The 71,811-nt window shown below is 36.9% G+C and overlaps 1 protein-coding gene across 1 annotated transcript; it reads left to right on the top strand.

Moving 5' to 3' along the window:
* Positions 1-14,193: 14,193 nt before the first annotated feature.
* LOC127652823 (guanine nucleotide-binding protein subunit alpha-12-like) lies at positions 14,194-70,234 on the top strand. The gene is made up of 4 exons (XM_052139225.1): positions 14,194-14,998; positions 28,873-29,088; positions 64,515-64,565; positions 66,280-70,234. Exons 1-4 carry the CDS (start codon positions 14,678-14,680, stop codon positions 66,847-66,849), a joined length of 1,158 nt encoding a protein of 385 aa, XP_051995185.1. The 5' UTR covers positions 14,194-14,677; the 3' UTR covers positions 66,850-70,234.
* Positions 70,235-71,811: the final 1,577 nt, after the last annotated feature.

Below are 71,811 nucleotides of genomic sequence, written 5' to 3'. Positions count from 1 at the left end.
TCAGGATTTTGGGTTAAAATGTATTTGAATGTATGGGAGATTCTATCGCAAATTGTCAAGAAAATCTCCTGGTCCTATTTTACTCAAATCAAAGAAAGAAACTAGAATATAAGCCTGAAATGATTAGTCAATGTTATCGACAATTTTCGTTGTCGAATAGTCGTTTGATGTCATTTAGCGTAACATGAGATCCCATTCAACTCTAATGATGATGCGCAAGAGCAGCACTGCAGTTCGCACAATTACACAGATCACAGTCCAAATGCACTCTAAACTTTTCAAACATCTTCAGGTGTTGTATATCGCAAAGAGGGAATTATAATGCAAAAATACAAAACAAGTAAATATAGAAGCACTCTTGTTGTGGAATAAGTGGAGCCGGAGCCCTTTAAAGGGAACACCCCTTTGTGTGAATATGTGTTATATATTAAATGCAGTTATATTTAATGTGTTACTGCTTTAATAACGTTTACATAATACGGAAGCAGATCATGTAAATAACTACAACCTTTCGAAACTGGCATTTTTCTGTGCGGTCTCCGCCTCTTCTACGAGTTGCGTGAAGTGTCCCAAGCTAAGGGGGAGAATGTATACTGAGGCACACTCTGTAACGGGGATGCTTGTCCCTCGAGCGCGCACTTGCTGCAGTTAGATTATAACATGATGGCTCGTGATTTATTGAATCAGAATATATGTGTCACTGTGCATTTCTTATCGTGAAGAAAATGTGCAATATGCAGCTTTATTAATAAGAGGGAGTTTTTTTGTGAGTAAAAGGTGGATTTAAGTGAACAAAAAGTTGAGAAAGTTAGTCTACACCCCATTATACACTGTAGCAAAATATGTTTTTGATTTGTTTTGGTTTGTTTTTCAATATAAATATCTAAAACTCCAATAAAATATCTAAAAATATCTAAATTTAAAACAACATATTTACTTTGGCAGCTATACTGCAGAATAAAAATTTGTTATCTGAGAATGTTGAATTTAATATTAAACATTTTAATATTGTAAAATATCTAAAAATCCTTTAAAAAATCTTGAATATATGTATATTCTGTCTTTACTGCACTCGCAGAATAATAACAAAGTAAAAAACACACGTGTATGTTCTAAATGCACTTATATTTAAGATGCATTTTCTTAAAACAAGTCTTAATAATTTATATGTTGCTTTTCAAATAAATGTTTCTTGTTAAGGATTTTAGACAATTTTAAATAGAAAACAAGACAAAAACACAAAATAACAATAGTTTTTTTTTTTTTTGCAGTGAATTTCTTTACTGAATTAAACTTAATAAAATGTATTTTTGGGGCCTGGGTAGCTCAGCAAGTAAAGATGCTGACTACCACACCTGGAGTCGCAAGTTCGAATCCAGGGCGTGCTGAGTGACTCCAGTCAGGCTTTCTGAGCAACCAATTGGCCCAGTTGCTAGGGTGGGTAGAATCACATTGGGTTAACCCCCTCATGGTCTCTTATGTGGTTCTTGCTCTTGGTGGGGCACGTGATGAGTTGTGTGTGGATGCCACGTAGAATAGCGTAAAGCCTTCACATGCGCTAGGTCTCCACGGTAACACGCTCAACAAGCCACGTGATAAGATGTGCAGATTGACGGTCTCAGACGTGGAGGCAACTGAGATTCGTCCTCTGCCACCCAGATTGAGGCAAGTCACTACACCACCACGAGGACCTAGAGTGCATTGGGAATCAGGCATTCCAAATTGGAGAGAAAAGGGGAGAATTTTCCCAGGAGAAAGAGAATTTTTAAAAGATGATTTTGTCCTCTTTATTGTTAGTAAGCATTTCATACAACCTTTTAAGTCAGAGCACAAGCTGACTAATCGGTTAAGAGCTAATGATTAATCACTGCAATCATCGCAGAATAGTCAAATAATCGTTCTAATAATCATTAGTTGACAATAAGGCCTACATTTAGGAACATTAACAATGTTTGTATTGTCATTATTTTCAGCACATTTTATATACAAGTGTAGTTTAGGTGCGGTGTGCTGTAAAGTGTGTATTTGAGGTGCTTTTTTTTTATTCACATAAATAGTCCTGTGGTGTGACGATTACATTTTTTTAAAGTATAAATATTTCATGTAGAGTTTGAAAACATTTTTGTATTTTTTAGATGAAGTATCGCATGTTATGCTACAGTACACTGCCGTCACCTTTGAACATGTCAGTCATACTTACTATCTTGCCTTTCTGATTTAAAGATACAGCATACAGATGTGAATATCAGTATACTATATTTATTTTTTAGATTAATAGCATTCAAAAAGTAGCTTTCTATACCACACAGCTCCATATTAGCACATATTTAATTAAAATATACAGCCATTGCTATTGCAGAAGATTGCGTAGTCATTGTCTGATGTATTATGTTTGTAAATGTATTATTATTAAGGTTGTCTTATCCAGAGGTAAATACTATGGGAGGGTCATCAAATTGTAAATTTTTAATTCAGTATAGTAAAGAAACTACTGTTTTTTTGTCCTTCTCTCAGCTGGAAAGAGATTGATGCCTTTTTGATATTTTTTTTTATTATCATTTTTATTTTATTTTTCACTTTTTTTGGGAAAAAGACACAGCATGGACTTTATGCAGCTGACACAAAAATGCATGGTGTGTTTTATATTAAATTGTTTTGAGAAGCAGCATTTATGTGTTCTATAATTTGATTTGTACATCCAGCTGAAAATGCATACAGTTATCAGAGTTCAAACTCACTAGATGCATTGGTTGCAGATCTTTTGCATGCACACTTTGCTTCAGAAAGAAACTGACACATTTTTGCTGTTAAGAAAACTGAAAAACAAAGGGCTTGAAAAGAGGAAAAATCCTGGACTGAGTGTGTCATGAAAGCAGCAGTGGAAATTTCAGTTGCTATCTGACTGCAGACATCTTGTTGCTTTATGTGGTGTTGGTGCTGGTTTCTCTGAGTAGCGTCACTAGCAGACAACAACTCTGATGGTAAACCAACTTTCCACTCTGATTGTAAATACCATTCAAATATCTCAGATCTGTCACTGTTTACTTAAAGGGAAATGGGTTTCATTTAATTGAATGTCTTGCATAAGATCGTATTCAACATTGCTGAAGTTTCTCATGAAGTTAGAGAGAAGGACTATCATCACTATTTAGTTATAGTCCAGTTGTTTTGCTTTATAATATGTCAGTTAATTTTTATTACCCATTTTATGATTCCTTCATGAAAGGGGGATGTAGAGATATGAAAATATAATTATGTTGTGAATGTCTAGTGCAAACAACGCTGGTTTCTCCCTAGACCTGCTCAGTGGCATTGCATTTTACTGTGTGACCAGTGTGCTTTAGAGATAGCATTATGTACTGTAAAAACAAATTATTTGTATTTCTTATCACATATTCAAAACCATAATGTAAATAACCAGTCTAGACATAAACCACTAATCAAGCTTTTCAATGACGTGCTGCAATGTTCTGCCCAGAGCCGGATTATCCATAAGGGCACTTGGGCCAGTGCCCAGGGGCACCAACCATTCACAACCACTAGGGGGCACCACATGACACCATCCATCCATCCATCGTCAACCGCTTATCCTGTGTACAGGGTCGCGGGGGGCTGGAGCCTATCCCAGCTAACATTGGGCGAAAGGCGGGGGACACCCTGGACAGGTCGCCAGTCCGGCACCACATGACACAAGCTTTAAAAATATTTTTCGTAAATTGTTATATTATTAACTTGAAATTCTTGAAAGACCATACATAACTTGTTTATGAACACTAATTTAACAACAATAATAATAATAATAAATTATAAATAAATGAAGATTACATGACCACTACCACTCCCCCCCTCCCCAATCTGTCACAGTTGAGTTGGTCCACAACAATTACGCGCAAATGTGTCATTTTTTTAACGGTTACTACAGAAAATGAATCAAAATCCAAAATGGACAGACGGCAATTGAGTGGTTTCGCAAAAAGAAGATTAAAGAAAGAGAAGGATGCTAGACGTTTAGCTACAATAAAAAATGTTCCAGGGATCGACAAATTTTTTGTTAAATCACTAGTTTTTTGGGAGAACACGGGAATTGCAGACACCAGCAGCACTAAGTCTGACACCGCTGGCGCTGCTAGCGGGGGAGATGCAGCAGCTGCTAATGTTAGTCAGGGCGTCTGTGATGACTGCCAGTCGAATGAGGATATTCTCCTTGTCCTTGGGGGAGACAGGAGTGAGGAAGACTCGGGTGAGGAAGAGGACATTAATGAAGATAAATATTAGGGGTGGGACGGTACATGTAAGTTATTCGTATTGAACCGAAACGGTACGGGCGTCACGTCTCGGTGCACGAATTTACACGGAGAATACACGGTATAAAAATAAATAAAACTAAATAGCGATACATATCGCTCTATTTCGCATAATGAACAGTCTGATCAAGATTGCAATGCTGGAGTGTGTGTGTGTTTGTGTGTGCGCGCGCGTGATCGAACTTTTTTTTGGGGGGGGGGGGGGCTTTTGAGGTATAGTGCCCAGGGGCACCACACTGTCTTGATACGGCCCTGGTTCTGCCTGTACATGTTTTTTCAGTTGGTGCCTTTCTTATACAGCTGATCACTACAGGAAGTATTGCACACAAGCGTGTTACTTCGCTGTGGCAGATGGCTTGCCAGTCTGTTAAATGCAGCAGTCCCTGTATACATCAGTCAAATCTGAGGAGTGCTGGAGCTGAAATGTCATAAAAGACTCCATCAGGGAGTGTGTCTATGACAGGCATCAGAACTTCTGGTGCCTAGACCATCTGTAACTCCCATGCAACACTGTGATACTGAGCAGTAAGGCCCCCTATTCCACCTGCAACCGCATAAGCAATCAGATCCCACTCATCCTTTGTTCTGAAAAGAACAAGGCTTTTAGCCTCTGCTGTTTACCAAAACACAGAATAATAAATGTTCCACACCAATAAATATGTTAAATACTTCTGTCAAATGTGTGGAAAACTTTCTTTTACAGATGTTCTTTATAAAACACATTATCAAGATCATTGTTTTGATTAGAAAAGAGAGGCCATTGCTTATCAGCTGCACACTTGGAAGGTGTCAAGACAATAAAGAGTTTCAACAATTTAAATGAGTTCATCAAAAAGAAGGGACCGTCAGCAATGTGCAACTCTGCTATTTTTTTGTGTTAATAGTATCACTTTAGAGTTAAACTATTATCTGATTTGGTAAATACAATTACAGGAAGTCTTTCTTTTACTTTCTTTTGATAAACATTGGCTTGTTTTTAAGCAAACCATCCTCACTCATTTTAATAAAAAAAATTCATTTTGGTGATCAAGTATTCTGAATGGATTGTTATCGGACTGATCACACTGTGAATTAAGCTACAGGGGGTTGAAAGTTTTGCTAATAAAATCAGTCTGTGCTTACTGAAATTTGAACCACTGCCCCAGTGGCTGAATTAGGAAGTGTTGTAAAGGTAATATGTCTGCTGTGTTGTACCAAATGTGAGTTGTATTTATAGTGCAAAGATTTCAAACAAACTTCTTTCACATTGTCATTCTGGGGTATTGTTTGCAGAATTTCAAGGAAAATTATGAATTTAATCAATTTTGGAATAAGGCTGTAACATAACAAAATGTGGAAAAAGTGAAGCTGTGAATACTTTCCGTTCTAGTCAACGGGAATGCATGTTTTATAAACCTTACCCCCAAACCTAACCCTTATCCCCTAAAGGGCAAAGTATACTTTGCGCATCCATGTTGCAGATCACTCCGTGCACAGTATGCGTGATGCAAATTTCATCATAATCCACTCCATACGCCGGACAAATTCTCTTGACTAGCATATGCATTCATCATCTGTGTGCATCGTTGGTGCATGAACCAGCCATTGACTCCACAAAGTTGTAGTGGTCATGTGTCAAACACATTTGTATTCACTCAAGGTCAGAAGAGTATACTCACAAAGGCACGTGGACGATCACAAGCATGAGCCAGTCCAGAACATGCAAAAACTAAGTATACATTGGCCTTAACCTAAACCTCAACTTGTAAATTGTAAAGTTGTATATTATACAATACAGTAACAGGAATGCATATGTTATTAACCCTACTCCCTAAATTAACCTTAACCTAATGGTCAGTGGAGTAAAAATGTAATTTTAGGAAAATGCATCCTCCGAATCGTGCTCACCATTGTTAATGTGAACCTGATTACTACCTATGGTTTCCATGCCACCAGAACTCATGTCTGAGAGATTACTCACGCAAGGTGCTATCAGCAGGATATCAATACTGTGCTACCACAGAAAAAGGTGAACAATTTTGCATTGATGCAAAAATGGTTGATGGGGTATGGTGATTCTCATTATTCGGCAGAATGGGTTTCATGTCATGGTACATGAACATTCGGAAGCAGTATGTCAATTTCCTGTGATCGTGGTGTTGTGAATGCACACCATTGTGAACAGACCTCCATTAATGACACTTGTTCATGTATGAGTTATTATGCTGGAATAAAAAATTGGCATATATTTTTTATTAGTTGCTGTTTTATTTATATAATTAGACATTTTAACGAGAATTTGTGTTTTCATCCATGGTCCACTGAGACAACATGCCCGCTGGGTTTAGTTTATACTTATCGCACATAATTAGGCCGGACAAAGCCTCGAATTGCATGCTTATGTTTTTTTAATGTTTCACTGTCAAATGTTTGTGCCTGAAAACATTATTTATCATCCCTCAGTTGCATTCGGATTAAATAATGGAGTCACCTTTTGAAAACAAAGTTAAGAATTTCTGCTTATTGCTGTAACTATCAGAATCCTTTTTTTTTTTTTTTTTTTTAAGTCCATGCTGTTCTGAATTCCAAATGGAAAATGTATAAAATAGTCAATGATTTCTTTATGCTGACAGAGACAAACACAAACTGTATTAATATAATTAATAATAATAATATGCAAAACACTTACAGTATGACGGTAACTTTGACAACTGCACCCCAAAAAAAATATTAAGGCAGTTAGCAGATGTTCTTATGCAGAATAAGTTACAAAAAGCAGAACATCGTGTTAAAAACTATGAATACTAAAATATCATAGATTACATAATTTTTTTTCTGATTGAATGTGCATTTTAATATATAAACAGTCTTGATGATCCAAAGTTACAGGCAATTTCTTCATCATGTGTATTTCTGCCACTACTTGAACATATGGTACCTGTAGTCAACATGGATGATGATTCTTTCAACTTAAGCTCGCATAAACACGTTCTCCACATGAATGCTCTCAAGTGCAATTTATCCAATCAGATGAATAGATATGTATATTTGTATGTTGCTTTTTGATTTGATGATCAAAATGTCTAATCATGACCATGTTGTTCTCTGAAAGCCTCTTCAGCTGTGTCTTTTGTGCATTTTATCTTTCCTCCAAAAACACAGTCAAGTTAACCTCATGCTTGAAAATCAACTTGAATGCTTATCCATTAAATGTTTTCCTTGTGCACATCAGCTCGACAAATAGGTTTAAGAACTCTGTTTGGGTCACAGTTATCAGAGAATGTATTTTCATAAGATATAAATGGCACTGTATAATCTACTTCATTGAGAAATAAAAAAAAAATGAATTGAACTATTTATATGCTAATGTCAGAAGTACATTTTTCACATGTAGGTGGTCAGTGGCACGAAATTAGCTGTTCTACTTTTACTTTCTACACCTGTGGTTTTTAATAATGAAAATGCCTTTCTGGTGCTCAGCCATTTTGCTGGGCATACATTTAATAATTAAAATATTATGGGTTTGTCATTATATTTATTACGTTTTGGCATGTGATAATGAGGTCTAAGTGTAGAAATAAGATCAAAATCCACACTATTGATCACAAATTTCCTCTTTGACAAATTATGTTTTGATACATGTGCTCATTATATGGTTTCTTTACCTGTGGGTGGAGATATAAACTATTTCGTTTTTTGTTTTTCATTCTTTGGTTTACACTCATCTAACAGACAGACAGAGTTAATTTTCATAATAACAAGTGATGTATGTGCATGAGGAAAATGTGATTCAGAAGAAATGTATAAATGTAAGCACAAGTTAACACTGCCCTCTGCTGAATGAACAGTTATTTGAAATATTTTCATTTTGTAAGAAAGAGTCTCTGAATAAATATTTTCTAGCTCTGTCCTTTTGAATCTATGGTGTTTATTAACATTTATTCAAAATAAATACATAATAAATAAATTGTAGATATATGTCTAATTTAAATTTTTTGTCAAGAACTCCGGTATTGTCTGCTAACTAAAGTTATTTGATTTAATGATGTAGGTGATTCTCATGAAACATTCAAGATAATCTGGGGTTTTCAGGACACTTAAGCACATTTTACCCACAATTCTCATTACTGTATCATGCCTGGACATTTTACTTATTCCCATTATTTTTAAAGATGATTATAATTTCAGTATTACAAAAAACAAATGCAGTTGTACAATTATTATTATTATTATTTCAATCTTTGAAAATAAAATGCGTACGCTGAAAAAAATGACTAAAAATAAATACTATTTATTTTGCAAGTTTTTGTTCACATTTTTCTAAGTCCATTTTAATGGTATAAAATTAAGTAAAATCTTCATGACATATTATTTAAAGTGAGTAAATTTAACATTTTAACATTTCAGTTAATACCTTTCACTAACAAATCCGATGTGCCTTTAGTCAAATTTAAATGAAAATACATTTTTAATTAAAATGAAAATTATATTTTATTGGAACAATGTTTCACATTTTTAACTTTCTTTATAAGCACATGTTTAATCATGACCACATGACATACTGAAGTCTTCCACATGGAAGCTTAAAGGGATAGTTCACCCAAAATGAAAATTCTCTCATCATTTACTTACCCTCATGCCATCCCAGATGTGTATGACTTTCCTCCTGCTGTCACAAACAAAGATTTTTAGAAGAATATCTCTTTTGGCCCATCCAATACAAGTTAATTGGTGCCAACATTGTTAAGCTCCAAAAATCACATAAAGACCACATAAAAGTAATCCATAGTGGTTACATCCACCTTCAGAAGTGATAGAATAGTTGTGGGTGAGAAACAGATCAATATTTAGTAAATTCTTTACTATAAATTCTCCTTACTGCACAGTCAATCTCCACATTAACTTTAATCTTCTTTTGTCTTTGGTGATTCACATTCTTCATGCATACCACCACTACTGGAATATGTATTAATATCATAACTGTTAATCAGAAGGTCTCTGGTTCGATCCCCACAGCCACCACCATTGTGTCCTTGAGCAAGGCTCTTAAATCCAAGTTGCTCTGGGGGGATTGTCCCTGTAATAATTGCACTGTAAGTCGCTTTGGATAAAAGCGTCTGCCAAATGCATAAATGTAAATGTAAATGTACGGGGCAGGGAGTAGAATTTCTAGCAAAAATTGACTTATATATCAATCTTTTTCTCACCCTCACCTATCATATCACTTCTGAACACATGGAATTAACCACTGAAGTAATATAGATTCATTTTATGCTGACCTATGGGATTTGTTTTGCAGCTTCAAAATTTTGACACCCATTCACTTGTATTGTATAGACCAAAAGAGCAGAAATATTCTTTAAAAATCTTTGTTCGTGTTCTGCAGAAGAAAGAAAGTCATACACATCTGAGATGACATGAGGGTGAGTAAATGATAAGAGAATTTTCATTTTTGGGTGACTTATCCCTTTAATGCATGCTAAGTAGTCTATTAAAGAATACCACCTTGCATTACAGGCAATAGAAACAAGATTCCGGGCTGCACACGCAGAACAAGCAAATTGGTGTGAAAAACACAATGACTACTTTAAAAGGTAATTTTTGATCATGAACAGGTCATTTTGTGTGTAACAGCAAATGTAACAGCAAAATCAACAAAAACAGTGTAAATAAACTTGCAAACCAGTGAAACCATGCAAGCTCAGTAATTATTCAAGCATGTTTGATCAAAATTAGAACAGAAACAGAAAACTACAATTATTTTCATATTATTGCGGTGACAGAATGCAACATTGTCCATTACCTGTCCCACTTTTCATTAAAATGTGTTTTTGTTTTTTCCCGTCAGAAAATTCTAAAGGGTTAAAGCCAAAATGTGACCAACATGATGAAAAACTAATCAAATACAATCAAATACAATTTATATTTTCGTATTGTACCTAATTAGAAGGTCCCATGTATAATTCCCAACATTCACTGGGCGACACTGTCTTTCATATGTGAGTGAAAGGGACAATGAGATAGCTTTTTAGCTCATTATCGTTTGCCATGTGAGGTTTTAACATGCAGTCTATCAGCCTCTGAGACAACAGTGCATGAGAGACAGCAAGGGGCCACTGAAAAACAATGACTTTGCTGACACTGGAATCTATGAGGTGCCCCTAGGGACATTATTCAGAATTACCATGCACATACATGTACTTTTCCTCTCACATACACATATGAAACCAAATTCATTCACATACTATAGTGAAATGCTCACACACATACAAGTGAAATGCTTTTACAAACACAACTGAAACGCTCTCATACATACAACTGAAAATATTACGCTCACACACACAACTGAAATGCTCACACACACGCAACTGAAATGCTCTCACACACACAACTGAAATGCTCTCACACACTCAACTGAAATGCTCTCACACACGCAACTGAAACGCACTCACACACGCAACTGAAATGCTCACACACGCAACTGAAATGCTCTCACACACGCAACTGAAATGCTCACACACACACAACTGAAATGCTCTCACACACGCAACTGAAATGCTCTCACACACGCAACTGAAATGCTCACACACGCAACTGAAATGCTCTCACACACACAACTGAAATGCTCTCACACACACAACTGAAATGCTCTCACACTCAACTGAAATGCTCACACACTCAACTGAAATGCTCTCACACACGCAACTGAAACGCACTCACACACGCAACTGAAATGCTCACACACGCAACTGAAATGCTCTCACACACGCAACTGAAATGCTCTCACACGCACAACTGAAATGCTCACACACACGCAACTGAAATGCTCTCACACACGCAACTGAAATGCTCTCACACACACAACTGAAATGCTCACACACTCAACTGAAATGCTCTCACACACGCAACTGAAACGCACTCACACACGCAACTGAAATGCTCACACACGCAACTGAAATGCTCTCACACACGCAACTGAAATGCTCTCACACGCACAACTGAAATGCTCACACACACGCAACTGAAATGCTCTCACACACACAACTGAAATGCTCTCACACACTCAACTGAAATGCTCTCACACACGCAACTGAAACGCACTCACACACGCAACTGAAATGCTCACACACGCAACTGAAATGCTCTCACACACGCAACTGAAACGCTCTCACACACGCAACTGAAATGCTCTCACACACGCAACTGAAATGCTCTCACACACGCAACTGAAACGCACTCACACACACAACTGAAATGCTCACACACACACAACTGAAATGCTCACACACACACAACTGAAATGCTCTCACACACACAACTGAAATGCTCTCACACACGCAACTGAAACGCACTCACACACACAACTGAAATGCTCTCACACACACAACTGAAATGCTCTCACACACACAACTGAAATGCTCTCACACACGCAACTGAAACGCACTCACACACGCAACTGAAATGCTCTCATACATACAACTAAAATGATTACACTCTCACACACACAACTGAAAAGCATTTCAGTATGTTGTATGCAAGCATTTCAGTATGTTGTATGAAAGCATTTCAGTATGTTGTATGCAAGCATTTCAGTATGTTGTATGCAAGCATTTCAGTTGTGTGTGTGAGAGCATTTCAGCTGTGTGTGTGAGAGCGTTTCAGTTGTGTGTGTGAGAGCATTTCAGTTGAAACGGAAGCACATTTCAGTTGAAACGGAAGGTGGTTAAAGTACCCACTCCACTCCAGTTGGTGGCAGTAGTGTATGGCGTTTAATTTTGGACAAAACAGCGCAAGCGCAAAAACACAGCAGCGCAAGTGAATTTCAACAGTGTGAGCACCATGACACAGCTTCGCGCGTAAAATTTAAACCTGCAGAACTTGCAAATCACAAACTTCGAGCACAAAAATATGATTGTGCACACAAATTAACAAGTCCCACACACGCGCGAGTTCTTTTCTGCACACGCACGAGTTCTTTTCCTATGGGAAGCCAAACAAAGCAAAAGTGGGACGAGACAGCGGGGTTTACAGAGCTCGCGCCATGCTGACATGTCATCTGCGCGGTTCAATGGTCCGAGCACGCGGCCAGTTAGATCAGCGCAGCGCGGACGTGTTCCTAGCGACACCCAATGGGCAGCGGCGCGAACAATCCTCAACAGCGCTGCGCTGACCAATTTAAACAGCGCAGTGCAAACCATACATGCAAATAAATGTAGGCCCTACAATAAAGAAACCCCTCCTTCCTTACAAAAAATTGGTTCTCTGCTGAAGTTTAGCAGTTTTTCCCTACAGAAGACAAAGAAGAAGAAAGACAAGATGAAATGCATACATTTCTTATGTTTATTATCTTTAATAGTGTTAGTAAAGAGTAGTGTTGTGATATATATATATATATATATATATATATATATCTGTATAATGTTTTAGAATGACCTTAGCAGAAGGTTGGCGTGCTCCTCAAGACGACTACGATATTGAAAGTCATTGAAGTTTCTGCTTTGTACAGCTCTTTCCGTAGCCTCTATACATATGTGCAGTTCTTCAAAGTAGGGTATCGACGCACAACACTACTCTTTACTAACACTATTAAAGATAATAAACATAAGAAATGTATGCATTTTCATGTTGTCTTTCTTCTTCTTTGTCTTCTGTAGGGAAAAACTGCTAAATTTCAGCAGAGAACCAATTTTTGTAAGGAAGGAGGGGTTTCTTTATTGTACATTAATTTGCATGTATGGTTTGCACTGCGCTGTTTAAATTGGTCAGCGCAGCGCTGTTGAGGATTGTTCGCGCCGCGCTGCCCACTGGGTGTCGCTAGGAAACACGTCCGCGCTGCGCTGACGAACTGGCCGCGCGGCTCGGACCATTGAACCGCGCAGATGACATGTCAGCGCTTCGCGAGCTCTGTAAACCCCGCTGTCTCGTCCCACTTTTGCTTTGTTTGGCTTCCCATAGGAAAAGAACTCGTGCGTGTGCAGAAAAGAACTCGCGCGTGTGTGGGACTTGTTAATTTGTGTGCACAATCATATTTTTGTGCTCGAGTTTGTGATTTGCAAGTTCTGCAGGTTTAAATTTTACGTGTGAGCTGTGTCATGGTGCTCACACTGTTGAAATTCACTTGCGCGCTGTGTTTTTGCGCTTGCGCTGTTTTGTCCAAAATTAAACGCCATACACTACTGCCACCAACTGGAGTGGAGTGGGTACTTTAACCACCTTCCGTTTCAACTGAAATGTGCTTCCGTTTCAACTGAAATGCTCTCACACACACAACTGAAATGCTCTCACACACACAACTGAAATGCTTGCATACAACATACTGAAATGCTTTTCAGTTGTGTGTGTGAGAGCATTTCAGTTGTGTGTGTGAGAGCGTTTCAGTTGCGTGTGTGAGAGCATTTCAGTTGTGTGTGTGAGAGCGTTTCAGTTGCGTGTGTGAGAGCGTTTCAGTTGCGTGTGTGAGAGCATTTCAGTTGTGTGTGTGAGAGCGTTTCAGTTGCGTGTGTGAGAGCGTTTCAGTTGCGTGTGTGAGAGCGTTTCAGTTGCGTGTGTGAGAGCGTTTCAGTTGTGTGTGTGAGAGCATTTCAGTTGCGTGTGTGTGAGCATTTCAGTTGCGTGTGTGTGAGCATTTCAGTTGTGTGTGTGAGCGTAATATTTTCAGTTGTATGTATGAGAGCGTTTCAGTTGTGTTTGTAAAAGCATTTCACTTGTATGAGTGTGAGCATTTCACTATAGTATGTGAATGAATTTGGTTTCATATGTGTATGTGAGAGGAAAAGTACATGTATGTGCATGGTAATTCTGAATAATGTCCCTAGGGGCACCTCATAGGAATCTGTCTCTGCCTTATTACCGCCCATTGGAGCCTCGCTGGCGCCCCCTGATGACGCTGCTCACAACAGCAGGAGCGGCGTCAGAAGAAAGTTCCCAAGACTGAGGAAACATCACAAAGTCTCTCGCGCGCCTCCACAGTAAGCTTTTGGGACTTACATCGCCTTAAGTCAATAAGGGAATACACATTTTAGATCTAAATAACATTTACTGACCACATTTACAACTTTGCTTTAAGATTTTCATTACGACGAACAAGGGATTTGTTTATTTGGCAGCTGTCTTCACTTTAACGAAGGACAAAAGTGGTCGCCGACACCGGGGAAGGACCTCATCAGTGTTAACTGTTTTCCTTCAGTAATGTCTTTATAATGGAAGCAAATGCGGATTATGGTGACGTTCTATCAATGTAGAGTTAGGGGAATCTTCACAAATAGCTGTTCGCCGGAGAAAACATAGTCTGCTCTATGTATTATCTGTATAAAACATAAACTGAATTTCTCTGGCACTTGAATGAATACATCAGGTGAGAACTAACCGTGTTGAAGTTGACTTAACCGTAAGGCATGGCTGGCGTGGTGCGCACCCTGAGCCGGTGTCTACTGCCCGCGGAGGCCGCTCATGACGACAGGAGTAACGGGAAAGAACGAGCCCGCGACCGCGATGTCAACAAGGAGCGCGAGGCGAAGCGGCGCAGTCGCGAGATCGATGCTATGCTTGTGCGCGAGAGGCGCTCGGTGCGGCGCCTGGTGAAGATCCTGCTGCTGGGCGCCGGAGAGAGCGGAAAATCCACATTTCTCAAACAAATGAGGATCATCCACGGAAAAGTGTTCGACCAGAGAGCGCTGCTCGACTTTAGGGATGCTATCTTTGAGAATATCATCAAGGTAACGGTCACATGGATGATCATTTGGTTGTAGTGTTATTTATAAATAACTTAATTCAAATTATGATGTAACTTTAGAACTGATTATTAGATCAAATATATAGATAAACATCACCCATTGCTCTAGACATGAGCATTAGAAATATAGAAAATTAGTACAATAATTGTAATTATTATATTAATAATAATAATACAATTATTTTAGTTTGAGAAAAATTATATTGAGTTAGACTACAGTAAGTTTTAGTCAGTGCCAAGGTTATTTAAAGGCCTAATATACAAAAGTTGCCAGTTTCATTTTGTGACCCACTTTTGTCACAATAAAAAAATGTTACACACAAATTTACATGAGGAACACAAATAAATTCAGATTCTGTAATCATTAATACTCTTAATAAAATAATAATACTGCTTTACGCCATTAAAACCTAAAAGTTATGTGCTAATTTATGCTAAAGCAATTTAAAGGTCTACTCCACAAAAGTTTCCTGCTGTGAAACAAGCATTCTTCATATAAATAATAAACACAAATAAAGACAGTTTTTACACTCAGAACTAATTCCCAATGTCTGTGCATGTAAATGAATCAGTGCACACAGTCAAAACATGCAGATTCACATTAGCTGCTTTAAGGAATATTCCGGGTTCAATACACGTTGAGCTTAATCAACAGCATTTATGGCATTATATTGATTACCACTAAAATAATTTTTGACTCGTCCATGCTTTACTGTAAAAAAGCACAAATCTGGATTGCAGTGAGGCACTTACAATGGAAGTGAATGGGGCCAAAATGTAAACATTAAAATACTCACTATTTTAAAAGAAAAGCCACAACACAACACATAAACTGGTTGTGTGTTAACATGATTTTAGTGTGAAAAAATCGCTTGCTAACCTTTTCTGTGTAAAGTTGTTTTACAACTTCGTTATCAACAAACCCTGAAATGACTGTAATGTATAGCTCAAATAATACATGAGTTTTAACATAACAATTAAAGTGTTTTTATAAAATTATAAGGTTCACATTTCTGCCTTTTAAACCCTCCAAAATTGGGCCCCATTCACTTCCATTGTAAGTGCCTCACTGTAACTTTATTTTTTGCTTTTTTAAAGAAAATGATGGACGAAATAAATTTTTGTGGTAATCAACATTGTCACAAATACTGTCGGTTGAGCTTAACTAGTATTGAACCTGGAATATTCCTTTAACATACACTTCATATTTATTAGATCAGCCTAAATCTAGATGTTCAGATCTAGCTGTTCAATTTTCCTTATTATTTATCTGACTAATTCATTTAGCCCCAAAGTGCTGTGACAGTTGATTTAGGCATCTACTCTGTCACAAAACAAAATGCAGGGGATTCATCTTGGGTATTTCTTGAGAATTTTCTGTTTAAGATTCCTGTGTTTAATTACAGTAGCTTGACTCATAGTTCGTTGTTAATGGGAAAGGGGTGAAAATATGTCATGGGGGGGTTAGAAGTCATCACCCATCTACCATTTTATATCAGCAAGTGTGTCATGCCTCTGACTGAAGAGAGCGAGATCTCAGCAAAACAGTCAGCAAGTGTTACACCCTCAGCCAAAATCTAGTTGTTTAGAGTCTGCTAGTCTGAAGCCAATTTAACAAGCACAAGTGCCATGTTTCTTTTATGAACATGATATTTGTTGAAAAATGGAAACTTATTTGAACATCATCTTCTCATTATCATCGTTTTTGTAAGATTGATTTAGTTAAACAACCTTTAGTTACATATAACCCTGTCAGACCGATCAGCCACAACATTAAAACCACCTGCCTAATATTGTGTAGGTCCCCTTCGTGCCACCAAAATAGCAAAAAACATCAAGTGAGCAGCATTTCTTTGGATGGAAATGCCTTAATGGTGAGAGAGGTCAACAGAGAATGGCCAGACTGGTTCGAACTGACAAAGTCTATGGTAACTCAGATAACCGCTCTGAAAAATTGTGGTGAGAAGAATAACATCACAGAATGCTATTCTGAGATGTGGGTTGGTGCTGTTTTGTTAGCACGAGGGGGACCTACACAATATTAGGCAAGTGGTTTTAATGTTGTGGCTGATCGGAGTACCACCAGTGAAAATGATCAGATCGAGCCAGTTGACCAGCACAATATTTCTGTTTGACCAAAGAAGTCTTGCTGGCTAAACTTTGGCCACCAGCATCTCACATTGGGGAGCAGCACCCAAAACACAACATATACTGGTAGCCAGCTTTGCTGATATTTTCAGTAGGGAAAAATACTTTTCTTCTCCCTTAAACATAAATATTTCTGTATTCTGGCAAACTATGATGCTCGATCATTCAATGGGAAACAGAAATCAGAAAGGTTTTTATCCTTGGTCTTGTTATCTTACCCACATTTTGGTCAAAAGCAGTGCTGTTAGATCAGAGGTATGGCTCAGCGGAAGGCTTTTGCTTTATATGGAAAAAAACTGAGAAAAAGGTTATTTTCTCAGGACATTGCCGAAACAGACTTCAAAATGTTATTCCTTTCAAGATTCATATCAACCAAAGAGTTATTGGCCAAACTATTAAACATCGAATCATGCCACAAATAATTCCCATAGCCAGACTAGTCTTGTTTAAGCTTTTGTCTGCGGGTCTCAGTTAAAGAGTCTTTCCTGCAGCCTATGTTGTATAGGGACACAACTGAGACAGAACTAAAAGATTCCCTTTGTTTCGGCTGAGGCTGATTGTGATCAGATCCTCTTCCAACCCCATGAAGGACCTGAGGAGCAAAGCAGCAGAACTGAGCGTTCTTTGTGGAGATGATGTCATCTCAGTTTATTTTCAATAAACCCCTTCACCACAGATTGTCTAGTAAGTGGAGGAAAAATTATAATACAGTTCTCAATTCTCGTCTCTTTCATTAGTGTTAAAAGCATATGTTGAGGTCAGTGTTTTGGAGCGCCTAGGTATATACGAGAATAAATCTGTGATTTATCCTGACATTTATAACAAGTGGCATGAAACCGAATTAATGTATGCATTGGTACTGATTACATGGTCCACTCACTGCCCTGCCAGTTAAGTGAAAAGACTAAATGACCACAAAGAATGTGCCCAAAGTTTTGTGTTTCTGAATGGTTTACCATGGGTTTTTTTTCACTTCGACTGTATTTTTACATTGCAATGCACAGATCTGATAATTTGATGGATGTCTGATTTTTTTTTCTCTCATCTGTTTACATTTACTGTAGACATAACTGACTGTGTTTACATGTAGCCTATGTCCCACCATACAGCCCATATTGTTCTGCCCCTTCCTATCAGTGAATTGTGCTTTCCTCTGGGTTTGTACGAACATTGATATAATTACCACAGGTTTGACCACGGATGGCTAGACACGGAGTTGGTGCTTCTGTGCGTGACTATATTTATGGTTTATTGTAATACTGTAGGTAATTTGTAGATGTGAATAACCTCAGCATTTCTAAAATAAACAACTACATTTTAGATGGAGAGTGTTTAAATGTATATTAGATGACCAGATGCCAGATATATTTCGAATTTAGAACCACATCAGAGGGCAAAAAAAAAAAAAAACGAATCTAATTTCTGCAGAGATACACGCCCACTAGAAGCCTGCGGTCGTCAAGGGAAAATCGCCTTGTTGCACCATCACAAAGAGGCACCAAAACACTTTCACAAACTTTTGGCTACATCGTACCATGCTGGTGGAATGACCTTCCCAACTCCCTTCGTGAAACTGACTCTCTTTCTGTCTTCAGAAAATGGCTAAAAACACATCTTTTCCATGAGCACTTAAACAGTCACTAAAAAATAAAAAATTGTAATACTACTATTCCGATGTTAGCGAAACTTTGTAATATGGCACTTTTCGTACCACTGTCTCCTTAAAGGGATAGTTCACTCAAAAAACTCATCTTCAAGCCATCCTAGGTGTATATGACTTTCTTATTTCAGCTAAACACAATCTTTGCGCTTTTTTGGTCTTCAAAATCTAAGGTATCATACACTCCCATTATAAAGCTTGGAAGAGCCAGGATATTTTTTTTAAATAACTCAGATTGTGTTTGGCTGAAAGTCATATACACCTAGGATGGCTTGAGGGTGAGTAAATTATGGGATTATTTTCCTTTTTGGGTGAACTAACCCTTTAAGATTCGCTTATGTTTTCCTCTTTTGTAAGTCGCTTTGGATAAAAGCATTTGCCAAATTAATAAATGTAAGTGTTTACATGTCTGCAACACAATCTGATCTGTGCCAGTTGTCAGTCAGTATGTTTACATGGACTAAAACAATAATTTGTTTTTTAAATGCCATGGAAACACTTTATAAGCCCATTGTATACTTTGGCTTTTACTAGGGCTGTCGATTTAACGCATTAATTATATGCAAAATATAGTGTTAAAAAAATGCATGCTATTAATCATGCCCTCGATCCGTACTTGAACTCTGTAATAAGGAATGTTCCACCATTGGTTCAAGTTTGATGTACCACATTGATGCAGTAGAGGGCAGTCAGTGCTCCAGCTTTACAGGCAACAAGCCTCGAAAAATCAAACCAACGAATTCAACAGGAAGTACAGCCTTCCTGAGATAGGATTTTGCGTTCAAAGACAGTTGGCCCTAGCACAATAGAATTGAGGGATCATTGAGATACATTTAACATGACAGAGCATCCTAAAAACACAGCGCTTATGACTAGAGAAGCTGAATGCCCCACCATACTGCCCATGAGATGCAAAGCGACCATTTCATTAATTTAATTAAAAACTGTAATAGATTGACAGCCCTAGTTTTTATGGTTATGCCAATGTATGCGTATAGGGCGAGCGAAGTACATTTTGACATCAGCACAGTGCTTGAGCAATATACGCTAGACGGCATGATTTTTCTAACCACACATACTTTGTTTGTATAGTTTGCGCATGTGCCTGGAATTATTTGCATTAATTAGTGGGTCCACAAGGTGGCAACACTCACCGATGGGCCATTGCTTTCACAAAGAAGTGCAAGAAGATGATGGAAATGCCATTGAACAACATGAGATGAAGGTGCATACAACAACAGTGGATGTTCACATCAAGAGCGTGTGTGTGAGGACTTCTAATAGAATAACTCCTGAAGAGAAATAATCCAGCATCTCATAGCAGTTGTAGCACTCAGGCGTAAACCGTGTTTGCTCGCAAGGTCAAATTGAGTATACTTTGAAAGTATAAAATTCGAAACTTCGAATTTTCACATACGCTCATTGATTGTATAGCATGTATACATGCTATTCGGACTACAATTGGCCTCTGCGTTGGAAGACAAAAGTGTACATTCTTAAAACACATGGACAGACAAAAAATATGGAATTGTGAACTTCCTTTTTGCTGAAGAAAGTCTGTAAAAAGTGAGAAGAAACTGGCTTTATTATAAATCTGAACAGATTCACGTATGTTGAAAGCACCCCAAACAGAGCTGAAAGAAGATGAATGGATAGACCGGCAACACATCAGTCCTGTGCCCACATGTGGGGATTTTGGAGGAGCTTCACTTCCTCAGCTTCCTCTTCTGGCTGAAGCTAGATTATAACTGCACATGTAAGCATACTGACTGAAAAAAACAACAGTTTGAAGTTGAATTTGAAAACAATCGAATTGGTTGACTGTGTAAATGTAACCATAGATTATCAGAGTACAGAAAATGTACTGAATGATGAAGTTCTAAATTGTCATTTTATTTGGAGCCCAGGGTTTTTTTATAGTTCACCTTTTTTTAATAGGTTTCCTATTAGGTTTTAATAGGTTTTTTACAAATGACAAAAATGTAGCTTTAGAAGTGACGTGAATCATTTTTATGAGAAACTATTTTCTCAGTGTTTTTGTCATTTAGTCCTATCAGTCCTGGAGTGAACAGGCCATAAAGCAGTTGCTCATTACTGGGGCAAACAGTTTTTGTAGGACAATGGCTAATAAGAGGAAAGCAAGTGATGTGAATACTTATATTATACAGTCTAAAATATGTGTGAATTGGATTGAGAATGGTCTAGTGACCTTGTTTTCAGTGGTGAAGTCAAGGTTAGATTGGAATAGCTCCACAATGGTAGTCTCTGTGGGCTCTCAGTATCGCACAGTCCACAGAGCCAGAGGAAATGCCTCTCCTCAGTGCAGAGACAGCGAATGCTGCAAACAATGGCGATTCAGTCATCCCATTAGACCGATTGTCATCACCCAGCTGTTCAGCCCATCCATCTGAAGGGTTTAGTATGATGACAGCATCACTGATGTTTGTTTTACTGATACAAATTTGGAGCAACCACAGTCCAGACTTTTCCTCAGCTGATGAAAAACTAGGACAAACAATCACAGAGGTTTGCAGTCGTGTGAGCAAATCCAAGCCTGCGTGCTGATCACATTATTGGTTATTTTACAGATATCTTGATCTTCATTTCAGCCACTTTACAGTGGCAAAGGTCCAGTAGATAGTCCTCTCAACTTCTTCCAAACCTTTCCAGTAATGCGTTTTTGCGTATGTATGTATGTATGTATGTATGTATGTATGTATGTATGTATATATATATATATATATATATATATATATATATATATATATATATATTTTGGATAGACAACATTGACGAATGCTTATCAATAATACAGTGTTCAGTGACTAAAATGTCAATATGACTCAATGACTAAAACTACATTAACTAAATATGATAAAAAATAAACATTTGACACAGGATTAAGACGAAGACTAAATAAAATAACAGCTGACAAAATTAACACTAGTATTCAGTTGCCAGGTCATTAGTAGTGTATTAATGCAAAGCCAACGTTTACATGTATTTAACGTCACTTTTTTTTATCAGTATGGTACCACCTCTGCCTCATTTTGAGCCAGGAAAAACCCTGCATTAGTGATATCATACTGTTCATGTGTTACACTTGCTATAGTTTACTTCCATGTTGTTTCTTCAGCTAGCAATGTCAAATGTAAATCAAATCAATCACTGAAATATCAGCGCAACCTTGAGTTGAAATAACAAGTATAATAATTTATGTATACGTATATTGTCCGAAAATACACCAGGCGAGTAGGATGCAAGTGCAGTAAGGGCAGATTAATGTGAATAAGGCAATAGTACAGTTCAAACAGCAGGCAAAATCCAATAATCAGTTCAGACAGAAGGTCAGATGATTGGCAAACACAGGAAACAGAGCTAGATGCAAACTCGTGGTCAAAATAGGCTATAGCACTATATATAGTACTATAACAAGAGATCAGGCAGACTATGAAGGCTTTTTAACTTGTTATCTTAGACACAAGGAATAGAGCGTATACTTTGCACTGACAAAATGTGACAGGGTTTCTTATAAAGGGTGCAGTCATAACTGTGGTGACGAGGTGTTATGAGGCTGTTCAGTTCAGGTGATTGGGATCGAGGTAGTGCAATGTGTTGTGGGAACCGGGGCAACCATGTTTGGAGGCCGCATTGCTTGCTGTGAAACAGAGTTCATGACAGATATGGGATACTATTCATTTTCCATTGTTGATAATTCATCGTTGCACAGAAAATCAATGTGAAATAGTGTTTATTGTATGAATATAGTACTAATTTGTCTGGTAATAAACAAAGAACTTTCTGTCGATCGCGTGATTTCTAAATTTGCTGTCATGCCCGGTAACCCCATCTGCTATTAACTGGCACCGGTCCATAATGCAATGCGTGGTGCGAGCGTGAGGTGATCGTCTGTGTTCCGCGACTGCATTCGGGTTATAACGTGCGACAACCGGTGGAGTTTCTGGTAACCCCCTGGAGTTTCTGGTAACCCCCTTGGGTAAGATGGCGCCCCCCCTTTGTTTCACAGTCTGCATAGGAGTTGGTGGCCTATGCAGACTGTGAAACAAAGAGTTTTCACTTGAATGCCCCATTTTGTGCGTGCTACATAACTACTGTTGCTCTCCCCTGCAACGTGCTCTAAATCTCATTTTCACTAAATAATACATTCGATTTTGGTTTGTTTCTCACCAAACCTTATCGTATGTCTCATGGAATAATTTATTAGACTTATGAATTATACATTTGTGTCTTTTTGAAGCTGTAAAATGTGGTCACCACAAATCATTATATGACATCACTGAGAATTTTTTTTTCACAATTTCTCCCTTTGTGTTAAGAAAATAAAAGAAAGTCATATGGGGTTATAATAACACAGGGGTGAGTAAACAATGACTTAAATTTCATTTTTGGTTAAACTATCCCTTTAAACAATAGGCTACATGCACATACTTCAGTGGCTATTTCATGTTTTTATGTTATTCTTCTACAGTAAGGAATTTTTCTCCGATATTGACTTACAGTATACTATTCACTCACAGTATACTATTGTTAATGATAATGATTGTCGATTAAGAAAATTTCAACCCTAGTTGTTTCATGATGTTTTAAAAGTCCAGATGAATGATTTGATGCACCACAATCATTTCTTTATGGATTTAACCATTTTAAATTGGTTAACTTTATGTGTAAGAATTTATTACTTCCTAGATCAATAACTAATTATCAGTTAATTTCTGTTAGCTCTTTGGGGCTCTTAAGAGAGCAATCTTTGATGGGAGACTAATCTAAAGAGTGACCTGAGACTGATATGGTGTGTTAGGTCAGCAATAATATCTCACATCTGTTTGGCCCCCAGCACCTTTCACTCATCATTCTAACTCTCAAAGAGTCAGTTTCCCAATTTCAAATCTCTCTTGATCTCCCTCCTCTCTTGTACAAGGGGGCGCTGCTGGCAGCGAAGCATTTCCTCTGTTTACTACATCCTTGAGAAAATAGTTGTGGTATTTATTAACTGCCGAGAATGTGGATCAGTTATACTAAAGTGAGTGTGTATGGGGGAGCAAAGAGTAGGTTATAATCCAGTTCTACCACACCAAACAAGCTGCTCCCTGACACACAGAAAGGTTAAAATAAATTAGTTTTCTGCTCACAAGATGTTTGCAGGGGAGGATACAGGAAGTGGTTAAAGGGTGACACTGGGAACAAGCATATATCAAGCCCATCTTCCTGTGTGATAAATCGGAGAGTTCCTCTGTGACTGGAGTCTTGGGAGGCTCCTTCAGAGGCGGCTTGTTTATGGCTAAGGAGTTGTTGCTGATTTAGCATTGGTTGCTCAGCGGTAGGGAACCCATGAGCAGCTGCCCAGACCGCTCCTCACATCTGCTTACACTGCAGAATCACTGTTCTGCCTTTACCACCACTGGCCTAATTTATGTGCCTAACATGCAATGCCTGCCAATTGCCTATAAGATGAGGGACTACCGATTCTCTGTCTGCTGTGTCTCTCAACAGAAATCGTGATGGCAGTGAAACATATTAGCTTTTTTTCAGAGGACATTTAGAAAATCCCCCTTTTCTGTGGAACAACAAAGAGAATATTGCATATTATCTATTGTGGGGTTTTATAAATGTATCACATGGAAAATACCTTTTAGGCTTTTCTAAAGTTTTAAGAAAAGCATCAGCCCAAAATTCACTTTCGAAGGAGCCATTCAAAACAAATACCAAATTCTTTTTTTTTTTTTTTTTTTTGTCTTTTCAAGAAACACTTGGAGCCTTTCTTGTGGTGAGATGAGGTTTTGGTGTATTTTGGAGCTATTTTTGGGGCTTTGCCATAACACAGGAAGAGATTAGAAGCCCTGTAACTGACCTCTTCGCTTTGATAAAGCAGCTTTGTCGCTCTCTCTCCTCTCACCCTGACTGCCAGGGAGGACAAGAGAATACGTCTACGCTTCCCAGATTGTGGCGGCCAGAAGCGGGTGAAAGTTCAAAGGAGGGTAGGTGGCTTTTGGATTGGGGCTGCCTCTTGGAGACAAATATTGGCAAAAAAGAGTGCACAAGGGAAAACATGAATAAGAAAAAGAGTTAAAGAAGTGAGACAAGATTTTGGCCTGTAGGAATGTACTCTTGGAGCTTTGGTTGACAGTCCTTGACAAAGGCCATCTATTAAGAGCATTAAACCGCCAACAGGGAGGTATGAAGCACGAACAACTGTTTACATTTGTGAGCTATTTGATGATTACGGGAATCTTGGGTTGGGGAGCTGGGAGAATCTCGGGAGTTGGAGGAGACAGCCAGACTAACAGAACTGTACCACATGAATTTCCTGTTGCTGCCTTGCTGTTTTATTGGTTCTACAATGCATCGGCCTTGTGTTAATATACAGATCTCTTGCACATGAGGACAAACTACAGTTTTTGGAGCCATCAAGCCAAGACTGGCTTTAATCAGACTTTTCTTAGTGAAGATCCAGTGGGGCACAACCCACAAAACACCTGCCCGAGGGACAATGTATCTTCTTCTGAGACGAAAGCTGGTGTAGCACTTTTACTGTAGCATACATTTGCCCATGGCATATTTGAGTGCTAGTGTAGATGATTCATATGTTGCTCTGTACAGCAGAAGAAGAGGACCAGTAACCCCTTCTGGGACTTTGAACATCAGGATGTTATTACTGTGCCGCTCTTAAAAGAGGGTGAAATGTGCTGCAAGGGAGGATTTGCCTTGGTTGATTGTACTGCACTCATTATCAAGAGAAGTCAATGGCCTTATGTTACATTTACAAAATGTCTCATGATATTTCTGCTCTTCCACAGAGCCCAACCCTCCTAGTTATTGCTAGAGGCTCTGTTCAGGGTTGTGTGTATTTGGTGGTATGCTTGCAAGCGAGGAGGCTCATCGTGGAAGTTCAGTTTTACAGAGTTTGCTATCCTCCACAGAGCTTTCTGGAGACTTTTCATGTTTGGCTCAGAGCAAAGTATTTTGATTCTGGCAAAAGCAAATCTTTCCCAAAAGCACACTTCAAAAAATGTCCAAGAGCAGATTTGTTTTATTTAATATTGAGAGTAGGCTGTATTTTAAGGCACCATATACTAAACTTCTGCAACATTCCCCCAAGGTTTCTCTCACCAAAATCTTTTGTCATGTACATAGTTGTGCATGCCCATTTCACTTTCTCTCTTTCTGACCCTTAGAATTATACAGGCTGTTTTTGTTACTGCATTTTATAGTTCTATGTAAATGACCTCTGTTATGAGTATTATTGTTATGACTTATTAACTTTCTTATTGACTTCTATGTACTGGTGTTGTTCACGCTGTTGTTCATGAGAGTGCCCAAAGTTACTGAAATCTGAAAAAGATTTGTAAAATGTACAGTGTGTACATTTTCTATGTTAAAATACTTTCTCATATTCCCGCTTCATATGCAGGCCTGCTGGAAAGACCAGCTTAACCAGCATGCAATTCCCATGTGGGTCTAGGCTGGTTTATGCTGGTTAGAGCTGGTCTAGCTGGTTGACCAGCATAGCCATGCTTTTCACAGCAAAGCCTAGCTGGTGAAGCTGGTTGACCAGCATGGTCTTTCTGATGAAGCTGGTCAGGCTAGTTTAAAAGCCTGTTGGTTATGTCAGTACAGCATCCTATGCTGGGGGTCCAACACCCAAAACACAACATAAGCTGCTGACCAGCAGTGCTGGCCTTTTCAGCAGGGAGAAAGCCATTCATAGATTGATTTCTTCAAAATATGTAAACAATATAACATTTGAGTGGGTCGTCTTTTTTGAGTGACCTGTCCAGCCCCACACAACTATATTGACAATGGTATGAGTTTGGGGCTGGACTATAATTTTTTTAAATCACAACAGATGTTTACTGATGTTAAACCATTCATTTTTACAATTGCTTTTGATGGCATGAGTGGTGAATAAATCGTCACTTTTAAAGCTGGAACTTCTTCGCAGTGTGTAAAAGTGGGCGCTAGTGGCTAAGCATGCTCGTTTTTTGTGTGTTGTGTTCCAAAATGTGTCAGACTGCAATTCATAACACAAGTTCCATTTTCAACTTTGATGCAAGGGGCGCTATTGCAGACATTAATGTGAACTGTCCGCTTCTACAGGGAGTTACAGAGCAACAGTTTGAAAGATGAGAAAGTAAGATAAAATTAGGGCTGGGCGATAAAACGATATCAATATTTATCGCGATAAAAAAACTCCACGATATCGACGATAAGCTTTTTAGTAATTTTCGATATTTAGCCTGTATGTTCTACATCTAGACATGCATGTTGCTAAAAACACTAGCAGTTTGGCTTTCTTGTTCTACTGACGCATAATGAGAGAATGTGAGCGAGCGCTTTCAATTCATTCCTATTGAAACCGAGTGTCAAGCTCGTAAGGTGGATTGTAAAATGTAGCCGCGTGGGGAAAGCGGTTCCCTAGCGTTGGGAGTGGCTTTGTGCGGATTTCTTCTGCGTCAGTGGAAACACAGACTCAGACTGTATGAAGTTGCTATTGCCCCCGCTACGCAGGTCACCGTGTTCCAGATCCGGACCCCAGATTGATTCCATCTTGATTGCAAGACATCATGTCGACAGTTACGCCCTCTCATCGTCTCTAGTGAGCAGCGCGACAAAACAACAAGTACCGGTTACATCATATCTGATCTTTCTGCGCTGTATTCTTGAATATTTTTCTCTAGCACTGAAACATGCTTCACTGAGGCCCTGTCCCAGTCCGCACCCTCTTCCTCTTTTCCCCACATGTGCGTAATCATGAGGTGCGTGTTTCCAGAGCGCCTTTAGACCAAAACGTTTTTCTTTCTAAATTTAGTTTTAATAATCAGCATGTTCGAAGCCTTTAATAATAAACACATAGATTTCTGTTCTAATTTTGTGAAATTATTCAGATGTCATCATCTCTGACAAGGATGAAAGACAAAACAATTACTATTTTGTAGTCTAGTCTTTCTCACTTTAATGAAAATAGAAAAATGGTCCATTCAGACTTTTACAATTTCAAAATGTTCTCTCTCTGGAGATACCCCTTAACCCCCATACAGTATAATTCCTCAGTCACAAGGGCTTCTATGCCACCATTCTTGGATATCTGTATGTAAAGAAATATGAAAATAATTTTTAATATAAAGAGAAAAAATAAATAAATAAATAAAAAATATATATATATATATATACTGTCATTATGATTAAAAATGAACAGATCATCTTTAACATTCATATCCAACTGCACTCAATTGAACTCTATAAAATATTGTAATATTTTCATAGAAGATCCCTGAGACACCACTGCATTGGCGGTGTCTGAACACCCAACTAATTAGACTTTAGGATTTTGTGTTCTTTTTTTTGGAAATTAAAAAAAAATATGCAATGTGCAAATGTGATTCAATATCGTGATAAATATCGATATCGAATGATATGAAAAAGAATATCGTGATAATATTTTTTGCCATATTGCCCAGCCCTAGGTAAATTCAATATATTTATAGCAACTTACCCGAATATTAACGCATCCAGTTTAATGTCACAAATTTTTCCAGGTAACTCTATCACCCCAATGAGTATTGAGGTTTGTTACTGCCACAGTAACGCATGTTCAGCTGTACCACAAATTGACAATGCGTTGGCCATGCTTTGGCCATGGGCTCTGCGTACACGCACATGCATGAAGTATGTTTCTCGCCTTAATAGACATTGATATGGAAAACGTGTTGTCAGTGAGCTAGCTTATGAACTTTTATTTAGAAAAAGCCTTAATGACTTTACCTTTAGAACTTTAGAAGTTAAATGTAAATTGGTTACTGATCTAAAATTGAGCATAGTAGATTTACAAAGGTAGACAGGTTTTTGCAGGTTTAAAGTGTGCTGCTGGTGAACTTGAAGACAGTATTTTTATAGACATTATTTGACTGTTTTGAGAATTTCTTCATCTTGTTATAACCTCAACAACCTGTTAACATTGTACACCCCAGACAAGCAAATGTGGGATTCATATCTCCCTTCTTTCTTTCTCTTTGTCTTTCTCTTCCATAAAGGGCATGCGGGTTCTGGTGGATGCCCGCGACAAGCTTGGTGTTCTCTGGCAGAACTCGGAGAACGAGAAGCATGGCATGTTTGTTATGTCCTTTGAAAACAAAGCAGGCGTGCCTGTTGAACCCTGCACTTTTCAGCTGTATGTACCAGCGCTGCAGGCACTCTGGAATGATAGCGGAATCCAGGAAGCCTATGGGCGCCGGAGTGAGTTTCAACTGGTAAGTGCAGTCACAACACATTTCCTGAACCTGTGCCATCTGAATAATGAGGAAGTACCACACAGTTCTTTGGGTAGTTGGTCACGAGTCTCCTCTTAAAAGTCAAATAATGTATTATTTACCTGGGGTAAATGCATTGCACATGGGCACAATATTGATGGAATAGTTCATGCATAACACCTTGCAAGGTTCAGACCTACAAACCTTTTAGTACGTAGGGCAGATCTTCAACCACTAGACAAAAACACCTTAAATGTGCTCACCTGAGTGGACAAACTTACTCAGAGTTTAAGCACCACATCTTGTGTGTTTTTAATGCTGAAATGAATGGCAGGAGGGTACAGGAAATAAAATAATATTTCAGTGGACCAGCTATTAAAGCCATAGACAGGGAGACCTTAATTAAACCTGCTGAGTGCAGAAAAGCAGAGGAAGCTTTACTTACTTATTTATGTGTGTTTTGGCTCAGCGCGTATGCTGCCACAGGACTTTAATGAGTTCAGAAGCTGTGCACAGGAGTCTCTCAAACTTTAATCGCTCTTACTGTGCACTAGAGCGATGCAATTTACTTGCATGTCTCTGTCACAATACCTCTAAATCTTTATGATTTTTTAAGCTTTGTGGAGAGTCCTGAAGAACTAGGTCACTGGAGCAGGATGGAGGACAGGATAGTCAGTGAGGAAACCTGAAAGCAAATGGTAAACATTTCTCTGTTTGTTTGATGGTTCAAAGATTTTATTCTAAAATATCAGCTACTCTGAATCAGTTATTTGTAGCTATACACCATTTTGGACCATTTTTATCGGCATCTAAATTTGTGCTGATTAACCGAAGTGGTCATTTCACCTAGTGTCAGTTGCAATGTCAATCTTCAACAGCCTTCTCAATGGATTGGAAATGTGACTTTTTAACGAATTGTGTAAAATACCTTTTCTTTGTTATTTCAGTTCAGTCATTTTGTGTACATCTTATTTGTTATCATTATATTGTTTAGGGATCTGCAGAAATACCAATTTTCATAATCGACTAGTCGGTCGATTGTTTGAACGACTAGTTTGTGATAAAACATTGTGTATAATGTATAATATACTCTGTTGCGATCACGTGACCCTGATCAGATGCATTTCAGAGGGATATGTGGACACCAAGCACAGCATTTCAACATTGCAACTAATAAATAGGCTAAATAATGATAATGTCTTATTGCACAAAACTATCCTAGTAAAAAAATAAGAAAGGCTTCAATACAGAGCAGCACAAAACCATTTATACGCATCCTGAATGCATAATGACACACTTCAATGTAAACAGAGAGCTTGGGAGTCTCAAGGCGATCCTTTCTGCACAGAGCGCACTCAAAACACGTGGGAACACGACTAGTTCATGACATCACGCAGTTTAAACATATTTTACTGCAACTCTTTATTTAAGCAGTTTCAGACAGAATCAGCAAAAGACTTTAATCTCTCCAAAGCACCTAAAATACTGGAACATTATTCACAGCAGAGGATTTAATGTCTGACAGTGATCGTCTTGTAATGTATTGTTGATGCAGTGCTTTGATGAGCTTTCAAGCTACATTCACCAATGTTGTTGGTTCTGAATCGGGCTGCTATGTCTTTTCTAACTGATCATACTAACAGTTTTCCCACAGCAAATTATATAAAATCCTCAAAATTCCATAGACCTACATCTCTGTATCTGACAAGGCTTTGTCAAGCCTACATCAAAGTTTGTCTCAATATCATTTGTCCTGTTCTCTATAGAGAGAAAGATCATTCTTTAATCTTAAAGTCTTTATAAACTCTACATCTCCACATAAAATTGGACAGATTAAAATGTCCCCAGAATCTGTTAATTTATTTTGATAAAGTTGCACAGTGTCTGTGGTCCTGAACTTTTGATGCTGTCACTTAATTTCAAAGGCTGAGAACAGATGGCTATAATTTGCTAAATAATTACATTTCTGTCTTTGGCTTTGATGTGTGGACAAAGATTTTGAAGTTCATCTGTTGACAGAGCTGGAAGACTCTGCATTTGTATGTCCAAAGGGTTTACATCACTAGCCCTTCTTTGCTGATCGCTACAATGACGAGACCCAGACAGTATTGTTCAAGGAAATGTTCTTTAGAAAGAATGTATACTTGTAATCTGCTTTGAATAAAATATTTAATTTTAATATACAATCCTCTAAATGTCACAATAGTTTTTTGTGAAACTCAAATTGAAACTTGAAAAGTAACGTCTAAACTTTAAAGTTTGATCAGATTTTTTTGATCTGATGTAGAATAATGTTGCTTGAATATAGTCGGAGGAAATTTTCTCAGAAGATTGTTCCATATAACTTATTTTTCTTTGTTTTGTGAAAAAAAATTCCTATTGCATACTAGGGTAAAATGAATTTGAACCTGCTCCTTCCCAAGTGATTTAAAATGTTTCACTGCAATTAGCTTTAAAAGGCATTATTTACATATTTTTACATTAATGAGACATGCATGACGTCTGTGGAGTTTGTCCCGACTTTCTTTACTTTCTGTTGGAGACATGAGTCTACTGATGCTCTAAGGGCTATTACGTCGATCTGGGCATCTGGGCCAAAGGGTTTGTGCCCCTTTCTTGCTCAGACTCTTTTGTTCTCTCTACTCTGTGAAAGCCTGCTTGTTTGTAAGTCCAGTCTTAAAACTGTGAGTGGGAGGACATTACAGTGCTCAGCCTGTCAAACTGAGTAACAAATTTTTCCTTACACTGACAAGAGTCCAAAGCATTAACCCTGGCCTTCACATTCGCTTTGTTTCTACCCCAAACAAAAGTGTGCCTGTGTAAAAGCTGGTCTTTTTCCCTAAAAGAAACTCTCTCTAGTGTTGGAATGAAGTTCTACATAAATCTGCCCTACAAAGGCAAAACACCATGACTATGCCAACATTGAAAATAAGAAAAATGGCTTTAAAGTTACTTGGTTTTGGGTGGTGTAGTTACTGTAATGCAGTTTTCTCTGAATCTGAGCACAGTTGAGCCAAACCCATCTGTCACAGTACAGATCATAGTCTATGAGACCCAATTTGGTCAAAACTCAATTTTGACCCACACGGCAGTAATGAGACCACTCATTCTCTCTAGATGCCTTAAACCATGTTTGTAACAGTACTGTTAGCTAACAGAGAATATTTTGTAGGCAGACAGTTCTTCTCCAGGCAGCTCGTTATGAGGAATGTGGCCCAGATTCATTATGCAACCTTAAATCAATGTCAGAAATCTGGATGACCATTAAATATGATAGATGTGATACTGATAGGTTGATACTTTTAGATAAGTTGATACATGATAGATGATACTTGTAGAAAAGTACCTAAGTGCATGGGTCCCAATGTGGTCACATCATGAGGAATCAAATTTTTCTTGATAACTTAGGAAAAAAAAAAAAAAAGTTAATTGTAATAGGAAAGCATACTCTAACTTTCAGATCTAGAAAAGACAATTACTGAAAATCTTTAAAATCAAGTCCTTCTGAACTTCCACAACTTCATGAAGCAGACAAATAAATACATTTGAACACTTTTGCACTTCAATGACACCTATTTGCTGCTTATCTAGTTCTATTAGTCCAACTGAGATGATTTCATTCAAACAGAAGTGTTTACATGACATTTCAAAAAGACAAATTATTATTTTAAAGTGTATGTGAATGTACTGATAGGGATGAAGTATGACACTATCTCTCAAAACCAGAAACACAAATAATAAGTGTAAAATGTGGTAGGTTGTAATGTTTCTTGGTGTAGCACCTATGCTCTGCATATCTTTCCAAAGGATCCCAGTTTGAGCAACAAGCATCTGAAGATAATTTTTTATCAAGGTCCCATAAAATTCTTGTCTGATTTTAAGTCTTGAGTGGCACAATGTAGTGTAGACTTTGCAAAGCGGCAGTTACTGTAGAATGCGTCTGAACCCAGCAGCAAACCTTTAGCTCGTGATTAATTATAGTACAAAAATTGTTTCTGAGTTGGGAGGACATGTAAACATTCAACATGGTGGAGGAGAGTATGTTTCAGTTGTGAATAACAGTTGTAATTTATACATTTTTGTAAATGCAGCTAATTGTAAGCACTTGCTGTTTCGGTCATATTCATTTATGCATATCAGCAACCATTTGATACATGTTGTACATTTTCACACCCTGAAAATAGCTTGTATTTCACAAAAATTCCATTATCATCAGCAAAGCTAACTAAGTAATATGGATTATCATGTCAAAGTAAAAGTTCCTCAAGAAATATTCATGAATGAACCTGCCGTTGTCTATGTTTCCTGTTCTTTCCAAAAACAAAGCACTCGAATGCAATGTACTTGTAATTACCACTTCAGAAGTGCACTTGAAAGCAGCATAATCTCCCATCATTTTTGTTTATGAGGCACATTTTAGGTAAAAACAGGCTTTAATGTGTGTGAGACCTTGATATTAACATATTGAAATACTAAAGTCCATTGTCAGTTTGGCTGCCAATATCATAAGACTGGACGTTAGCGGGAATGGGGTTCTGGTGATATTGTGATTGGAAACAAAAGTTTCTTTGCTGTTGTTGTAGAAGGCTGACACTGCTGTCCTCCGAAAAACCACACTGGCTCTCAGCCACGAATAGATCTGTCTGTGCAATGCTGCTTCACCACAGGTTGAGTCAGAGCCATCATAAATCCCTTTCTGATAAATACACCAGCATTTTGAAGTACACTTTTTTTTTTTTTTTTTTTTTTTGTAGTTGCTTTTTTTTTTGGTATAAAAAAAAAAAAAGAGGGTTTACTGGTGGGTCACTTGTATCTCAAGTAAAGTGACAATCTGTTACTCTATTGATTAATCTTCCTAAAACTTTTTAAACTATCTGTTTTTTGGTATAAAACTGAAAATATATAGCTGTGTAATCACAATTTTACTCTGCTAGTATTAGGAGATGTACAGCCATAACTGGGTCAATCTCACAAAAATCATGTCCGGATCAAATCCATAAATGTAGCATAAAAGCAAGTCAATTTATTTATAAGGCATGATTAAAAGCAATAGACCATTGACCAATGTGCTTTACAATAACAAACAAAGGAAAGATAAAGAATAAATAATAAAAAATTATAATTAAGAAGAAATTCAACAGGATAGATGTAAATGGGACAAAAAAATCGCAAACCAATCTCAACTCGCTTTGTGAGAAATTCAAGAAAATTAAATCATAAAGAGACTTTGCATTGTTGCAGTACAATTAGTAATGAAAATGACTGTAATACTACATCATGTCAGAGCGCAATGATTTAAATATATTTTATGATTTGTGTTGTGTATTTTACAAGGACATGAAATGGATGTATGGATTAATTGATGATGGACTGCTGAATTATGTAAGGGATAATATACAGTCAGCCGGATGTTATAGCAAAATAAACCCCACAGGGCTTGAATTACCATGAAGGGGTTTATTTTGCATTAACAACCGGTTTACTGTACATTATTCCGCTTATTACATGGCTACAAATCAATTAAATAAATAGATGGACATACAATATTGATTTGCATTGAGATCCTGTAGTTATCTGAGAATTCCACCTCTGTTTGCGTCAGAGTTATGTTGGTGTTTATTTTTTGAAAATTACCATCTGACTTGTCATTTTTCAGCCTATTACAAAACTGCTTGCCAAAAAACAAATACATGATTTGCATTGAAATTTTGTAATTATGTTAGAAGAAATAAATCTACAAATATTTTGTCATTAATAAACGTTTGATTGCTCATTATGCATGTTATTACGAGACTACCTGCCATTAATTTATGAGCTTAATTGTAGAGCTCACATAGTGATCCGAGAAGCAGGAAAGTTGGCTCGCAACAGCTGGATAAGTGGTCTGATACGTGGATATGCGGTTGGTACTAAACATTTCAGATCTAGATGGCTCCATTGACCAATCAGAATTGAGTATTTAAAAAAGCTGTGTAATAAGTACATTTCATGGATCATTTTTCTTTTGCCCACAATTGTCATGATATGAAAATCCAGTCATATTTCATAGGTGGAAATCTAAGCCAAGCCTTTGCCAACAAAAGTATCAGCCAGGAGGAGTAATCATGTCTCTTTGTACAAGTGTACTAAGTGTATAAGATAGGGAGTGGACTTCATTTACACAGAGAACCTTCCCAAAGGGGACAGTGGGTCTTATCCTCCGTGCACACTGTGGCACATTTAACTAGAGTCCCATTCCACTGGCTGTACAAATAGACCACCTTTATATCTGCTTTAACATTCCATTAGTTGGATTGTTATCTCATGTACACAAAGAGCTATAATGAAGACATATTTCAAGTTTCACATAACCTCCCCAGCTAGGAAGAACGTTATTTCAAAACGTGACCCAAGAAAGATACCCCCACAACCCAAAAGCTGGGCGGCATTCAACATTCCACAGGGAGATTGATTTTGCTGGGATGTGTCTTAAATTCCACATGGCTGAAAATAAGATGGGTACTGTTCAGCTCCTTATTAACCCATTTTATTGTGAATGTACAAGATGTTTGACAATATTCTTTCTGTTTCTACCAGCTCGCAGCATACCAAGCAACCATGCTGTGTGTACAACCCCAGTTCTGAAAAAGTATGAAAAATGCTAATAAAAACAAAGATTTGTGATTTGTAAATTATATTCACCCTTTGCTATATTGAAAGCACTATAAATACACATTATATGATGTTTTACCCTGTGAATTTCAATGTTTTTATTTTATTGTTTTTTGAAAATGTACAATAATTTCAAATCAGTTGATTGCAACACACTCCAAAAAAGTTGGGATAGTTGAGTGTTTACCACTGTGAAACATCACCATTTCTTCTGACAGTTATTAAGCATTTGACCACTGAAGACACATGTTTGTTAAGTTTAAAAAGTGGAATTTCCCCCATTCATCCATTATGTAGGTCTTTAGCTGCACAATTGTACAGTGTATTCGTTGCCGTATGATGTATTCATAATGCACCACACATTCTCAATTGGAGACAGGTCAGGGCTGTGGGCAGGCCAATCTAGCACCTGCACTCTGCTTATTCAGCCATCCACTTGAAATCTGGGCAGCATGCAATTTGAAGTTGTCTTGCTGAAAAATGCAGGGACTTCCCTGGAAAAGATGGTGCTGGATGGCTGTAGAAGTTGCTCCAAAATTTCTATATATCTGTCCGCATTCATGGTGTTCACACAGATCTGTAATTTAGATTGGCAAATTAACAATTCTTGAACGATCCTTGCTCTTGAAGGTTGAGGCTGTTTTTGGAGGCTCCTTATTCAGTATACAGTACTATGACACAATTGCCTCACCTGTTTAACATCTCCTGTTTCACATCGTCTTGTTATTTAAACTTGTCAAATTGTTATTAGTCTTATATTGCCCCTTTATCAACTTTTTTGGAGCATATTGCAATCATCTGATTTGAAATTACTTTACATTTAAAAAAATAATTAAAAAAACTATTTATATATATATATATATATATATATATATATATATATATATATATATATATATATTCACAAGGTAAAACATCATATAATATTTGGTTGTAGTGCTTTCAATACAGCAAATGGTGAATATAATTTACTCATCATCAATCACTCATTTTTGTTTTTATTAGCATTTTTCATACTATCCCAACCTTTTCAGAATTGGGGTTGTAGTTTCCCAGAAACAAAAATGTTAAGGAGGATCTTAAGTAGTTTATGATGCCTCATGGAGTTCTCACCAGGCATGGGCCTGCTTCTCTATTTTTTTCAGTTTCCACTCTGTAAATATGGGGCCCATTTGAATTGTTTGATGGTCTTAGATGGGCAATCCAAAATATATAAATTGAATCCATACCGAGGAAGGGTGTATTTGTTTACTGAGCAGGCTAGGAGCGATGGCTTATAGCAGAACATAAGCAGTCCTCAGAAGAGCTTGAGATAAGCAGCCCAGTTCACATTCCTGAGCAGCTGCAGCGTAGATCTCCAGGGACCGCCTCACCTCCCCAATACCACAGTCAGCCTACAGTAGACATCAGCAAAACATAAACACAACCAGAAGCCAATGCATGTCCTCTTCTGTCAAAAGCTTGGAATTATTGTTCGTGTTTAGTCAGTTGTCTATAGGTTTTATTAAAGGAGTTGTACACTCAAAAAAAATTATTCTGGCAAATTCTCACTCTCATGTTTTATAAACCTGTATGACTTTTCTTCTATAGAATTTGACTCAGCCCTCAATTATTAAAAAAATACAAATCTGAGTTACAGTAAGACACTTACAATGAAAGTGAATAGGGCCAGTTAGTAAATGTTAAAATACACATTGTTTCAAATGTGTGTCATAAAATATCGACATTAATTATTGATTGGCATAATAATTTATCTATATATTTTTGAGGCATCGATTAAATTTAGAAGCCTAAATTGTGTGCTTTCAAATTCACACAGTTCGGCTTCTGTATATATACACTGGTGGCCAAAAGTTTGGAATAATGTGCCGATTTAGCTGTTTCGAAGGAAATCGGTATTTTAATTCACAAAAGTGGCATTCAACTGATCACAATGTATAGTCAGGACATTACTGATGCACCATCACTATATGAAAAATGTCATTTTTTTTATCAAATCTAGACAGGCCCCATTTCCAGCAGCCATCACTCAAACACCGTATCCTTGGGTAATAATGCTAAATTGCTCATTTGTTACTAGAAAATCACTCGCCATTATATAAAACACTCCTGAAAGCTATTTGGTTCATTAAATGAAGCTTAACATTGTCTTTGTGTTTTTTTTTATAGTTACCACAGTATGCAATAGACCTAAGGTCAATATTAGGTAAAAAAATAAACCGCTTTCTCTATAAACTGAAGACCATAGTGTACACCTTTATGAAATCTTCAAAGACAACTGGCTCTAACAAGGACAGAAAGAGATATGGAAGGCCCATATACAACTAAACAAGAGGATAAGTACATCAGAGTAACTAGTTTGAGAAAATTAAGCCTAAAATGTCCTCAGCTGACAGCTTCATTGAATTCTACCTGCTCAACACCAGTTTCATGTACAATAGTAAAGAGAAGACTCAGAGGTGCAGGCATTATGGGAAGAATTGCAAAGAAAAAGCCAAAAAGAAAAGGTTAGAGTGGGCAAAGAAACGCAGACACTGGACAACAGTTAATTGGAAAAGAGCGTTATGGATTTTAACCCCATTGAGCATTTGTGGGATCAGCTAGAAGGTAAGGTGCCTGAGAAGTGCCTGACAAGACAGCTACACATCTATGCGAAGTGCTACAGGAAGTGTGGGGTGAAATGTCACCTGAGGATCTGGACAAACTGACAACTAGAATGCCAAGGATCTGCAAAGCTATCATTGCTGCACGTGGAGGTTTTTTAATGAGAACAATTTGAAGTAGTTTAATACTTAAAAAAAAAAAAAAAAGTAAATAAAAAATCAAATTGAAATAGTACTTTTTCATGTTATTAATGTCCTGACTATACATTGAGATCAGTTGAATTCCATTTTGATGAATAAAAGTACCAATTTCTTTCCATAAGAGCAAAATCTGTTTGTGCCAGTGTATATCTGTATAATATAACAATGTTTACTCTAGACATTCGCATGTAGGAAAGGCACAGGTATCACATAGGGCTGCTGAGGGTCATTGAATATTTTTACTTTATTAATTTTGATTTAAAAATTAAAGTCATTTATTGAAACACGGAAAACTTATTTATAAGCTATTAAAATAACATTGATCAAAAAATCTTATATAACCACCTTCCCAAATCTAATCCAAACATTAACCATCTCCAACAGTCCCATTTGCCATCACATGTATTTGTCTATGGCAGCAGGTGGGAAATTACTAATAGCCTAAAAATTAAGAACTAAAGAAAATTATAAATGTAAAGATATAATAATATTTATAATAATGATATTTTTTAGAAATAAATAAATAAAACATTATCTATAGAAAGTCAACACAACCCACATCATTTCTACTTTCAAAACAGCTAAAACAGTTTGTTACTTCACTTAGTCTGTGCTTAAATGAATAGAAAACATGCTGCCTAAAGAAAATAATGTTTTGAGTATTTCTGTAACTACTGATCTCCAGGGAGTTTTACGCATAACAGTCTGTAGAATTTACGCCGAATGGTGCCAAAAACAAAAAAACATCCAGTGAGTGGCACTTCTGTGGATGGAAACGTCTTGTTGATGAGAGAGGCCAACAGAGAATTGCCAGACTGGTTCGAACTGACAAAGTCTACGGTAACTCAGATAACCGCTCTGTACAATTGTAGTAAGAAGAATAACATCTCAGAATAGCATTCTGGGTTGGCGCTGTTTTTGTGGCATGAGGGGGACCTGCACAATATTAGGCAGGTGGTTTAAATGTTGTGGCTGATCGGTGTATCGCCCAGTGATGGCTAGAATAAATAATCTTTGTCCTTTGATAATGATTTGGGTTGAATTTAAAGATGCCATATGTGAGATTGTGACAACAAGCCTTTGAAATGGGTACTGCAGTCCAAATTCAAAATATCGGAGGGATGTCTGCGTCGCCCCAGACTCGAAGCTCATGTGGGTTGCCAGAATGTTTTAAAGGATTTCTGGGCTTTAAGCTGTCTCCATCTTCCAAAGGCATCTCCAATATTTATCCTTTTTTTACTACGCCTCTGGTCATGGTGGTATTTAGACGGATGGCGAGGCTTTTTAGGTCGGGTGGAATCTGTTATCTCTAATCCAGTTCATTTGCTGGCTTCCACGTCTGCAGCACACAGTGTTGTTTGCCTGCAAACTTGTTCAAATCTGGCAACCCGGCGGTGTCGAAATACTATTAGTGAGTTGGCAGTGGGTGGGATCACACAGGCCACAACATAATCAGAAATTCTGTCCTGGAATGGAAACTTCAAAGTAGAATATACTGGCTTTAGCATTGTTATCAGAGAAGCCAGTATTTCAAATTAGCATGTTTCCTAATTCTCTAATGGCATATTATGGTGAACATTATACATGTTAACATGATTTTTGTGATAAAATCACTTTCTTACCTTATGTGTGCAAAGTTATATCCAGGATATAAAGTTGCAATATAGGACATACCTTAACACAGATATGGTTAGTAAATTATTTTATTGCACTGAAATCATATTACCATATATAATGTTTATATCTTGTGGCTATACTTTTGAAACAATGTGTATTTTAACATGGACAGGCCCCATTCACTTCCATTGTAAGTGCCTCACTTTAAATGCGATTTTTGCCTTTTTTAATTTTTTTTAATAAAGGAGGGACTAAAGTATTTTAGATCAGTGGTGCTAAATGTGACATACAGATTTAATTATTACTAATATTTTCTGTTGTCTAATTGTTCTGCCAACTCTCTAGACTTAGCACTTGTGTCAATCCACTCTTCTTATATAGTAAATCTGGCTTCTTTCCCCAACGGATGTGGCTGCGATTTTTGCATTTCTGGATGCTGGAGCAGAGTATTCTTAGTCAATAGCTGCCTGGTTTTTACACACTTTGTAATTAAAGCTAATTTGCCCAAGAGTGTGCAATAAAAATGCGTAGAGGAGTGCTGAGCTATGGGAGAACTTTTCTTGCTGAATCCCACTCCTTTGGTTGTGGCCAGGGTAAATAATGCCCTATTGTTGCTCAGTTGCCTCCCGGTCAGCGGGGAACACGCTCCACCCCAACATAGTTAGACTTATTCACACAGCTGGGATATAGTCACTGGGCTGGGACATTCATAGCAGAGCTGTGTGTGAAATATATAAGAAGTGAATAAATGGAGGAAACCCAGACACAATGTCATTTATGGTTCAGAGAGTGTTCCGGTTAATTACTGACCAGATGTTTTGTGGATTTTGGCTCAGATCTTTGCAGAGGCTGTTTCCAGAAAGCATTTTTATCAATTCTTCCATTTTTATTTATTTATTTACAGAGAGCAACCGTAATGAGGCAGATGTAGACTTTAGATAAATAGTTTTAAATGGCTTCATAACATTATTTCTCCTTTTAAACTTCAATTGTTCATGTTAATTCACTAAATTGTTTTACACAATCTATAAAAATAGCTTTAAAGCTATTATACTTTCTCTGTTTAGGGGATCTGGAAGTGAGATGGAAATAGACATATATTTTTACTATTTGGTTTGTTATTATGTAACGCACTACATCTTTTCCAAATAAACACTTACTGTATTTATGATGGCAATCTTTGATGTTAATGGGTACAGTCCTTTCTGCATCCTGTTCATGTCATATTTCACACCACCAACAACAACAAAAAAGAATAAATAAAATAAAACCTATTTAAGACCTTTTTTGCATAAAAATGTTTCTTCTATTTAAGCACATTTTATTTCATGCAAGCACATTTTTACCTTAAATTCTCATTACTGCAATGCAAAGAAAAAAATATATACTCTAATATACTTTAATGACAATCATCCTGTCTGGAGATAATTTTTTATTTGTATTATTATTATTACAAAATTTAGCAGTTACATTTTGAAATTGAAATACTTAAAATATCACAAAAGGTGCTGTCCGCACACTAGCAATTTTTGTGATTTTTGTTTACATATTTTGTGTCTCTATGCACCTGATGTAAGTTTTGTTTTAGTGCAACAATTCACTATACTTTGTACAAGGGATTCTCCGATAAGGATTTTTACAGCCGATACTGATCTTCTTGTCACCTGATCGGCCGATACCGATGTCGATCCAGATCATTTCACCTTTTATCAAGATCTCTGTTATAAGTGGCCACATGTAAGCTTTCCGCACACTGTCACTATTTAATGACAGTACCAGCCAATACCGATCAGTGTCAGATCGATTGGAGCATCCCTACTTTGTACTACAAAGACTAACATCATTTAAATTTTTAATTGTACTTTACAAAAATGTATCTTTGTTTTTTGCATTAGAGTATGAGATGTTTCCATATTACAGTAATAACAATGGTGTGTATGTGTGTGTTTGCTTAATTCTTATGAAAATAATGTCACAATGTACAAATTTACAATGGACCTTCATTTCACTTTTTATTCTTTTGATTTTTGGCATGTAATATGACCTGAACATGTTCTTGACAAGTTTTGTGATATTCACCCTGCAAGGCCTTTTTCGATTATATATTTAGGGGCCTTCATCACCTGTCCATCTGAGAAGATGGAAGGTGATGAAGTCTATGGAAGTAAATCCATGTCTAAAATCTTTGAAGCATAAAAGCATGTTGAATTGCTCTAATCCAAAAATATAAATGTTTTTATAAAATTCAGCCCATTTTATTTTGTGCAAACAAAATTTGTTTCCTCATTCAGTTGTTCAAATTTGTTTGATCTACATCCAGGAACTTTAGGAAAAGCAGCAGAGTACCGAGACACAATCTCCACCTGATGTCATTAGTTCTCACCAGTAGGTAGTGCAATGCAATCAGGTGTTGACTGCTGAAGACCAAAACTACAGGTAGAGAGAACAGCCATGTACGTTTTGATAGTTTGTTTTTCAAAATTGTTCATGGGTAGAAAATGGATGATTATTTGATTTGCACATGTGGGTGGGCATGAAACACACCTTTCCACTGATTGGTCAACCCGTGTCGTCATTAGTTCCTCAATGCCATGCAACAGAATAATTATCCATTATCCTCATCTTTAATTGCAACTACATACTAGATCTCTCTCATCAAACAACAGGACTAAGGAATGCCTGTGACACAAATCAGGGAAGGGTCTATAGACAGGGCTTTGTGCCTACGTTCTTCTGCATAGGCATGTGTTCTGCAACCTGCATGTGCCAAAGAAATATTAGTTATCTGTTTTAGAAATAACCTATTTATGTCCCTCAGTTCTGCATGCAAAATTACTTAGCCTACTTATTAGACACACAGCCTGTTTTATTTAGCTGTCAGCTATTAAAATCTCTATCAAACGGTGTGGCGAAGCTGCGCACAGCGCAACACAATGCGGATGCATTTACGTTGTAGTGAAGCACAGACCAGTATGTGGAATGCATTGGCTTTTAAAATTATTTATAAAAAGATTGCGATACATTGTCCAGGTTATTACATAACTCAGATGTTTGAAGCACTGATTACTGTGTATGTAGGCATTACATATAATTTAGTAGTGGACCAGTCCTGAATTAGAAGATTTTTGATCTCATTTCACTTATTTGTTCATAGCTTGTTTTCCCGTGGAACTAAGTAGAACGTTAGTATAATATATAAAGTAGTACTTAATCTCTACAGCACGTTTCCCAAAAGCATCACTATCAAAGAAGTAACGTAGAAACTTTGTAAATTAACAAGGCCTTTGAACTGCTCTAAAGTCTTAAGCGCAAATTAAATGTATCTTTCTCGCATGTTTCACAGTTTATCAGAGAATGAGGAACATTTAATAACTTGTATTGATATATTTGGATATTGGAAAGTCGTAGCCAGAAACAAAACTTTGGGTGTGCCAAGGGAAAACTGTGTGCAAGAACTAAAGCACAATAAATTTGATTTTTTTTGTAACTTTAACAACAATTGCCATTCACAAATGTAACCATTTTTAGTGCTAATTTTATTTTCTAATTATCCCCGCATTACATTGTAATTCATTTATTTGCCTAAACAAATTAATGACACTTTTATCAATGGAGTTGGTAGGCCGTTTAATATATCCAAATATTAGGCTTAATATTAGTAATAACATTTTATTACATTATTTTAGAACATTACATAATTATTTTCCAAAAGACAATTATGATGTTCTACTTACGTTAGTAAGTAAGTTTGAAAGCCAGGGCTTGGAAGCATATGAGTGCACAAGTTGGATTGTCAGGTTAAAATAAACTGCCAAATGAAGCCTAATTTTAAAATGAACTGAATTCAATGGTTGACAAGTCGTCAATGCTAATCATAAACCATACCCAAAATATTTTTCTTGATTCCAATGAAATTATAATCAACAAATAAAAATAATACGTTGTGTATGGTTCTATGCTGAACAAAATTTGCATCAAGTTTTCTCATTGGCAAATCGAAGACAGACAGATCAACAATAAACACAGGTGCCATTTTTATTTTATCATTTGTTTATCTCATGTAAAAACTGATTATGATTCAACTGACTTCTATTATTTAACATACTATCTGCTGATTTTATTTAACTACTATTTGAATTGCAACAGTTAAAGAAAGAAAATGAGCAGAGTTTAAAATCTGTGGTCAACTGCCGATTAATTAATATTGTTGTTAGGGTACTTCTTGAGGTAAGGTAAAACAGATCCAAGATGACATTGGATAACGACATTTTGTGTTTAATTACGTTGGTTTTAGGAAATACAAACATGTGTGTGTATGTGACTTGACAAAGTTGAGTTCTTGTTCACTGTAAATATGTCAACGGCCGCCCCTGAAACCACAGTGCGAGCACCGCCTACACTGCACAAAATGCATGGGCTGACCATGCGTAATGAGGGAGCAAGAGCTTTATACACTCACCTAAAGGATTATTAGGAACACCATACTAATACTGTGTGTGACCCCCTTTCGCCTTCAGAACTGCCTTAATTCTACATGGCATTGATTCAACAAGGTGCTGAAAGCATTCTTTAGAAATGTTGGCCCATATTGATAGGATAGCATCTTGCAGTTGATGGAGATTTGTGGGATGCACATCCAGGGCACGAAGCTCCCGTTCCACCACATCCCAAAGATGCTCTATTGGGTTGAGATCTGGTGACTGTGGGGGCCATTTTAGAACAGTGAACTCATTGTCATGTTCAAGAAACCAATTTGAAATGATTCGAGCTTTGTGACATGGTGCATTATCCTGCTGGAAGTAGCTATCAGAGGATGGGTACATGGTGGCCATAAAGGGATGGACATGGTCAGAAACAATGCTCAGGTAGGCCGTGGCATTTAAACGATGCCCAATTGGCACTAAGGGGCCTAAAGTGTGCCAAGAAAACATCCCCCACACCATTACACCACCACCACCAGCCTGCACAGTGGTAACAAGGCATGATGGATCCATGTTCTCATTCTGTTTACGCCAAATTCTGACTCTACCATCTGAATGTCTCAACAGAAATCGAGACTCATCAGACCAGGCAACATTTTTTCAGTCTTCAACTGTCCAATTTTGGTGAGCTCTTGCAAATTGTAGCCTCTTTTTCCTATTTGTAGTGGAGATGAGTGGTACCGGTGGGGTCTTCTGCTGTTGTAGCCCATCCGCCTCAAGGTTGTGCGTGTTGTGGCTTCACAAATGCTTTGCTGCATACCTCGGTTGTAACGAGTGGTTATTTCAGGCAAAGTTGCTCTTCTATCAGCTTGAATCAGTCGGCCCATTCTCCTCTGACCTCTAGCATCAACAAGGCATTTTCAGCCCACAGGACTGCCGCATACTGGATGTTTTTCCCTTTTCACACCATTCTTTGTAAACCCTAGAAATGGTTGTGCGTGAAAATCCCAGTAACTGAGCAGATTGTGAAATACTCAGACCGGCCCGTCTGGCACAAACAAGCATGCCACGCTCAAAATTGCTTAAATCACCTTTCTTTCCCATTCTGACATTCATTTTGGAGTTCAGGAGATTGTCTTGACCAGGACCACACCCCTAAATGCATTGAAGCAACTGCCATGTGATTGGTTGATTAGATAATTGCATTAATGAGAAATTGAACAGGTGTTCCTAATAATCCTTTAGGTGAGTGTATATCTTGACATTTCTCTTAATTTATGCAAGTTGTTTTGCGCTATTTTCTTTGCATGCCATTTCATTCTAAGCTGCCATTGCTTCTGGGCACTAAACTGAAATGGAGAGTGCTCCCAGCCAAGTGCATTGATCATAAGAAACAAAAAACAGTTTTTATGAAAAATTATATATAAATGCACTGTATTCCATACAAAGTAATGATATAATAATTATTTTGTTAAAAGTAAATTGTAGCATTACCCAAGTGTATTGAAAAGCTGTTAAGGAGAACACCTAATTCACTAGACTCGTGTTTTTCAGGAAGTGTTTCTTATGAGTTGCTGTCCATTGTGAAGTGCTAAAATCTGACTGTATAATGTCGCTCACTCATAGATTTTTGCATAACTTTATAAATACTTGTAATTTAACTCGCTGAGAAATTATCAGTTGTTTTCTTAAATAATCAAACTAATTAACTACATAATGAAATGCATAGTTTTGTAATAATTTTTGCGCTGGAGGATAAGATCTTCTGTTTTTACACAATCACTGCTTTGTTCATCAAATGTGCGTTTGCAATGTTTCTTTTATCATCTGTGGGTCGACCATCGGGGTGCAAGCTTCTATGGTCTGTGAAGACTATATTAAAGTATAAAGAGGTTGACGTGTTGGGAGGCCTATTTCATGTGCACAATAGCACTAACATAGGGTAAATGTACAAACATTAACTGATTATGTGGAGATCTGCGCTTGACCTCCAAACCGATAACGGTGACATCAATGTATAACAGTGTGCATGTGACAGCGCCCTTCAGTGTTAGAGAAGAAGATGAGCAATTTGTAAAGAGAAGGAAATATTAAAAATTCCCGTAAATATTGCATAACATCAACATCATTCATGTGGCCACTTTATACCAACCTGTGCACAAAGGGAGGCCTATTGTTTGTTGATTTAGGCCTAATAAATTTTTTGTTCATTAATTTATTATTTTTTCCCCACAGTTCCCATATGTAGAACCACTGAATTTGAGGAAGCAAATTTTGTTTTGTTTGTTTATGCAAAATAGAATGGGCTGAATTTGACCTGTCAAAAAAATCTAGATGGGATTTTTAAATGAACTGAATATTTTAGAAATTAACTTTGGAAATATAATATGTATTGTTTAATTTTTAATAATGAAATTAGTTTATATGTTTCCAAATGAATTATTCAATGCTTAAAAATACAACAATGTTAGATTTCTGCCTCCAAAAATAAAAGCACTGTAAATAAAACTTTTAAACGCAAACACTATAAATTCAATGCATTTAATGCAAGCACCGATAACACATTGTATGTATTTTTTAGATTAGAGCAATTCAGCATGCTTTTATGCTTCAAAGACTTTAGTTATAAATTTACTTCCATTGTTGTCCAAAATGTTCTCGCTGATGTTTATTTTATACCAGAATGGTATGGCATTTCACCATCCAATATAATCTGATCTGAGATTCTTTTCTCTTTCATGGGAATCTTGCATGTCTCATTTCTATCATTAAAAAACTGAGAAATTTTAAGTAATTTAAAACTGATTTGAAACACACTTTGATTTCCTCATGGAGAACTAGGCAATAGGCAGTGATATCTTTGTCTTATTAAATGTTTTTCATTAAAATTCTTGAATCAGTGTTTCAAAAATAATTGTTTATGCTGCTTACCATTTTTGCATTTGTTTATATAGCAGACCCTTTTATCAACAGGAAAATACAAATGAGGAATACAACACAGGCATTTTTTTTCTGTAATCAAACGGCAATAAACTCCCAGATTTCCAACTTGATCATCATCTATCACGCGAAAATCCTTTCTTTTACACTTTTTTCTGGGCTCCATGTCATCTGTAACATCGCTATAGCCCCTCATTTTTCTGTGGGCATAATGAAATTGACAGAGCAGAAAGGCTCTTGACTCTGAGAGGTGTCACTAGTGCATTCACCCATATTTCTCCGACTACCCCTGTCATCTGTCATGTGCTATCTGCAGACAGACTGTCAGGAGCGATAAATGCATGCTCATTTTGGCCTGCTCCTCTAGTGTCCTATCTGCCTGCCTCCTCTATCTAGGCCATTATAGTACAATTTAGTACTTCACGGGCTTAGGTTTGATATGCAAACACTTTCCAGGCTTGTGCCTGCAGTTAGTTTACAGTTTAAAGGCTAAAGTCTAAAAGTGTTAAAATGTCAATAAAATCCTTTAGAGTACAGTATTGCCATTTTCCAACGTTATTCAGAGGCTAGGTCTTTTTTTTTTCTCCAGAGAATGTTGAAAATTTGGTTTTTGGTGCTCTTTTGAGTTGTATAAGCTTGTTGCACACTACATGACTCAAGCTCATCTCCTTTGATGTTTTGAGTTTGTTACCGGTCTATGACTAGAAGTCTACGGTGGCACCACCAACAGTCATGTGGGTTGCGCACTCCTGCGACACGCCCCAACAAGTCACATAAACTACAACAAATTTCAAAACTGCTTGAAATCTGGCCCATGAGCCAACAGATGTATGCACTGTCCTGACAAACAAGACACCAGCAGTGAGAAAAAGCCAATGAAATATAAAGAGCACTAGCAGAGGAAGGCATTTGGAAGCAGGAGACAAAAGATTAATTTGCAAATAAAATAAAACATCATCCATGTCTCCTAAACCACTGTCCCATCATTATTTTCAGCTGTTCCTCATTTTGTGCAAACCAGGTGCGAAGCCACATAACGGCCAGAGTGGCACTGGTCCACCCAGATTGACGATTGATCCACCCTATCAAAACTTACTAATAAAATAAACTGCATTTTGTCACATACAAAATAGCTCACATGCAAGATAATCATCATATTTCATTTATAAATATAGTTTGAAAAATTTGTTTTATTTCAAATAAAATGTTTAATATGATTATGAGTGATTATCGCTCATGTTCTCTGCACTGCACAGTCGTGCCTGTTAACAGATCCACTTAGCACCAAGATAATGTATCCACGCTTTGTCTCTCTTAATTTTTTATTATTATTATTTTACGTGGGGGTGTGGTAGATGTTTCTGTAGATAACATTGCAGGGTATGAAATGTCTGCCCACAACTGTGGCTGGCGACCTATAAGACATCCCGGAGTGAGAAACGCCATTAGCACACTTGATTCTATTTTGTAAAACAAATTAAATAAAATCTGCCGATGTATGTCTCTGATTCGCTGATTCGTTTATTGACACGTTGGCAGCGCGAGTGTGTCTCGTGGAACACACGCTTATGACGAGTTCTCACTATTTCTTCTCTGTCCATAATCTGGGAACAATTTTTAAGAAGTGTCGTCTATGAGAATGCTAAATATGATCTCAGACCTTCTCAGGATGCAAGGACATTGGGACGCCAGGTGAAATGTCATATGTGTCATAATTCAGTATCTACAACCTCAGAAATGGTTGTTGAACAAGAAGTTTCTCTTCTGTGAGAAGACTTCTCTTTAGACTCTACCTATTAAGGTAAATTACTGATACTAAACGTAATAAATTGTTATTCTACCTGTAATTATGCAACTCTACATTTTAAGTGTATATGAGCAAATATTAACTCATAATGGCTGAGGAAAGGGGCACCCTTTATTATATTCATGATGAAATTATAAATAGAGAATCCACCCTGTTTCACCAAGGTCCACTCATTTCGAGATTTCTGGCCCCAAACCCTGGTGCAAACAGTACAATAATGGATGTAGAATAAATAGAAGAACTAATAAGAGTTACAAGTGTAGAAAGATCACCAAACCTTTTTGTGACAGGGCGGGGCTGGGTTGTGATGCTGCACACCCGGCCCCAATCAGGCTAATCAAGCCTCCGAGAGGGACAAAGGCCGACTGGGTGAGAGAGAGAGTGAGAGAGAGAGAGAGAGAGAGAGAGAGAGACTTGATATAGAATTAAATTGGACTCCCGAAGGAGCACTCTTTGTAAAAAAAAAAAAAAAATGCACATACACATTGATGTATAAACAGACAGAAACAATGTGTACTGAATTAAATATGTTCCAAGATCATAAGTATTCAATGAAAGATACTCTAGGACTGGTTGGTTGAGGTAGACTTTGAACAAACGTCAGATTCCCTCATCTGCATCTTCAGCAGAGCATAGTACACAGTTTAAAACTGATTTCATGTCCTCTAGAAAACTGCTCTGCTCAAGTTTGAGAATTAGCCATAGATATTAAGTTATAAGCCCTTGTGAAACAGGTGACTAGTGGTTTGTTTTGTTATTAAAAACAGATGCAAAAGGAGCACCATACTGGAAGAGAAAAAAACTGACTTTACAGGCAGCCATGTCCTTGGACCCACGCTGTTTTCTTGACAATTTTTATTTTTTATTTTATCTTCCTCTCTGTTTTTATTCTACCCATCAGTGGTTGGTTTCCAGGCCTGTTTAGAGTCAGTCTCCGTAATTAGGCGGAGGGATAAGATAGAGAAGCAGAGCAACTGATTATGGCGAGATGCAGGAGGGAGAGAAGAGGGAAATAACCATAGATCCATTGAGTGACATAGGAGGAACACAACGGCCCCACCCTCAGTCTCGCACCTTTTACACATTCTCACATTACAGATTGTTTCTGTCTCTGAAGTCATGTTCACGGTCGACTCAATAAATGCTGACATCATATAAAAACTGGTAATCATCCAGGTCGACGGAGCATTTTGAAAAATAAAGACCATCTTATGTTATTTTTGGTATGCTGATCCCCAGCATGGGAAGCTGTTGTGGTGTTGTTCCAACAAGGCTTCTTGACTAACTTGACCAGCAATACTACATTGATCAACCCGAATCACCCAGAAAAGACCATTCTGGCCTGGTTAAGCAGCTATGACTTCTAACAGGGTTCCCATGGTCATGGAAAAGCTGGAAATATCAGTGAATTTTAGAATTGTTTTTACATGACTAGAAAAGTCACGGAAATGGAAAAATCTATGGAAAAGGCATGGATATTACTATAGTTAACTAAAAATGTCTAGTTTTCTTCCTCTCTAAAATATTTAATCAGCTTGCTAGATATTGCTCTTGTTTAGCATAAAACTTGCTTGAAAGCCAAAGTGATGGCTGATCGTTCCTTTGAATCATTTATTTTCAATGAATTGGTCGAAACGGTTCACAAATTGGTGTAAATGATTAATTTCTGAATCAGTCTGAATGAAAATGATACAAAAGAAAATCTGTATTACGTTATCACAAATAACTGGAAAGATCATGGATTTCATTAGTCAAAAAGGGTTGGAATCATGTGCTAAGTTTTGTGGGTGAGCAACGTGGCTATGTTGGTCCATCAAGCTAGAACATCACTAAATTAATGCTAGTTTAAACTCTTAAACCCAGAGTGGTCCGGTACAAAGCCTTCTATGGGGTACTAATCATGAAAAAAAATATATTTATTATGATAATAATCAACAACAAGTTGTTTGATCTCAATCGGCACAAAATAGGTGTCGATTCAATGCTTAGACTCTTTATCTTAGCAATGAATATAGCTGATCTGACCAATTCTAAAATACTGCTTTTAAATTTGCTAATAAATTAGAACTGTTCAATTTCAGAATTCACAAATTTGCAATCACAACAATCATATTTAGAACCAGTAAAAATATCACAAAGCCATGTGTCATATATCTTTGGAAAGGTCTTGATTATTAAAATATAACGAGCCAATTTGTTTCACTCTGAGGCCAAACTACAGCAAGCATTAGCATGTGAAATCCACTTGTATAATAAACAGATAAACAGAATTATCATCACATTTTGGTTTATTACTTGAATAAACATGATATATAAAATGGCATTTCACAACTTACAGCAGACAATTGTGAATCAAATAAGCCCACACTCAAATAATATGATATGTACATCCTGAAATATTTCTCAAAGAGTGTCATGACAGCTATGGTGGCTATCGCTAATGGTTTCTCTGTATAGATAGTTTCTCTGGGATCGATTCACTGAAACATGATTGTAGAGGGATTCATAGAAAGGAGGAGGTGAGAATCGGCTTGACGATATAAATAACTAAAGAACTAAACAAAAAAACAAACACACAAAGGTGTCGTACAGCTGCCCGTAAATCTCTCTCTCTCTGTCCCACTGCAGTCTCCAGTCGGCCTTTATCCCTCTCTGAGGCTTGATTAGCCTGATTAGGGGCCGGGTGTGTAGCATCACGACCTGGCTCCGCCCTGTCACATTGATCCTTTGCATCAAAAATGTGTTAAGTAGTCCTCATTGGATGCCTAGAAAGTGTTAGTATCCATATTTGGAAACAGGCATGTGTCTCACAGGGGTCAGCAGAACAGGAGCGCACATATGTAGACTGCACACATGGGAGCTCAACGCACATTTTTTGGAGTGATGGAAAAAGAAGCCAATGTGATCATTTTGCATTATTAGGCATGAAGTTTACATACATTTCTTTTTATTTTCAGATGTTATCATTTGTGGTTTTCAGTTATTCTGTTATATAATAATTGTTTGGAGAGGTTTCCCGACACTTTTATAAAAATAATAAAAGTCCACCTTTTTCCTATAATAATTGACGTGTTCGAGAACAAAACCAAAGTTATTCTGTTGACATTCCATACTTATTGTCTCAAAGTTATAATGTCAAAAATGAAAAATAACTGAAACGTTTATTTTTAGCACTAATTGTTTTTTGTGATTTCTCAGCAGTGTTGTAGTATTGTTAGAGAGTCTCTAGCTTGTGTCACGACTACCTGGCTCACAGTAGCAATGACATAGGGGAGACCACACCATTTGTTCAGTTAAATCAAAAACAGTTTATTTAAACATTAAATTATACGATGAAATAATTTAAATCAATAAATACATAAAGTCAGTAAATGAGAAACAAAAGGAAACTAATCCAAAGTGTAGTGCAAATCAGTTAAATGTAGACTATGTGTAAAGCAAACAAACAAAAAGGAGTAGGATGGTGTTGCCGCCATAGCCATGCCGAGACGCACAGCCTAGAGCCTCCTAGAGCCTCCTAAGCAACTGGCAGGAGAGGTTTTTAAACAGTCCCGCCCATCAGCTGCTGTCAGATGGACTGAAAACAAACAGCTCCCCCTTCAGATTGGGGGGAGAGAAACGGCCCAAACATTATTCAGTAATTGGTGGAGTGAGCACACCCAGCACGGCAAAGCCGGGCGTGACACTTGATCCTTATATATTTGAAGATAAATATATAAGGATCAAGCTTAGAGACTCTAACAAGTTTTCTATAAATTAATACTATGCAAATGACCATCTTTGCAAATTTTTTATACACAAGTTATACACTTACTTTTGGGTATGCCATTTAAGCATGAAATCCTTAAAAATGCCTTCAGGGTGTAAGGGGTCTGAGGGTATTTTGGGCCCTGGAGAAGTTTTGACATGCCTTGACATTTGTGCTTTTTTCAGTTGCTTAAAAACGTATTAATGGCTAAAATCTGATAACACTGTATTCAGCACAAAATGGGCTACAATAATATGTGAGCAACATGTATGTACAGGTTTGTATTTTTGAGAAAATAACATTTATGTGTGAAAACTTCAATTTTAAGTCACTGAAATACGGTCATATAACGCATACTAAACATTTGTCCACAAGACTTTTGAGAACTGGATCTTGTAGCCTTGAGGTTTTGCTACAAAATTATGTGAAAACCATCCTGATCACTCATATATACATAACAATATAGTAATTTAACTTTTGTAAGACACTTTTAGTGTTGAAAGGTCATATGCGAGGAGGCGTGAATGATCATGAATATTCATTGTAATTCACATATGAGAGACAAAGACCCCTCCCCAGGGCCTATCAATGAGGAATGGAGAATGAATGTGAGGAGACTTAATGATCCAAATCAAGTTTTAAGTTAAAAGAAGTAATCTGACTATATATTTTCTTTACATAAAGACTTTACTTAATTTTAGGCCTACACTACCGTTAAAAGAAGTCTCTTCTGCTCACCAAGACTGCATTTATTTGATCCAAAATACTGAAACAACATTGATATTCTGAACTCTTTTTACAATTTAAACAATTTTCTATTTAAATATATTGTAAAATGCAATTTGTGATCAAAGCTGAATTTTCAGCATCATTACTGCAGTCTTCAGTGTCACATGATCCTTCAGAAATCATTGTAATATGCTGATTTTCTAATATGGGCATATTTAAAGTGCATTTTACTCATTTACACCTGAACAGGTATTTGCAAGCACAAGCATTGATGATAACGAGGCAGCATAAACACTAGATAAAATATAATCTAAACATTCATATCATTTTATATCATATTACATATCATATTTATATCATACTATACAATTTAAATAACTGCTTTAGCCAAAACAACATTTAAATGTAACTAAATCTTGCTTATTAGGAGTCATATTTCAAATTTCAATACTCTGAATCCTGGCTGTTAAGTCTGGAAACAGTCCCACTAGTAAAATATGTACGTTTATATAAAATAGCATGTCAGCTAATGAAAACTAAATTCAGACTTACTCGTCTGAAATTGTATCCTCAGCTGGATCAAATCTCTCCTCAAAATACAAACGTTCATTGGAGTCTTCTTCCGCTCTTCTTCTGAGGAAAATGTTAACTATCCTGGAGCTTTCTGGTCTGTGAATCGTTGCAAACGTGCAGAAAAATGAATGAAATGTGTTTAAATCAAACCTCACAGTCGCCTGTGTATCGTTACAAACACGCAGAAAAGTTTAGTTGTGTTGTGTTAACATTAAACCTCAGAGTCGTGGCGTGTACATTTCCCTTGATCGTCTCAACACATTAGCGTATGAATAGCGCGCTCTGCTGGTGGGTGGGATCACATTACAGATAAATAGCCTAGTAAAAACTGAAACTTTGTTTCAAACAGATTGCATTGCAGGAGAATATTTGTTTTATTGTCCGTTGACCCCAGAGGGTTAAGCTGGTTTTCAGACGCATTCTGTTCTGACTGGAGTCTGAATTTAGCAAAGCAGTGTTGATGCGTTAGTTTGGCAGGGCATGTATAAATCTTTAGTGCAGAAATAACATTTGTGTTAAACAGCTTATGCTACAGAAGTCACCATGTACTGCCACGAATGTGAGACATGCCAGAGATCCTTGCCCAGATATTTCACCTGAAGAATCACCTAGTTTATCCATGCGTTTTACATTTTGGTCATTATTTTACATTGAAAGCAGTTTGGTGTCACTGTGCTATATAGATATATGTGATAAATGGGGCTCTTGAGGGCATGACTGATCCATGAGACACATATAAATAGAGAAGACAGGCTCATCTATTAGTGCTTTTCCAGTAAATTTAATCTTGTCTGAACAACTGAAATCCAACAAAAATATAATAACTAAAATATGACTTAGTTAAGTAGTACAAACAGATGATTTTTGAGTTAACATCAATTATGTCTTGATATTTTGATATGTGTGAATGCATATGAATGCATATACACAGCTTTTCATCTTCTGTTTCTAGGAACACCGCTCATGTTATTGTTAACATACATCTGGCATAATTTACATCTCCAAATTGTTTTCAGAGCTCCCTCACACTCATCCATTTTCCTTCTGGTCTCCTCCAATTCAAAAATCATATTACGAGGCTATCCGCAAAGATGAAGGCAATATTTACAGTTGCAACTAGATCAACAGTGTGAGAACAGCCTGAGGTTCTGTGAAGTTCTGGAGGTGAAGCTCCATGTGGGGGGATTAATACGAGTTCTATTCTCATGTCCAAACCAAACAATTAATCTCACTCCAAGGACTTTGAAATCAAGCTCTGTTTGTTTTGCGTGAGGATTATTTACATAGTCTGCTATTTACGGAGGAGAGGCGGACATTGTAATTTCAGAAGTGGGCTGCTTTTCTCTCTAAAAATCACCCCAGCAGAAATTTGTTTCTTTTTTAAATATAAGTTCAAAGGAATCGTTCACCCCAAAAAGAAAATGGTAATAATTTATATTATTATAACAAAATAATCATGTTGTTCCAAACCCTGTATGATTTTCTGTAGCACATACAAGAAAATGTTTTGCAGAATTTTCATACTGCAAATTGAACTACAGAACTGGGGCTGTCTAACTCTAAAAATGACCAAAAGGTGGCATATAAGTAAGTTTAGTTTATATTACAAGTCTTGAAGGAACAGACAGAAATGTAAGTCATTATTCAGTGAAAATGTTTCTCCCCACTGTAGCTCTTAAAACTCATTTGCTTTTGCATTCATGCATGGAACCCCAATTCCTATTCGTGGTTGAAGCAACATGAGGGTGAGTAAATGGCAGTTAAACATCACTTAAATAGGATCGCCATTCACTGCCGGGGAAGGTTTTACTCTCAGATATAACGAAGTGTGAAGCAAAAAGAATCACTGATGGACTTGCTGAAGCTTTAGGAATGCATTTATCCCTTTCACTCAGCTTGGTCCATATAAGCTCTCCCAAGACAGCACCAATGCTGTTTGATCAAGAAAGATTTGTGTATATATATATATATATATATATATATATATATATATATATATATATATATATACACACACACACACACACACACACACACACACACACACACACACACACACACTGAAGATGTTTTGCTTCCAGCCTTTTCCCTCCAATTCCGTGGCTGAGTTTAGCACCTATATTTGATTTAATTGGATCTCATTTCTGCAGATCTGCTGTTTATTTGGAGGACGCCGTGGCAAACTATAGCGATAGTGATCTCTGCTGGAAAGGGAGGGGTTAAGGCTACTCTACATGGCTGTGCTCAATCATGCTTCCCTTTACTCACTGCACAAATACCCTTGGGGAAACTTTTCTACATTGGACTTGCTGGTTGTTGCCTGCAATGCCTCAGCATAGATCTTTCCCACACTCTCAGCAGACCATCATGGAGAGATTCAGGGCAGCTTGAGGGAGGAGAGAGACTTTGCTTCGCCGGCCAATGACCTGCGTCATGTATTTTCACGCAAAGTAGGAACCAATCAGGAAGCTCAGATAAGGGTCAGTTGACAACCCTGTTAACTGCGACTATCATGCAGTGAAGTCTGTGTGTGGGGATACATATATAGTGTTTTGGCTCTGCGCAACTGGAAAAGTATCTGACAGTACTGAAAAAGTAATAATACTTTGCATATAGAAAAACAAGCCTATTTTTAAAATTATTTTTAAGAAAAAAACATTTCATAATATTTTCTTCATTAAATTCACCTGCATGTATAAGTGATATAAATATATATTTTTAAAGTATATCATGATATTTTCAAATTTTGGTGATACACATTTTTATTGAAAAGTGATTCAAAATTGTTCAAAGAAATATCATCCTTTTGACTATTTATTTGAAAATTAATGTAAATTGAAAACAATAAACAATAATACATTTCTGTGGGATACAAATTAGGATATTCTCCATTCAATATAAATTAATGGAGACTGTGGCATGATCTAGGTTAGGAGGAAGTGGGAGCCGGATAAACAATCCAGTGTTAGTCCTTTTTTATTGAACACACTTTTCAGTGTCTATCGCAAGCACACAAAACACACAACAACATAAACGGCTGCATAGCTCACTCATATCCCTCTCCAGCTCTCACTGCAATTGAAAACAGCTGTTAGATATAATTCACTCCAGGTGTAAATCCTTACTGCTCTCATCGCAAAAAAAAAAAAAAGGTAGAGAGAAATCAGGAGAGTGTAACAGCTAACAGTAACTGCTGGTGACGTCCGAATAATTAGGCACAAATCTGCAATAATAGCCAGCCCCAGGAACTGTCTCACCTCCTTTTTGGTCTTGGGTCTCAGACAGGCCACAATTGTTGCGGTTTTATCAATGTGGGGCCAGACATATCCATGACCCAAGTGGATGCCCAGATATCGTACTTCCCCCTTCCCAATTGCGCACTTCTTTGGGTTGGCTGTGAGCCCCGCCCATCTCAACTATCTCAGAACAGCCCTCAGTTGCGGCATGTGCCGCTGCCAATCATTAAGTCAAGTCAAGTCATTTATATTTTTATAGCACTTTTCACAACACACATAGTTTCAAAGCAGCTTTACAGGAAATGATGCATTAACAAAAACAAATAAAATGAAACTGTAATATTTGTAATGTCTTACAGTGATCATTGTGTATTTTGATTAAATATGATTGTAAAATGTGTATAGAATTAAATAATAATTGTATTTAGAACAGTGAGCAAGCTGAAGGTGACTCAAGGAACACAAAACTCCATAAGATGTTGGTTAATGGAGAAAAATAACCTTGGGAGAAACCAGGCTCACTGTGGGGGCCAATTCCCCTCTGGCTAAACAACATGAATTTAATGCCAATATTATATATACAGCAGTGCAAATCATGGTTTTACATTAGTAAGTAAGTGTTAAGGTCCAGTGTTTTAAAAATAAAATATTTCTATAAACTTTAAGATTAATGACTAATGTCTTAGAAGTCCATCCTGGATTAACTGCACAAGTTTACATAGGTGAATTGTCATTCATTATTTGGCTGATGAAGGCTTTTTGTTGGCAATTAAATGATAGTCTGTGTATTCCATTTCAAGAGTAGTCCAAAGACAAAGGTGATGCAGGCAGAGATAAATGATGAGGTGCATCGCAGTTCAAACTGCATTTCATTTTGGTGAGGTTCTGTGGGGTCGATCCTAAGTTCAAGGTCCAGGCAGTGGCATATGAAGTATCTGATGTCATATAGTTGGAGTTGGCATCAGTTCATCCTCTGAAGTAAAAAAAACTGAAATGTTATCTGTTTAGCACTGGCTGTAGTTTGTCGTCATCGCTCAGTGACATAGCAGTGGAGTCCAACAACAAGCAGGAAGAGATCTGGCAGGCTCTGGCAACCTCCGGATATAAATATTAGCGTGGATGCTATTCAATGTTTTGCAGAGTTATAGATCTCTGTTTGTCGAAATTGAGTAGAAGGACATTTCTGGCCATCCAATCTTTGATTTCATTGATACAATTAATTTTCGTTGGGTTTAGAAGAAATATAAAGTTGGGTATTGTCGGCATAACAGTGGAAACTTATTCCCAGATCTCCAATACTCCATATTTAACTTTTGTTTGATTTGACAATTCCTTGTTGCAAAGTGGTAGTGGTCTGATAAATAGAAATTAAAGCATGCTAATGCAAGTCCACTAATGCCAACATAAATCTCCATCCTAATTAAGAGAATGTTGTGATCTATTGTGTTGAAGGCAGCACTAAGATCTAAAAGCACTAGAAGAAAAATGTATCCGCGATCAGATGATAAGAGCAGGTAATTTGTAACTCTGATAAGTGCAGTCTACTGTGATGGGGCCTGAATCCTTACTGAAATTGTTCATATATTCCATTTCTCTTTAGAAATGATCATATTTCTAATATTTTCGACATAAATGGTAGATTTGAAATCGGTCTGTAATTAGCCAATTCTCTAGGATTAAGCTGTGGCTTCTTAATAAGCGGTTTGATAAGTGCCACTTTAAAGTTTCTTGGGACATGTCTTAAGGATAGTGAGGAGTTAATAATATTAGAGATTACTGGGAATACCTCTTTTAAGAGTTTAGTTGGTATTGGGTCTAACATACATGTGGCTTTTGATTTGGGTTTTGTTAGGTCTTCATGACCTATGACAGCAAAGGATTGCTCGTGAGTAAAATTATGAGACACTGTTTTCTGAGGTGCTGACAGTTGATTGCATTTGTATTTTTTTTTTCTGATTATTTAAATTTTATCAGTAAAGAAATTCATGAAGTCATTACTATTGTGCTGCGACGGAATATCTGGTTCAGTTGATGCTTTATTCCTAACCAATTTACAGCCACAGTACTGAATAAACACGTAGGATTGTTATGGTTATTTTCTATGAGTTATCTAAAATATGCTGACCTGGCAGCATTTAGTGCCTGTCTGTAGCTACAGCCACTATCCTTCCATGCACCGCAAAATACCTCTTATTTTGTAATCCTCCACTTGCGCTCCATTTTCCGAGCTGCTCTCTTGAGAGCACGAGTGTAATTATTGCACCATGGAGCGAGGCTTTTCAAGGGGCGACACAATCAAGAGTGCTAGAGATGACTGTATTTATCTTTTATGTTATTTCATCAAGTTCTTAGACTTTTTGGCTTACTGTGTATGCTAGACAATTCTGGAAGATTACTGGTGAAGCTATATTTAGTGGTTGAAAGAAATAGTCCTAGCTGAACGATAGCGTGGAGTAGATTGAGTGACATTAGCTGATCGCAACAACCAAGAGATGAGGTAATGATCTGAGATGTCATTGCTCTGCGGTATTTCTATAGTGGATTCGGAGTGGTGGTGGTGGTGTAGTGGTCTAAACCACATAACTGGTAAACTGGTAATCAGAAGGTCGCTGGTTCGATCCCCACAGCCAACACCATTGTGTCCTTGAGCAAGGCACTTAACTCCAGGTTGCTCCGGGGGGATTGTCCCTGTAATAAGTGCACTGTAAGTCGCTTTGGATAAAAGCATCTGCCAAATGCATAAATGTAAATGTAAATGTAGAATTAAATCTAGCATATGATTATGGCGATGAGTTGGTCCTGTCACATTTTGTCTGACTCTAAGAGAGGTAAGAATATAAATAAATGCTAATCCCATTGTGTCATTTTGATTATGTATGTGAATGTTGAAGTCACCAACAATTAAAGCTCTATCTACATTAACTACTAGATCAGATAGAAAATGTGCAAATTCACCAAGGAAACCAGGGTAAGTCACGGATTATCTATATACTGTAGCAAGGGCAAAAGACGACAGAGATTTTTTATTTTATCTGACAGTGTCATATTAAGCATTATTAGTTCAAAAGACTGAAACTTATATCCTGTCCTCTGAATAACACCAAATTCTTCACTGTAAATTGTAGTAATTGTGGTAATACATCCTCCTCGACCATTCAGACAAGGCTCATGTTATAACAATAACCTGGGGGAGTAGATTCATTTAAACTAATATATTCATTGTTTAATCCTGGTTTCAGTCAAACAGAGTGCATCCAACTATGATCTGTAATAATTTAATTTACATTTAGTGCTTTGGTAGAAAGAGTTAATGTTTAGTAGCCCTACCTTTATATTATTTTAATCTTAATATTTTGATTTTCCAAGTATGACCTTAATAAAAAAATTCTGAATGATTTAGTGAGAGTTGTGTGTTGGGTAGTTCAGAGAACAGACACAGTCTCTATATGATATCTAGGTTATACAGTCTATATGTTTTGTAATTTATGTGACCTATGTGACATCTCAAGACAGTGTCTGACATAGTTTTTGCAAGTTCACACACCTCTATCTCTAGTGATCTAGCAAAGCCAGACATCATTAGTACCGACATGAAATACAATTTTAGAAAATATACGTTTAGACAGCACTTGTAAATTTGATCTGATGTCAGATGCCCGAGCCCCCGGAATGCATTTAACAATGTTGGCTGGAGTCTCTATTTCCACATTCCTTACAATAGATTCACCAATTTTTTAAGTCTCTGTCAACATGATTCTCAGTGGTGCAGCACTGAGATATGAGAATCGATTGGAAACCCTAACAGGAATAGGAGAGTGGTGTCGCTTTGCTGAGAGGGTATAAATCTGACCGAAATTCTTAGCACTGCCCCCAGTGGCTGAAGTGTTTTTGCACATAAAGGCACACGTGAGCTCCAGTTTCTGGGTGAAATGTCCACAGAGAGGCGCCAAAAGCGAATTGTAAATCAAGTTTTTTTTTTATCTGTAAAGGATGTAATACATTGAAGAGGAATGTGTATTTTATTAGCTCTGCCATGGTGATAGCACTTGTAAGTAACTCGGCATAATGGGTACTGGAACATTTGGTGACAACATTCCAATTTCCTGTGTGATCATGTTGGCGGTGTGAAAAATTTTACTAAACTCACTAGCCAGACAGTCCAAATAAATTTATTTTGAAAAGTGACATCCACTGTCATTAAGTGATGTGCCAACAAACGTAATCATGAAAATTAAAAGACATGAAGCTTGTGCTTGAATAATAAATGAAAATAAAACCCAAAACAAGGATAATACTAAAATGAACACATGGAGGCAAACTAGTGCTAAAATGAAATGCAATAGAATTTGTTTTTATGTATTTAGTGATTTAATGATTTTATAGTTTGATGTATAGTTTTTATAGTTAATAGTTTTGGTTTCATTATGTATTTAATTGTTTAATTTTGAATAATTTGGCCCTCAGTAATGATGAACTGCTAATACTGTTGGATATTTTATAGGAAAAAATTCTTTAATTCTGTGTCCTTATTTTAATGAGGGATTGATAAATGCTACAGGTATTACTATTAGATATCTGTGTGATTTCCTGCCTGTGTTGCACTAAGCCTCTGTGTGTGTGTGTGTGTGTGTGTGTGTGTGTGTGTGTGTGTGTGTGTGTGTGTGTGTGTGTGTGTGTGTGTGTGTGTGTGTGTGTGTGAGTGTGTGTGTGTGTGTAGGCTGGGGTGTTGGGCTGCAGTCTTTTATAGTGGGGCAGGCGCTGTTCTACTAATCCCCTGTTTTCACACAGAGCTGTTTCCTGTTGGGAACACGGGCCTTTGTGAGACACACACAAACTAGAGGACACAATTTTCTTTTCTAGACAATCTTCACTGAAATGCCAAGGCCGTGGTGTCTGCCTTACAAAAGCCTGCATGAAAACAACTTTGTCAGGAAATAATACTCAACACAGTAATTTAATACATCTCCCTATTGCTTTATTCTGGGGAGTCTATTATTCTATAAAGGCACAAGAACACTTTTTGTTGGCAACGTGAAAAAAAAAGAAATGTCGATTGTGGTTTATGAAGGCAGAAGAAATTATTAATTCTTGGAAGGGACCAGTGTGAACAAAGCATCCCAACTTCGATCATCCAGTGTTGCAGACATCTCATCAGTCAGTTTTATTTGTGGATTGGGTTTTCTTACTGACCTTTGACCTGATTCTCCTGTAGTTGTGCAAGCTGGTACAACTCTCCGGCTGAAGTCATTTGAGATATTGCCCATCATTTGCATGTTCATTTGTAATCTTTCTAGATTATACCATCCATTTATTATTGCAAATGGTCTATATAATGTAAACAGTGTGGTCATGACTGTGAAATGTGTTATGCACTTAAGAAATTTCGTCCAGGCGAGTAATACTCAAGCGATATTTCATCTCACACCCCACAGCTTTTTACGAAGTAACCAGAGATAATGAGTGTTGCATGTAAAAGCTACATTTTTGAGTAAGTTGTTCTCATTTGGAGTTCTGCTGACAGGCACTATGTGGTATGAGTGTCTTGCATAGTTTTCAGACAAACATAGGAATATCCTGTTACTTTAAGACTTTCCATTCCTGAATTAGAACAACTTTTGACAACCCATTGCCCTATTTGTTTTTATAAAAAATTATAAGAGAGAATTTTGCAAATAAATCACAATGTGAGAATGAGGGCTGTATAGAGAACTATTATTTAAACTATTATTGTGCTTCTTGAGTAAAGAACTATGTGGCAGGGCGGAGGGCGGGGCCGGGTCGTGATCCTACACACCCGGTCCCGTAAACGATCTCTCTCTCCCGCACGATCCCCTGCAGTCGACCTTTATCCTGGAGGCATAATTAGCCTAATACGGGACCGGGTGTGTAGGATCACGACCCGCCCTCCGCCCTCCGCCTGCCACAAACTACTACTTTTACCCTCTTGACCGAGTCTTTTAATTGAATAGACTACATTAACCTTAAAATAGTTAATGTCAGACTTAAGTGGGTAAATGGTTTGATGCTTGTTTTATTGTATCCAAGTTATTCAAAAATACACATAAAAATTCAAATTCATACAAAAAAATACTTGAAAACACATCTACTATGATGAGAATGTTTTCAATTTCTGAGTTCAAAGTCATTTTTATATTTTGGGGGTTACAGGAAAAAGTGGTAATCATCCAGAGACGATTTGGAATAATTATTACATTAAAACTACAATAAGCGGTGAAACTGGTATTGGTTTAAATATTATTCATATGAAATGTTTTGTCTACCAAATCAAAGTCAGGTGGTGTAACCAACATGCTAATATGCCATTTTGTTGTCATGTGACAAAAACATAAAACAAAACAGAGAGGACCCCTTCAGACCCTCATGACTTTTAACATATTTATGAAAAGGCACATTTTGTTCAGGTCAATGAAATGAAAACTTGATATTTGTACCTCAAATATGTATTTACCTTGAAAAATATGTTTGAAATCTTTTTTGAAACATGTATTAAAGGTGCAGGGAAAGTATTTTAATATTTTTTTTCTTAATGGTTACACTGCTTTACATTTGGAAAGTCATGAAATAATTTTTTTTGTAGAAAATGCTATAAATACTTTTTAAAAAATTATGAAACCAAATTATAGATTGGATAATCTATAATTTGCTGTCTAGATATAACATATCAAGATAAATCTTGATGTGTTTTGTAGACTAGTTTTTTAAAAAGAGACACATTTTTATCACTTTGTACAACCTTATTTGCTAATAACCCAAGCAATAAATGCATTGATATATTTAGTGTGAGTTTAAGTTAAAATATTTGTAAATGGAAATATCCTGAAATTTTCTTTTTCAGTACATGCTAAAAATATTTTATCCTTTTTGTGTTGTTTTTAACAGAGTGAATCAGTGAAGTATTTCCTGGACAACTTGGATCGGATTGGCCAACTGGTGAGTAATTGTAACTCTATTATAAATCTTCATAAAATATGCATAAAGAATGAAAAATTTTAACATAATATTCTGTTAAATAAATAAGCTTAAATTATTATTTAGATGATTAGAAAAAGTATATACAGTTGAAGTCAGAAATTTACAAACACCTTAGCCAAATACATTTCAGCTCAGTTTTTTACATTTAATCGTGTCTTAGGTCACTATTATATTTGTGAAAATAAAGAATGTGAAATGCCAGAATAATTTTAGAGAGAATTATTTATTTCAGCTTTTATTTCTTTCATCACATTCCCAGTGGGTCAGATGTTTACATCCACTTTGTTAGTATTTGGTAGCATTGCTTTTTGAATTGTTTAACTTGGGTCAAACTTTTTGGGTAGCCTTCTTTTTTTAAACTTTAAACGTTTATTCTCACAATAAGTTGCTGGAATTTTGGCCCATTCCTCCAGACAGAACTGGTGTAACTGAGTCAGGTTTGTAGGCCTCCTTGCTCGCACATGCTTTTTCAGTTCTGTCGGATTGAGGTCAAGGCTTTGTGAGGGCCACTCCAGTACCTTGACTTTGTTGTCCTTTTTGCCACAACTTTGGAGGTAAATGCTTCTGTGACTTAAGGACAACAAAGTCAAGGTATTGGAGTGGCAATCACAAAGCCCTGACCTCAATCCAATAGAAAATTTGTGGGCAGAATTCCAGCAACTTATTGTGAGAAGCTAGTGGAAGGCAACCCAAAACGTTTGACCCAAGTTAAACAATTTAAAGGCTATGCTACCAAATACTAACAAAATGTATGTAAACTTCTGACCCACTGTAATGTGATGAAAGAAAGAAAAGCTGAAATAAATCATTCTCTCTACTATTATTCTGACATTTCACATTCTTAAAATAAAGTAGTGATCTTAACTGACCTAAGACAGTCAATGTTTTCTATGATTAAATGTCAGGAGTTTAAATTTATTTGGCTAAGGTGTATGTAAAGTTCTGACTTCAACTGTAGATAATGAGTCATATATCTATATACACAAACACACACACACACTAGTGTTGTCACGTTACCAAAATTTCAGTAGTCGGTACCAATACCATTGAAATTTCACGGTACTCGATACCATTTTTGGTACCAAAGCAAAAACAGGTTACTAAACAACACTCCTTTATTAACAAAGTTAACAAAAAATTAACAGCAGAACTAAGAACAGAAATATGCCATTGAACAACACTTTAATTAAAATATATTATTTTTGAATTGTAACAAAACTGTACAATGTATGCTTCAAGTATTTTTGAACACTTATATAAGATTTGCTTCAACTTTTGCAACTTTTACTTTAAGTTTTTACCAAGTACTAAAAAAAACTAAATAAACAATCATACAAAAGAATGAATAAAGGCCGACTGCAGGGTGTCGTGCGGGAGAGCGAGATCGTTAGCGGATGTGTATTTCTGCTAACAGACTGTCAAAAAGATTGTCATGGAATGCTGAAGAGACCGCACAGATTTGACCTATGACTACATAGATTTCACAAATATCCGAATGATTAAGGTTGCAAAATGTGTAGTATTTATGTTTTAGGTTGCACAAATAGTCCTGTTTATATTTACTGTTCAGATACATTTTAAAATTCAATGTATGAAGATCTAAAACCTGTTTGATTTTTGTCAGCGATTCGTATGGAAAACAAATCTCAGTTTTTAACCTGTTCTCTTGCAGAATTATGTACCAAGCCGACAGGACATCCTCCTTGCCAGGAAGGCCACCAAGGGAATTGTGGAACATGATTTTGTCATTAAGAAGATACCTTTCAAGATGGTAGATGTGGGCGGCCAGCGCTCTCAGAGACAGAAGTGGTTTCAGTGCTTCGATGGCATCACCTCCATCCTCTTTATGGTGTCTTCCAGCGAATATGACCAAGTGCTAATGGAAGACCGCCGCACCAACCGACTGGTTGAGTCCATGAACATCTTTGAGACCATAGTAAACAACAAGCTGTTTTCCAACGTCTCCATAATCCTCTTCCTCAACAAGATGGACCTTCTGGTGGAGAAGGTACACAAAGTCAGCATCTCCAAGCACTTTTCTGATTTCCGGGGAGACCCTCACCGACTAGAGGACGTGCAGGCCTATCTTGTGCAATGTTTCAACCGCAAACGTCGCAACCGCAGCAAGCCTCTTTTCCACCACTTTACCACTGCCATTGACACTGAGAACATTCGCTTTGTCTTTCATGCGGTCAAAGACACAATTCTTCAGGAGAACCTTAAGGACATTATGTTGCAGTGAGGACCAAATGACTGTTTCATCTGTTTTCATCGTTGTTGGAAACAATTTTCTGAATGATTTGCCGTATCGTCCTGTAATGTGACAAAAAATACCTACTGGACTTCATTTTAGCCCTCATCATGCACACTTTTGTTTGAAAAAGTGAGTCATAAGAGTGCAGTGTCCAGTCCATTATTTCAAAGACATTGCATTCAGTGCTAAGAGAATTACATAAATTAGTGATTTTTTTCTTTTGTCACTCCTAATCGTTACTCATCTTAATGTTTTCCTGTGAAACAGGAAGTGTTGCTTGATGACAACTTGGACTATGGAAAAACCAGGAACTTTTGAGTGTATGAATGTAAATGCAAATGTTGTTTTTTAATCATAATCTCACCTTTTTCCAGCCTGATCTCATGAAAATAACATAACTGTTGTGACATTTTTGCAAAATGATACTACATGGTTTTTTGCACATATCACGGCAGTTCTTCTGTGAAATGTCCTGTAAGTGATGCTAAAAAAAAAAGATTTGAGACTTTAAGACTCCACCAAAACAGAAGAGGTTTAATGCTCTATCAAGTTCAAAATCAACAAAACCTACCTCCCTAAACTTCAAACCTAAAACTAACAAGTAGTGTCAAAAAAAACTCATTTGAGAAAAGAAACTGACTGGGTTTTTAAAGTTTATGCTCTATCGAGTTTTAAATTAACAAAACAAACCTCCTTACCCTAAACCAAACAATAGTGTCATAAATAGTGTCATAAAATGTTCAAATGTATGGCCTTACAAGTAAAAAAGTGTTAATATATCATAAGATTGCCATTGTGTGAGAAAAAGGGTGAAAATTATGTGTTGCATCACAAGTAATCTGCAGTTTGTGATTTGTTTGAAAGGCAATAAATAATTGTTGCAGCGCCTCTAGTGGTTATTTTACCAAGAAACTGCTGCGATACGTACAATGAGCCACATAAAGGTGTTTGCAAAAATGTAGGTATAGCAACATGATTCTATTAGACCAGGTTGCTTTTTCTCAAGGATAAACTCAAAACATGCACAGTAACTTCACACTGGCTCATCTTCCAGATAGCATCCTAAAAATAAATAGAAAAGGTGCAGTGAGCATCCTTCCTGTTTTTGGATTCTGAACTAAGAAGTTAGTTTCAAGTCACTTCCTTTTTGTTTACAGGTTATATTGATTTTGTCTAAGAGTATGCTTTATCTAAACTTTAAGTTTATAGATGACATGCAAAATTATTCTTAATAAATAAGCAGGGTTTTTTGTACATAAAGTGAATTGTTGCTTCTGTACATTTTAACTGTCTTACCTCTGCTTTTGGACTATGCATGTGTCTTTTCACATTAAGCTACAAGCTTTGATATATAGAGTAGTGTCAAATCACTGGTTTTTCACCTAACACCACTAACTTCAAATGAATAAATCATTAAAAGTGTTCAATAAATGTCATTTTTGCATAACACCTCTACTTTGTTTTTTGATGCTTCATATGATATAAAGATTCTGACGACTATACTAAGCCTCCCAACCTGTGTAGCTCATCACTTAAAATTGGACATTATAGAGAGACATAACCTGGAACTGGTGAATTATATAAGCGGATGTAAATATCCTAGTTTCTCCTTGGTTTTAACCATGAACATATTTTGGTCTCGGGATCTTTTTGAATGGCAGCAGTGAACAGCTGTGTACTTTTGTTTTTAGCTGATGTGAAATCCCAGTTTCAAATCCCGGACGAGCCCCCACATCCATGCTGCGTTTTTCAAACGAATAAGTGAATTTCCAGTAATGTCTGCCAAGGCTGAGTGTTTCTTGTGGTTGGTGGCACGATTTGGGTCATTTTCCAGATATCTGGTTTTATCATCTTAGGAAGTTACTCACACACTTCTACGAAAGTGAATGGTTTTAGGTTCATCACAGGTATCAGCTTGTCAGAATGTTTTTTTGTCATCGTTTTGATTCAAGGGAAAGCTTGCGATATGTCCTCATATGTGTCATCAAATAGTTTGGGGTTTTAATGAGTGCATCTTTTCTTGCATTCTTTTTTGTGTACTGAAATGGATATCAAATGTCTTTCATTTCTTTTGTAATAATGGATTGTAAATTTTAAACCTAGATATTCCCAAGAAGAAATCAGCATATAACAATGTTTTTCTACCCCATGGGGTATTTTTGTAAATTCTCTTCTTCCTCATAATCACTAATGGCACATGTTGCTTTACTGAAAGTTGGCAGGAAGGGTTTTTGATCTGAGATATCTGACACGCCCTGAACCATTGTCCCTGACAGCTGGAAAATCTCTGGCTCTTATGTAGAAAAAGATGCAGATTGAATTCTTGATTTCAAGCCTGTGTTGATGCTTGTGTCACTCTTTAAGACTATAAATTAATTGAGAGAGTTTGGAAGTTACTGTAAATAGTGGAGAAACACAAGCCCAATGTATAAATACAAAGAGTTTTAAAAGGAATGTTCTGTGTTCAATACAACTTATGCTCAATCAACAGTATTTGTGGCATAATGTTGATTATCAGAAAAAAATATTTTGACTCGTTCCTCGTTTAGTAAAGAAAAAATACACTTATGTTGGAAGTGAAGGGGGGCATAAACATTCAAATACACACGGTTTCAAAAGTATAGCCACAAGATGTAAACATTATATACTATTATATATAAAATTGCTTACTAACCTTATCAGGGTAAAGATAATCCAATATTTAAACTTTGTTGCCATGAAACGCCAGTAAATCATGTTAACTTGTATAATGTTTGTCTTGTGGCTATATTTTTTTTAAAACAGTGTGCATTTTCACATTTATTCACTTATTATAACCATGTTTTTATTACCATTGTTTTTTAATATATAATAAACGAGTCACAGAACATTCCTTTAATATTCTTTATATTTATACATTGGGCTTGTGTTTCTCCACTATTTACAGTAACTTCCAAACTCTCAATTAATTTAGTCTTCAATAATTTTTATGGTAATCAATATTACTTATATGCTGTCGATTTAGCTTAACTTGCATTAAATGTATAGAACAATCAAGCATATGGAGTGTAATTAATTTGATATAAATTAAACTGAGAATAATAATTTGAGAACCAAATTACAATTTAAATAATGCTATTTCAATCTACTGACAGTGAGTTAAATACGTTATATTTGCTGTTCTGCTGTTTTGTCACTCTTAGTGTCACATGACTGTCACTGTTAATAAGATGTCCATTTTTTACAGTATTTTACTGTAATTTAGTTTTTATTTTCATGTTACTTTGCTAATGTTTTACATTTCCAGTGATTGTAAAAAAGTGTGAAATTCCAGATTAACTGCATTATGTGTGTTTTGTATATAAGAATTGTATAAATATAATAAAAATGTTAATGTTGCGTTATATTTTGAAGTTGTTCTACTAGTGTACTACAATAACAATAGGTGTAACGCCATATTCTTCTGCAAGCTACTGTGAATTATTGTATATACCAATAGCACTTTTTGAAATATATCAGGATATTATTTCAGATTATTTATTTATGTTTACACACATTTTGTGTTAGTTCCTTATTTGTGAGAAAGTAGTAGTTTAAATCTGCTGCTGTTTTTCCCAAATGAAGAACTCTATTTTCCCCACACTATGCATTTCCTGGACATGGCTTTGGGAGCAAGTTGAAACAGAGGAAAATAAACAGATGTTATACAACAGTTAAGTGGCGGAGGAAGTGTTACCCCCAACTGGGCCCTGTGTTCCGTAAGCACCATTTTAACTTAAGGCATAGATGCATCTTTTTTCAAACTCAACCCCTCTTTGTAGTTAGCTATTTTAGGGTTTATTGTCATGTAATAGTTGCTTTGCTGACAGCCTTGCATTTCCTGTGAGGGGTCTAATGAGGTTCTATTATGGTAAGACATATCTAAAGAAATATTCTCATGTAAACCTTGACAAATCCCATACGCAAGGGAGGAGATAATGTCTAAGCATGCAATGCGTCTTTCTCTGGGACAATCAAGACTCATGACTTTTGTTAAACTTACATTTCCTCAAGGCTGTATTATATAAATGTGGGCAGCAGTATTTGCCAGATTATTTAACTGAAAACCAGGGGCGGATTTAGGCATGGGCAACATGGGCAGGTGACCAGGCTGGCATCCTGCGGCACGAGGTGGCGCCCTCCAACTCACATGTCCTTGGCGAGCCTAAGACTAAAGGAGTTATTTGTATAAATGATTGCCATTATAAAGAAAAGTATACACCTGTGCTAGCAAGCGAATGGTTCTGCACAGATTCAAGTATAATATTGTATTTCACTACACACACGTGCGTGTGTGTGTGATTACAAAACTATACATAAACCATATCAATAAAATAACTTGCCTGTTGACTAAGGAAAAAAGCCATCTCTAAGTTGCTTATAGATCTCGGAGTTGTCCCCATCTCTTAAAAGCCAAGCCGATGTTGATTCAGGTTTATTACGGACTCAGTGTTTATACAAATGGTGATTCCCCGGAGGTTTGCCGTTTTTAACAAATATGGATTTTTGTTGCACTCTTTCATTCATAATATTTTGTTATTTTTTAACCAAAAAATTAACCAATAATCAAAACAAGCAAGTACATCCCACCCAATATTTATACAATGATCAATGAAAACATGAGCCAAATCTATGCCATTGGGAGCTTTACTTAAAGTTATCTAATTTTGGCAGCCAACACATTACTAGAATGACACCAATGTTCAGTTGTGCAGATGGCAAGAGTTTGTTCAGGTTCAGACAGAACAAATCATGTGACTAGTATGAAATCTCACAAAGTGAAGCAAAACCAATGTCAACTTAAAACTTCTTGCAACAAGAGCACCTCCTATTGGTGAAAAACAAGTGTGTTTATTTTCTTAAGCGACCCCTCCTTATACAGTAAATCCTTACAAACTAAATCCCTCAAGAATTCCTTAGAGAGTCAATTTA

Source organism: Xyrauchen texanus, chromosome 12, assembly GCF_025860055.1.
Source record: "Xyrauchen texanus isolate HMW12.3.18 chromosome 12, RBS_HiC_50CHRs, whole genome shotgun sequence".
In the NCBI taxonomy this organism is placed as follows: domain Eukaryota; kingdom Metazoa; phylum Chordata; class Actinopteri; order Cypriniformes; family Catostomidae; genus Xyrauchen; species Xyrauchen texanus.
Note: the sequence above shows the minus strand (reverse complement) of the source record. Positions and strands in the feature narration are given on the sequence as shown.

What these genes read in the sequence shown, in the direction of transcription:
- LOC127652823 (XM_052139225.1), top strand. Translation starts at nt 14,678, where the DNA reads ATGGCTGGCGTGGTGCGCACCCTGAGCCGGTGTCTACTGCCCGCGGAG. An exon ending in TCTTTGAGAATATCATCAAG is followed by an intron (nt 14,999 to 28,872) that starts GTAACGGTCACA and finishes TCTTCCATAAAG; the next exon opens with GGCATGCGGGTTCTGGTGGA. An exon ending in GCCGGAGTGAGTTTCAACTG is followed by an intron (nt 29,089 to 64,514) that starts GTAAGTGCAGTC and finishes TGTTTTTAACAG; the next exon opens with AGTGAATCAGTGAAGTATTT.